This window comes from Cupressus sempervirens, chromosome 8, assembly GCF_028749045.1.
Source record: "Cupressus sempervirens isolate cs-2001-9-10 chromosome 8, ASM2874904v1, whole genome shotgun sequence".
Lineage (NCBI taxonomy): Eukaryota > Viridiplantae > Streptophyta > Pinopsida > Cupressales > Cupressaceae > Cupressus > Cupressus sempervirens.
This window is the reverse complement of record NC_143125.1, coordinates 576,726,162-576,789,979: the sequence shown is the minus strand read 5'-3', so window position 1 is coordinate 576,789,979 and position 63,818 is coordinate 576,726,162. Positions and strand designations below refer to the sequence as shown.

The 63,818-nt window shown below is 33.7% G+C and overlaps 1 protein-coding gene across 1 annotated transcript; it reads left to right on the top strand.

The window, feature by feature from the left end:
• Nucleotides 1–21,572: 21,572 nt before the first annotated feature.
• Nucleotides 21,573–22,795, top strand: LOC149543731 (C4-beta,C20-epoxidase-like). The gene is made up of 3 exons (XM_089796319.1): nucleotides 21,573–21,964; nucleotides 22,112–22,439; nucleotides 22,529–22,795. The coding sequence occupies exons 1-3, from the start codon at nucleotides 21,573–21,575 to the stop codon at nucleotides 22,742–22,744; spliced, it is 936 nt and encodes a 311-aa protein (XP_089652445.1). The 3' UTR covers nucleotides 22,745–22,795.
• The last annotated feature ends 41,023 nt before the right edge of the window (nucleotides 22,796–63,818 follow it).

Below are 63,818 nucleotides of genomic sequence, written 5' to 3'. Positions count from 1 at the left end.
CCCAACAGGAAGCCTCAACAACACTCAAACCATACCATATAACTAATTATGGATGTAAGCCTCTCACAAGAAGATCAAACTCAATAAACCATTCCTAAACCAAGGAATAACCATTCCTAATCCAAGGAAAATGCCCAATATAAAACCATCTCCCAAACTCAACTAGCATAACAACATATGCACATGGAGATAACCAATGCTAAAACCATCTCTCAAATGAACCCTCCAGAACTAACTCATGTACCATAGCTCAAGATCCATTTCCATGAAAGAAAAGCATAAATATAATGCAACTGAGAGAAATAATGGGCTATACCTCTCAAGTAGCAAACCGCCAAGTAGACTAAGAGTGAGGAATGAGAATGCTCATCAAGATACCCAAGTCTCCAACCAAGAATCATCTAAGAACAATCTCCTCTCAAGTCCATATCAGGTGACTGCCCCTCGGACTTCCTGCTAAAACCATCAACTATCCCAACAAATACTTCTCTAATCCAAGAGAAATCAGCATCACCACCGTCTCTAAGTATCCATGAGCACCTGTAACCAATCAATCCATGCCAACTCCAAATGCAACATAGCAATATCATGAAGTATCCAGCTTATGATCAGTGTACTCAATACCAATAAACTAAACCAAGATCAATGTCAAAGTTCCAGCCATGGCCTCAGGAACATAAACATGACAACATGATCTTACCATCTCAACTAAAGAGATAACATGCTCCACATGAACACACTATAACATGTCACAACTCTAAACATGTATCAAGATTATACCATGACATAATAATGAAACCATCCTCACACCAAGGATAACATGCCAAATAGAAGCATAAACCACACCTTTGCCAAGAACCCTGTGAGTCCTCAAGATGCAACCATCTCCATACACCATGAAGAAAACCATCTCCACATACCAGGAAGAACCATCTCCACACACCATGAAGATAACAAGTGCACCATAAAAATGTCAAAGATGCTTCTGCAGCAACAGGATCTAAGACAAACCTCCAACATCTGCAAACACTCAATAAATATATCAATGCCAACAACTCCCACTCAACCGTGGTACCAAGTCACCTATGGCATCATAAAATGCATCCTTTCCAAACCAAGAAGATATAAACCAAACCAGGAACTAATCCTGCACTGTCACCCCATCACTGTCACAAGCTCCCACTAAACCATGTATTCAAGCTATCCATGACATCATGATGAAAAACCATCTTCTAACCATGAGAATCAACCAAGTCATAAAACCATCAAAGAACTCAAAGTGCACATCATGAGCTCCTCAAAAGAAACCAAATAACCATGATCCTCTACCAAGAAGATATAACACCATAACTATATCAGAAATCCAAGCTAATAAACATCAAGGATGTACCTGTATAACCAATCATGTCATGCCAAAATCTATGGCACCATGATCACATCCATGAACCGGCATCTGGTTCTCAATATGTCCAACCTGCCAGCATAAAATAGTCAACCACAATCCTCTACCATGACTGTACCTGGTAACAACATCTCATCCCTTCTACATGAAAAAAATAGTAAATCATGTGACTTAGGGCATAGACAACCCAAATCCAAGCCACCAATCTGAATATGCATCAATAATGAAAGATCAATGGGCAAAGACAACCCATAACCAAGCCATAAATGCAACCTGTAAGTATAGACCGCTTACAACACTGCACAACTTGTAGACCCAACAAGTCATCATGCATATCCAAACCAAACACTGATAACTATATCATCATGAGACCAATCTGAAATATGAACTGAGTATACAATGACATCAAATCTTAAATCTCCACTGCCATAAACTCACAATGTTACCATAGTCAAAATATACCTATAAGCTGTTTAGATAAATATATCACCAAATAAATCATGCCAAACCTACACCAAATTTGAACCAATGTGTAGAGCTCTCCAAGATCTTTCCGTTGACTACTCGAAGTCCAAAATCTGACTCTGTATGCCCAAGTTATGCCCTAATCCGTGCTCAAAATAAACAACATCTGACTTTAGGGCTCTTAAAACCTGACAAAAATCTCAAAATCACAGAATCAAACCTACACCATGTTGTAGTGCTCTGAATTAGCTTTCCAACGCATGTAAGAACTCTGAAATCTGATATTTTGAGAGAAAGTTATGGTCATTTTACTAAGACAGTCTTTTTACCATTTTCAGTACGATTTTTCATTTTTAATTTTTTTCAGTAACAAAAATTCCGACGGGATTAAATTTGACGGCCATCATGGGCTGAAACTAAAAAACTCTTTCATTTCCTCTGAACATGGCCAAACTAGGGCATATTATATATCAAATTTTATGGAAATGTCGACCCGGATCCAATGGTGAGGTCTGTTTTTACCCAGGAGGTCATTTCTGCAAGCTACCCCCCAAAACCCTCATTTTAAATGAAACATCCGAAAAATCTTTTGTCCAACAATTTCACATGCCCAAATCTTTTAACATCCCATCATAACAGCAAATCCAAAACCCTCAGATCTGCAATAAATCATTCATATATCTTGCCCTTTCTTTTATCCTCTCATGCATTCCCATGGATTCAATCTAGGGTTACAATAATAAAACCATAGCTCTGATACCACTTGTAAGGAAACTTGGCAACAAAGAATATAACCGTTTCCACATAACCCATAATAAATCTGATATAAACACGGAATTAAAATCCACATGCAAGAGAATAGACAACATACCCACAAAATTGTGACACAAGATATACCCTGGAAACCCTCATTGAGGGAAAAACACCCAGCCTCCAAAAGCATCCATCATCATGTATTATTAAGCAAAAATACCATTGCCATACAACCATGGAAGCCTTCATGGCCATAGCCACAACTGAGCAAACTATGTGAACAAGCATGAATCCGCACATCCCATGCCATGCTTTCAACCTTCACAAATGCTCCCTTGGCTAACCTGTCAAGCCTTGTCCCGCTCGACTCTTGCCTTTTGTCTTCTCCTTGTCACTCTTTTTTTCTCTCTTCTATACAACAACTACCCTTGTGGCTGCTTATATAGTAGCAAGTCCCACAAAACCACCAAGTGGTATTACATAAACCATGTGCTAAAACCATGTGCTACCTAACCCACTGACCTCACATTTAATATTGGGTATTTAATTCTTTTCCCCAATATTAAATAATTACATGAAATATTTTCACAATGTTACAATGCAACTCATGAAGAATATTCCATGGGAATATTTACATGTTGCACGTCCATCTAGGTACAACATTACTTAATAAAATAAAATATAACAATATTATGCAATGTGTGCAACACCCATTATCTCAACAATCTCCCACTTGTTGTATACATTGCATAGGGTCAATCCGTAGCCACATAAATGAACAAGGGAACAATCCCTCCCAGCACATCCACCATCATGGATCAAAATAAACCAAGTGCTCCATCCTGGTACCCGCAACAAAATCAAAGTATCCAACATCTCAAACATGAATGATCTCACCTCCTATTATGCCACTCCAACTGGACATACATAGAAGCCATCCAAAGAGAAAGCCACCCAACTTGTTGCATTAGAAGATCATAAAATCCTATACCAACTAAAATTCCAAGCACAAATAACCTGATCCAAAGGTAATCACATGTATCTGTAGTTGTCAAAATATCCATAGTTGAAATAGCACCCACAGCAAGTGCCAAACCCATCCAACTATCCATACCTCAAAGGTATAACAAGTGAATCTCATATCACCGACATATCCAATCTGCAACCTGCAATCATAAGCCTCAAGAACAATACCTGCCACATATATACCAAGAAGCTCCCACTGCAAAAGATAATGTCAAATCTATAACCAATCCACTCACAACATCTCAAAGAAGTGAATCCATGTAGTATCAAGGACATCCACAATATATTAACTAATATCCTGCAGGAAAAAATTCTCATAACAAGTCTCCAATGCTCTCCCAAGTTCACCACAACCAACAGAGGAAAGAGATAAAGGAATAACCATGTCATCTCACATGACATGCATGAGCACAAACCAATGATCACAATCTCCAACCAATCTCAAATCCAATATAGGCAAAATTGAACATCTAGGAAGATAACGAAGACTAGAGAAACCATGCAAATCATAACTTGTATCATGTCCTTCTACACACACCTCTAGATGTAAACTGTGAAAGTATGATCTCCTCCATAAAACCCCAACAAGAAGCCTCAACAACACCCAAACCATACCATATAACTAATTATGGATGTAAGCCTCTCACAAGAAGATCAAACTCAATAAACCATTCCTAAACCAAGGAATAACCATTCCTAATCCAAGGAAAATGTCCAATATAAAACCATCTCCCAAACTCAACCAGCATAACAACATATGCACATGGAGATAACCAATGCTAAAACCATCTCTCAAATGAACCCTCCAGAACTAACTCATGTACCATAGCTCAAGATCCATTTCCATGAAAGAAAAACATAAATATAATGCAACTGAGAGAAACAATGGGCTATACCTCTCAAGTAGCAAACCGCCAAGTAGACCCAGCCTCCAAAAGCATCCATCATCATGTATTATTCAGCAAAAATACCATTTCCATACAACCATGGAAGCCTTCATGGCCATAGCCACAACCGAGCAAACTATGTGAACAAGCATGAATCCACACATCCCATGCCATGCTTTCAACCTTCACAAATGCTCCCTTGGCTAACCTGTCAAGCCTTGTCCCGCTCGACTCTTGCCTTTTGTCTTCTCCTTGTCACTCTTTTTTTCTCTCTTCTATACAACAACTACCCTTGTGGCTGCTTATATAGTAGCAAGTCCCACAAAACCACCAAGTGGTATTACATAAACCATGTGCTAAAACCATGTGCTACCTAACCCACTAACCTCACATTTAATATTGGGTATTTAATTCTTTTCCCCAATATTAAATAATTACATGAAATATTTTCACAATGTTACAATACAACTCATCAAGAATATTCCATGGGAATCTTTACATGTTGCACGTCCATCTAGGTACAACATTACTTAATAAAATAAAATATAACAATATTATGCAATGTGTGCAACACCCATTATCTCAACACAAGCAACACCAAGATTTAAAGTGGAAACCCAATTTTGGAAAAACCACCAATTACAGCTAGTTACTGATTTTCACTCTTTTGAAGTGAGCCTTGTTAGGAGCCAACCCTATTAAAGGTTACAAAATGCACTAATAGATGTGACTTGTTAGATGATTTGATCACCCTATTAGAAGTGGCCTTGTTAGACGTCTTAAAGACACTTCAAATATATTTCCACTTTGTTAGATGATTTACAAATAGTTGTTAAGCCAAGTCTATTAAGAGATTTAGATCAGTACTAAAATGATTAGAAAGTAACAATGAAATGACTTGATTTATGATGCAACTAAATTTCTAATTATAGTTCTCAATTCTGTCTTCTATACTTGATCTTTTTTTATTGATTGTATCTTTGTACCTCAACAAGGATATTCTGCTTATCCTTCTAATTCACTTCTTCTAAGAATCTTCAAATCTTCTGTTATGTTCAATCCTCAACTTGACCTTATATTTATACTTTAGACATTGTTAAGTCAGCATGAATACAACTTAGAATAATTAACATTCACCTCCTTAGTCAGCTAGAACCAACAAACAATCAATTGAACCCAATATGCCCAAATAAGAAAATCCTTTAGTTACTGAATCTGCTCGGTAGGTACTAACTCAAAAATATTTTTCTTGTATTAACCAAGTAAATTGGATTAATACTACATATTCACAGAGTTCCTTTGGTAACCAAGTGAGCTAGATTAACACTGGTTCCATCCAAAATTTACTTCATTAACTGAGTGAACTTAGTTAACACCCAACTTTTGCAAACTTTCTTTTGATGACCGAGTGAACTTGGTAGACACTATCTTTTGAACTTGGCAAACTCTAGAATTCTTGGAAGACATAGTCCAAACTATTTTTATCACCCAAGTGATCTCGACATACACTAACTAGCAATGATATGACAATTTGTGTAACATCAAAGATAATACATAGTTAATCAATTATGTTCAACACTTCCAATCATGTATGAACCCCATCTTTAGAAAACACATAAGAAAACTCCTACTCATATTTTTCAATGATGTACTCATTTATGGTAAAGCTTGGGAAGAACACCTCTTTCATATTGAGTAAGTTTTGAGAATTTTGGAAGGAGACTCACTATACACCAAAATTTCAAAATGTAAATTTGGATTAGAGAAAACTCTATATCTGGGGCACAAAATTAGTATTGAGAGTGTAAGTGTAGATAAAGAAAGATAAGTTTTATTAAATATTGGATGAGATCCAAGCCACTAACCCAGCTTAGAGGATTTTTAGGCTTATTTAGTTTCTACAAATAATTTATAAAAGGTTTCTCCAAACTTGCATTCCCCTTTTTAAAATATTTGACAAAGCCCAACATGATTTTGAGAAAGTTGAAAAAAGCATAAGTTTTTTTTGAGTCTTAGCATTCTATATTTTGCCAAGCCATTCAAATTATAATATGATGTATTAGGGGAAGAAGGAGGAGTAATTCTCATGCAAGAGAAATTACCAATAGCCTTAGAAATTCATTATCTAATGGACTCAAAGAAGTATTATTATATTTATAATAAGGAATTTTTAGTTATAATGCATTCCTTGGCCAAAAAATTTCAATATCTAGTCCATAGAATATTTATTATAAAGACATATTATAATAGCTTGTGATTCTTTTTAAATCAGAAATATCTTTATGACAAGACACATAAATGGGTGAGTAAGATTCAATCTTACAATTTCAATATTAAATATGTGAATGAAATAAACAATGGATTCACTGATGCACTCTAATAAGGAGCTCATATCAATAGTATTACTTGCATCTCACAAGATTGACAATGGGAAATCCTTTTAGAATATGATAAGGACTCTTGAACAAGAGACATATTAGAAGAAAACTTGCCCAACAAATACTTCAAAATGTGTAATAACATTTTTTTTAACAAGGAAAGATTATACTTGACTCCTCAATCAATAATGAAGGAAATAATTTTGAAGAAATATCATGATAGTCCATTGGTAGGAAATCAAGGTTACTCTAAGACATATTAAAATGTTAGGGAAAAATATTCATCAAAAGGTTTGAAAAGAGACATGAAAAAACATGTACAAGAATGCATGACTTGTCAGCCCAATAACCCCAAATTAACACATCCAATAGGATTACTACAACCATTACTAGTTCCAGTCCAAAAATGGGAAATCATATCCATAGATTACATTACAAAGTTTCCAAAGGTATAAGGGGAGGATAACATCTTTGTGGTAGCAAAAATGCTTACAAAATATGCTTGTTTATTTTCTATTTCCACATAATACAGAGCAACCAAATAGCTAAGTTATTTTTCAAAGAAATTTATAGATTTCATTAGATTTATCAAAATATATTAGTGATAAAGATAGAAAATTCCTTAGAAATTTTTGGCAATAACTCTTTCATCTAGCAAGAAAAACTTAGACTTCAAGCACCAGTAGCACCATCCACAAACTAATTGGAAAAATTAAGTGGTAAATAGATGGTCATAAGGATACTTGAGGAACTATGTTATAAAATTTAACAAAACACATGGTTTAAGTGGCTATGCCTAAGAGAATAATTATATGACACCATTGACCATATGTCTTTAGGAATGAGCCCTCTTAAGACACTATATGGCTATGATGCTTCATCATTTGGGGAAGTGATATCCCAACAAAGAAATGTCTTAGGTGCACAAGATTTCATTAAATAGAATGCTGATAATATCAAAACTATTAAAGAAAATCTACTTCAAGCTCAAAACCAACAAAAGATATATAAGGATAAGAAGTGTGTTGAAAGATCTTTCATAGTTTGAGAATTGATATTATTGTACTTATAACCTTACAAACAATCTTCAATCAAGACAAATGAAGTGGAAATACTCATTCCAAGGGCCTTATGAAATTATAAGACTAATAGGGGAAATATCCTATGAGCTTGAACTCCATACAGATAGTAAAATTCATAAAGTATTCCATGTCTTGCAACTTAAGAGAGCTTTTAAACAACATACAATTCCATGTACTAATTCACCTCCTCTAGATGATTAAGGAAAATTTACCTTAGTACTTGAACATATCCTTGAGATACTAGAATGTAATTTAAGGAATACTAATAGTATAATTGAGCTTTTAATTAAGTTGAAAAATCTACTAACTATAGATGTCGCATGGGAAAAGGAACAAATTTTAACATTGCTTGACGATAAGTGAATTTAGTATGGAGGGACTACAATGAACCTCGACTAAGATTAAAAAATACTTATTATTGTTATAAATCAATAATGTAATGAATATTATTGTGAATTAATTTGAAAGATGAATACAACACAATTGATGATAGAAATAATAAATAATGATGTTAGATACTATAATTGGTGTTTATTATTGTTAAAATGAATTGTTATTTATACATACAATAAATAAATTATATTTAATTAATAAAATGAATGAAATAATAATAACAATACCTTGACAAGAGCTCTAGTAGAGTTGGAGTCCTTGCCTTCTGGAAAAGAGAAGTCAATGACTTGTTTTCTCAAAAATGGAATGAAATATTCTAAGAAAATTTTGATCAGTTTAGTTTTTAAGTATGTGGATTGACGATTTGTTGGCTTAGATAGAGGTGTAAAATGCAAGTTTTGTAGAAAATGGTTATTAAACTAAATAATCACATTGAAGAAATTAATATCATAATTTTGTACATCTAAAGTTTTGTATCCTAGAATCACCTAAACTTTACTAACATAGTTTGTTTCTACCAATTTAATTATTTAATTGATTTAATACTTTTAAAAGTAAAAATTGTAGCATCTAGCTTTAAATATTGTAACAATTTTTTTTTATAGAAAATCTTAATTTTAATTTTTTTTAACTAATCCTTCATGTCTTGTGATAACTACATAAATATAATGGAGTTTTAATGGTGAAATTTTTAGATTCTGTCAACATTTTGAGATTGTCTTGCAGTGTTTATTAAATTTTTATATTATATTTATCACACCATACTCTTGCATAACCAGTAGCATCTCTTGCCTCCCGTGTTGAGCACAATACTCAATTCTATGCTTCAACACTTGACACTAAGGGTCTATTGTGTTCCTAGAATGGGAATTCTATATTCAATGTGGATCATCAATTAGAATAGGGAATATGAAGATATATTCCCATTTTACCTCTAAAATGAGCTTATAACCATTCCAAAAAATAGATGTTATTGGAATAGCCAATGATATTCCCTATATGCATTCCTATTCTCCATTTCTACACCTACAATAAAATGGGCCCTTATTTTCTATGCTTTAGTATTTCTATAGCTTTTTCCCACACTAATTTGACACCTATTTTCTATGCTTCAATGTTTCTATATCTTTTTTCTAGACTAATTATAAGTAGACCCAAGGCTTCAATATAAAACTCTATATGATGTTGCCCATTATTAGTTGCACATTTTTCAATAATGGATCAAGGTAAGTACAAAGCCATAGATTGGACTTGAGCTCTACCATTTCCATTCACTCTCTGCACTTTCTTACAAATACATTTACAAACTTCCTCCATTTTGTGCATTATCCCTTCAATTTTTTGTCAAAAAGTGGGACAATGGAGTTGCAAGCCAATTTTCTACGTGGGCCTTTCAATAGAACAACACCAAAACAAAGAGAACTCTCCTCCATTTTTAGTTGATATGTAAGGACTTTCCCCTTTTTTTCACTTGCCCCATTTGAGTTTTATGTGCTATTTGGTTTTAACCTCTCTGCACTAAAATTTGTTTCATTCTATATTTTTTTGTAGCTAATATGTAAGGGCTTTCCCTTATTTTTCACTTGCTCCATTTGAGTTTTATGTGCTATTTGGTTTTAATCTCTCTGCACTAAAATTTGTTTCATTCTATTTGTTTGAATCTATTTGGGTTTCTTGGGGTATTTTTTTTGAATTTCTTTTTTGATAAAAATCATGTTTTCTCTCATTTTAGGGAAGGAGAGTGATCTCTGTAGTGGAGAAAAGAGCAAGAGTAATGGAAAGCATTTAGAACAAGAAGATGAAATCTACAAATTTTTCCACTAAAATTAATTTTAGTGATCCCAATTTGAAAATGCCAGTGCTTAGAAGAGGATTGAGCTAAAATTGAAAAAATCAAGGAAATAATTTTTCACTTACTTGCCTTTCAAAGAGAATATGGAGCCAAGGATAGTGACATCAACAACAAGTGGATAACAAAAACCAAGTATTTTTTGTTGCTCATTAGATTCATAAAGAAAGAAGAGGGTGAAGTGTAGGAGAATTTCTTTAAGCCATTCATGGAGATGGCTACCATGATGGAGTGCAATTTGGATTAGAGGAAAGCAGTATTTAAGACTAATTATCCTATTACCAAGGTCATGGTGGAGCAACTACTACATGTAGATTACAACACTAAAGGTTAGTGGGTGCTTGGGTCACACATTCCTAGCTAGGAAGAGCAAATTCATTAAGCATCTAGTTAAGAAATTGGTTTATAGGGTGCCTTCCATGGCTGCGGAAGTCGCCAAGGCACTGTATAAGTTTTCTCACCCCACCAATTTCTTGCACACTGAACACTAGAAGAGGATAATTAAGTTAGGTGGTATGTCACAATGATAATAATATTGTTGAAATTGGTAGTCAAGGATGTACATTCTTTGCTCTCATTCTTCTATGTTATCTTGCTATGCACATAGAAAATAGTGATGCCTTGGGCAATGGAAAGGCATTGAGTGCTCTAGAATTGGCATTATGCACTAGCATTAGTCAAGATCAATATCTCCTAGGTCCTCTACCATGGTGGCTAGGGCTCTACAACAAGATGCGAGAATGGGCAGGTCACTACCTTTTGTTTCCACTATTTTTAGTTTCAAAAAAAAAGATTTTCCCTGGGAAATTAGTCTAGAGCCAATGACAATAAAGAAATTAGAATTTGAAAAACAAATTAAAATACATAATTCTCAAACATTATTTTAGGGAATCTACCATTCATTATTTCTACAAGCTTCTCGTGATCTAGCTTGAGGATAGAAGGTTCTTCAACAAGCACTATCATTTAATCCTACTTTGACCTTTGTCATTTCCTCAAAATTCATCACATATAAATAGGATACAGGATTGAAAGGCCAAAGTAATCATTCTACATGATCTCATATCAACAATTATCATCAACGTGCCCTACCAATCTCTAGTAGTACTACTTAGAAATACCCATACGCAAACCCATCATAGTAATCACCTCCACTGAGGCCTTTAATGGGCTCCCATTACAACATCTACGAAGTCACCCTTTTTCAATTCTCCTAGAAAATTATCTATTGATATAATTTATTGGCATAAGCATAGATGTGTTGTCCATGCCCAAATATATCAAGATTAAAAGAAAATCTATGTAGAAATGGTATGTTTGTACACCTTAAAACCACAAAAAATAATGTGCAAAAATGCTACTAATTACACCCTAAGAAAACTGTAATCTTTTTTACATTTGATCAGCATAATTTGTGGCACCAATCCTTTCAAGATGACTTCTTCTTGATACAAAGTTGCAACACAAGTTACACAATCCCTTGGTCCATCTATAGAAGACACCCATTCCATGGTATTTATGTATTTATTTAGTACATCCTCTAACCTTGACTTGCATTCCATATAAACATGTATATTCATACTCTGTGTGTGTGTGTGTGGCTGTCCATAGACACACACACACACACACACCAAAAAATATATATGCATACCCTCACCTATAATGCTCTACCCATTCTCTTCAATGTCTTCAGTTCCATCCACTATTTAAGATTCATTCTCTCAGCATGTTACACGATAATTTTCCAAATAAGTATAATATATATATCATTTTGATCCATAATTATAAAATTTGGTTGCACAAGAATACAACAGTACCCTCAAATTCATATTCATCTAGTATTTCTACCACCAAATGAGTCATTGAAATCCAATATTGGAATCTCTCTCATCTTATTTGAGGTTGCATCAAAATAAAAATCTATAATGTACTGTTACATGCATCAGCACATATTGTCCTTATGACTAGAACACACTTGTCATATGGTTCCATTATTTCTCCACTGAAAAAGAAGACATCTCCTTCCTCAAGTCTATTTATAAATTGAAAAATATTCTTCCCCAAATAGGTCACACCTCTTTAGCCCTACTCCACATAACACAACCCACATTGAGATATTGTTGAATTTTAACCAACAATCTACTCCTATATAATATTATGCTCGATGTTATGAGAAAACATATCCTACCACCATCCAAGGAAGAGGAACAAGTACAACAACTAGACCCATTTGTATGTCCCTCTACTACCCCCAACTTTGTACATCCACAATTACAAGATGACTCCTCCATCATATATGATAAAACATTTCTTCATTTGTTCCATCCTCTGGTGAAGGAACATGAGGTAACAATTGTCATGGAAGATACATCCAAACTATAATAGGGTATACACCTATAGAGAGAGAGTCATCAGAACAAGTTGTGAATAATAGGTCCATGATTTGCAATTATTCCTTGGACCTATTGAAAATACAAACACTTTTGCAACCATTGTTGCAACTCCACTTTCCATTGATGCGTGGATTCAGTAGTTCATGAAAAAGAAAAAAACCTCTTTAAGGTCCCAGTCATGGGCATAATACATGTTATCATACAATGCATCTATTGCATGCTTTTGACACTTGTTACCTTAGAGGGATGTGACTTTTTGAAAAATTAGCACCGTAAGGCTTGAGTTACCTTACAAAGTTTGTAGAATTGTATTTTACTTATTTAAATTTTTAAAATTCATTTTGAAATTTCTAAAGCATTATTCATATTATTTCAAATATTGTCCTTGAAATTTTTGAAAAATGTTCTTATATCAAAATAATTATTTAATATATATTTTCTTACATTTTTAAAAGATAATTCTAATATATTTTAAGTTAAATAAATATAGGCAATTTACATCCTTTTAATAGATAATTTTTAAAATAATTTTTAATTTGATTAAATAATATAAGCATTTTAATTTAAGTACATGAAAACATGAAAACATGCTTTAAACAATCTCAATAATTACATATGAAACTTGTTCATAACAACATAATTCTAACAATAATTATAACTAAACTACAAGCATCTACCTTGTTGTGCTAGCAAGTGATTTGTGAACATTAAAGGAATTCTCATACATCAAAGAATGATTAAAGGGAAATTCTATAGAACTTTTTAAAATGATTTTTCTACTAATAGGGCATTTTTCTCAGTACACATATGCTTATTATTTTTTACCAGTTCTAAAATTGTTGTCAAAAAAATTGTGAATTTTGTTTTTCAGTATCCAAAGGTAGCCATTGTCCCTTCTTTGAAGCTACAATTCAATTTTTATAGATATTGAGTCTGATAGGTTGTTTGTCGAGTCTTCATTCTCCCTTACCACATATTCCCTCTCTCAATCCGAGTCCCAAGCATTACTTCTCATGTTTGTAAAGCCACAATCTTCTAGTCAAGTAGTTAGATAGAAAATACTTTACCTAATTCCAAATGTATCCTAGATATTGGCTATTTGGGTATGAAGAATAATGCATTACATAATGAATTTGTTGATTTTTTATATATCCTCATTTTATATCTACAAATATTCCATTGGATTTAACATTTGTAGAGTTTCTTTTGTAAAAATAATACCATATCACAACTGTGAATATATTTTACTATCAATAGAAGTGTATTTCACTAACTTCTCTTATTTTTTTTGAAGAATTTGAGCAAATACACAAAACAAATCCATGAAGCCCTCAAATACCAGGATGTGAAAAACCTATCGCAAAGAAGAAAAAGATAAGAAGATGCAGGGGTTTTCTCAGAAAATGTGCAAATTGTATTCTTAGATAAAGAAAAGATGTAGATTATTTCAAAAGATCAATCCTTATAAAAGGAGATCGAAACCTGAAAGTGAAACCTAAAAATTTACAAAGAGTAAGCTAAAAAGGAAAAAGCTATTTAATAATTACTAATTAATTATTGAATAGAGAATGCAAAAGGTGCATAAAGTGAAATCTTAAGAAGGGAGAAAAGTTAATTTAATTAATGAAATTAAATTAACCTTTTTCTCTAACACACCCACTTAAGATTAGTAATAATGTGGTTTAAAATAACGTAGAAAGAGAAATGAAACCATAATGCAATGTTGAAAGAAAACTTGGGTCCTGGCAACAAGGCCTGGTGAGGCACCCAATCACAACTAAATCTCTGTGAAATAGAGAAGTAGAGAAAACTCTATGGGAAAATATCTACTCCAAAAAGAGATAGTTGAAAACCTAGTGAAGGACTGCAAAAGCTTCCAACTAGAGGATTGTTCTAAAAAATAGGAATAAAGAGAAATCATGAAGAAATCTACTGAAGCATGTAGAAGATAGAAAGCTCTATCAAAAGCAACTGCTGATATGAAGAACCTCCACTGAAATAGAAAATGACCATGTAGAGAAGACTATAATTTGCATCAAATCAGGAGGCACAAAAAAGAAAACAACTAAACTTGAAGATATAGATGACATGAAACACCAAAGCTTGAAGAGCTAATCAATCAAACATGGAAGGGTACAACCAAAGTAGGAATGAAAAGAAGAGTGTCTATATGGTAAATGATCCATCTCACTGAAATGCATAGTTACTCATCCACTGCATCTGCGTAGTACATAGGAACAAAAACTGAATACATAGCTCACTCCATCAAACCAAGGAAGCATGAGAAACAACAGAAGAACCCCCCCATTTTAGACAAGGGTGAGGTGATAGGAAACTAAGAAAGTGGGCCAAAAGAACTACAAGTCAACGAACCATGATCTAGATGCACAAAAAGAGTACACATGTGTGTACTAAGGTGATCAATCTCAGACACGTCATGTGGCTAATGTCTTACAAGGGAAGCTCATTGGATAAAAGAAGATGGGAAAAAAAGGCAACACATCAACTACCCATGGTGCTTTAATCATTAGTAGTGCATGTACAATAAGACACAAGATATGGTGAATCCAAAGAATACATTAATCTGCATGAGTGTCCTCATATGACATTGCTCAAACCAGAAGGAAAAATAAGACAAAACTACTAAAATGAAAATACAAATGCAATATGGCACTTTATTTCAATGCATTTGCAAGAATGCATACAAATGATATCAATAATGATCAAAAAGGGAAAAGAGCTATTACAACAAATAGCACAGCCCAAAAGAAGAAATCCCATGCCACAAAAAATGATCCCCAGGCCTAAAACACACAAGAGTGACCCACCTATTTTCTCAAGTAATATTTGAAAAAACTTTAGATCTAACTTATCAAACTCTTGTTGTTCTTTTTTTCCAAATATTGAACAAGCTATAGTAGATCTGGCTCTGATACCATGAAGGATTTGAACAAATGCACAAAACAAATCCATGAAGCCCTTGAATACCTACATGTAGAAAACTTTTCACAGAGAAGAAAAAGAAAAGAGGAGGAAAGAATTTGCTCTAAATATATGCAAATTGTATTCTCAAATAAAGAAAAAACATAGTTTATTACAAAAGATCAATCCTTATAAATGGAGATGAAAACCTGAAAGGGAAACCAAAAAAATTTCAAAGGGTAACCTAAAAGGTAAAAGCTATTAATAATTTCTAATTACTTATTAAATAGAGAATGCAAAAGGTGCATAAAGAAAAATCTTTAAAAGGGAGAAAAGGTAATTTAATTAATGAAATTAAATTAACCTTTTTCTGTAACTTTTTTGCCTTAAATCTTTAAATAATTCACTTAGTTTCTTTAATGTTGTTCATTTGCATTGCTTCCATTTCTATTTTTTTTGGTCAAATTCACTTAACAATAATATTAAACTTAAATTACAAAACCATAACTCTTATGGGTAAAAATGTTTCACTACTTTTTATTTTCACTGGTTACATTTGGCAAGCTTAGAGCAAAGGCTCAGATTACTAGAAATGTATACAAGGTCAGTACTAGCAATCTAATTTTATGTTACATCAGTTTGTCAATTATTTCTTTCCAAATACGATTAAACATGTTTAGCTAATTTCCATTTTCATAGGTTAAATTTGCAATGATCTAAGAAAATAGTTAGAGCATTGAAAACATGAGTACAGAAGGTCAATACGAGAAATCTTTGTGTTACATCACTTTGTTAATTATTTCTTTTAAAATTTTCTACTTTGTAGGGATAAAAACTATATGCAAATCCATCAATGCCATAATTTTAGACGGTTGCTTTTTCTATTTTCATACAACTTGCAATAGCATAACACTAACATATTGATCACAAATTTTGATTTTAATTATAATTGCACTCGTTATTGATTTTTGCTTTTGACAAAGGAACCTTTCAAGTACATGGGCTTTGTAAAGATTCAGAGCTTGTTTATATAACACAATATAGTATAATTTGACATTCTTACATAACTCAAAGACCAATTGAAATTATTATCTTGTTAGTTTACAATAGCAATTTTCTATACACTAAAACTGCTACTTGTAAATTGCTTGAAATAATTTATTTCTTTCAAGTTATGGCTGCATTAAAAATTAGAAATTTATCATAACAAAGATAGTTTCAGTGACACTTTCACTACTTCATACAATAGATTTCATACTTCTCCTTGACAAATTTGAACTTGAAGCTCTCTGAATTCTCCACAAAGAGACATTTTAATCTCATAGCCAAAAGGTAGGGACTTTAGTTCGCAAAGAGCTCTTGTTAGTAATTTTGAATATTTTATCGTGATTATTTGAATTGTGAATATTTGAATATGATCATTTGTGTATAATGTATTATTTAAATATAAGGGAATGTGAATATTTGAATATTATTTGAATGTTATAATGATATCAACATGATTCCTTATGTTAGAAATAATGGATCCTTTGTATCAATCCATGGGATTGACATCATGTAGATTAATGGGATCCCTATTATGGAGTATGTTAGATGCTAAGGTCTCCATCTAGCCAACATGACCAGAATTGATAGACAATATGTATGTGCCAAAATATTATGATGTTGTCAATGTAAATATATTTGATTGACCTTGGATAGAGAATGTCACGTCTAGGAAAACTCTTAAAGGGAGAGCTTCCACAAAGATGACAGAAAAAGCTTCGAGCTAGGAAGTCCAATCTAGAGATGTCATTAAGATTAGGGTAGGTAAGAAGGTAGAGTAATCTAAATAGAATTGTTATTAATATGATTCTAACAAGTTTTCTTGCATGTATTACTAGTACAATTATCTCTACCAGTGAAGACAATACAAACTCAATAAAATGGATCCTTTATAAAGAGCCAACAACAAAAGCCAACAAGAAGTAGAAACCACACAAGAAAATTAGTTAGCCAAGGACATATAGCTTAGTAGTAATGCACAAAGGAGGTCTTTCACTAAAGGAGACTACACAGTAATTTTGTTTGAACTAAATACACCAAATATACTTTTATTTTGATTAAAAATCGAGAATTTCATTTAAATCCATATATACAGCTGGTTAAATAATGCATTTTTCATGAAAGGGGAGATATCTTATAATCTAATGGTATAAATATAATATCTAATTGATTTCATGTTCACAGATGAAGAAAATAGATATCATTCTAAAAGAACATGTAACATATTGAATGAATTATCTAGTTAAATTCAACCCATTTCAGATTATTAGAAAAACTTAGTTTAACTTGAATTGATTATACTCTTAAAAGAAATGTCACAAATTCAATATAGATACCTTATTTATAAACATATAATAACTATAATGACGAAAAAGTGTGATTGTGCAAATAATGACAACTTTGACTGGAAAAGACATGGAATTGTTCAAACATATAAATTTGAAATTTATATGTATTTCTACAAGACACGGTATAGGCAGAGACCATGCCAGGACATATAATTATACCGAAGGCATTCCCCTATATGAGATTGAGAAGCTCATATAAACTATCAACGGTCTATAGTCTGGATGAGAGGTAGTGGACGACCATTGCACAATCGTCAGACATTTATTACTTTTAAGTTGAATATGTTTTGTCCTTTGTCATTTAAGCCTCTTTGATTTTTTCGACAAGTTGATCTATCCTCCAAGTCCACGTCATGTCATGAGTTATAAAAAAAATTATTCAAGGCCACTGCAAAACAATATGACAGTGGCAGAGAGAGTAGGGTTTCCTGATATCTTCATTGGATGGAGCTATTTGCGAAAACACCTAGCCACCGACCTTTTGCAGGTTGAGTTGGGAGTGTTCATTCATAGCCACATTGTTAATTATTGTTAGTTGGACAGCTGTTATTTCTGACCCAGAAATAGCAGCACTATTTATGGGTAGCTTGGACAGTTGTTCGTCCTTATCTATGAATAGCGGTTGTATTTATGGGTGGTTTGGACAGCTGTTTGTCCACTTGCCAAAAATTAGTAAATGGTTATTATTTACTAATTTTAGTGATTCCTTTTGGACACTTTACAACCAATTCTATTATTGGCTATCGATTTGTCTTAATCTCAGCCGTTGGTTAGATTTAATCTCGGTCGTTGGTTTACCAACAGGAGTAGTATAGAAAGGGGTCATTGGGTCATTTGGATGTGAGGAAGAAGCTTTTGTGAAGCAGTTTGCAGTGTTAGCAAACAGTCTTGCAGTGTTAGCAAGGGCACAGGAAGAAGCTTTTGTGAAGCAGTTTGCAGTGTTAGCAAACAGTCTTGCAGTGTTAGCAAGGGCACAGGTGAAGCTTTGGTGAAGCTGTTTGCAGTGTTAGCAAATAGTCTTGCAGTGTTAGCAAGGGCACAGTGAATGAAGCTTTGGTGAAGCTGTTTGCAATGTTAGCAAACAGTCTTGCAGTGTTAGCAAGGGCACAGGAAGAAGCTTTTGTGAAGCAGTTTGCAGTGTTAGCAAACAGTCTTGCAGTGTTAGCAAGGGCACAGTCAAGAAGCTTTTGTGAAGCAGTTTGCAGTGTTAGCAAACAGTCTTCCAGTGTTAGCAAGGGCGCAATGTTAGCGTGGAGATAGCAGTGGGGAATATCAGCGGGAGAAATTAGGAGGTTGTCGGAGTTCTGCCAGTGAGAGGCAAGGAATTTTGTATCTCTTGATTTGCTGAAGTTTAATATAATTCCTCATCTGCAAAACTGGTTTTCCCTTAGGAGTTTTTCCAGGGACAATTTGTCCGAAAATATTGTGTTCATTGTGTTGCGCATTTCTTTCCGTATTTTATAAGTGAAGTTGCATTTTTGTTATTCTTCGATATTAGCTGGGAATTTATTTTCAGCAGTTTAATAATCATTTGTGATAGGAGATTAATAATTAGTGACTGCAATAGTTTGATTTTTCACACACATTTTATCAGAAAATGTGACAAAAAAATACTAAAAATTATCTGAAAGCCCAAAAAAGAATGTTACTTTGAATGAATTGTATGCCGAATTTCAACAAATTTAAAAGCAGAATAGTTTATTATTAGTTCCTACGTACATGAAACTGGTTTTTAATATCATGTGTCTTACTGATTCATATATTATTATTCTCTATGGATCTCACGGAAGCTTTCAAAGCATCAGTGTCATTTTTTAATATGACTAATTCATACATTATTATTCTCTATGGATCTCAAGGAAGCTTTCAAAGCATCAGTGTCATGTTGCCCTACACAGAAAGAACACATATTGGGGAGTTGTGGTATTAAGTTGTAAATGTTTCATCTGATTTTTGAATTATCTTAACGTTTGTAACCTCATTAAAATCATTGTTCTATTATTTTAGATGTTGTCACAATGTAATCAGCAATGGAAGAACAAAAGAATTTTGTTTGTGGTTTTTTTTTTTTTTTTTTTTTTTTTTTTCGGTTAAATCACTATCTTTTGTGCTCTATTTTTCCTATTTTTCAAATCAACAATTTGGACCCGTCACTATAAAAATGAATTGAAGGTTTGACAAGTAATATAAAATATTTTTATTAGAAGAAATGACCACAGTTGATTAAATTTTGATAAATAGATATGTTTTATCTTTGTATGATGTTGGTTTTCCTCCTTTAATAGAGTGATCATTTAGAAATTATTGTAAAATTTAAAAAGTAGAGTAGTTATATTCAAGCAAGTTCTTCTTATTAACCTTTTTGTCTTGAATGAATGAGAAGATGTTACTATTGCTTTCAAATTTCATATATAAAATTTGAAAAAATTAAATTTTTCATTAAAAGATCTATTAAAAAATAAAAAATAAGTCATAATTGTCAATTAATATTTTTTGAATTACATTGAATAAGGAAAGTGATATAAACATAAAGCCAAATATATAAAGTGATATGTGAAGTGGGGGACGGAGGGGGTAAATATGTACAAATAGTTATGATGATTGAGAGAGAAATGGGAGAGAAAAATAGGGGGAGATAGACGGAGACTTATGAGAAAGAGAGAGACAAATATATATAGCCATTTAATGGGAGAGATATATAGGGATAGAAAGGGATTGAGAGATAACTAGATAGAGATAGAGAGATAGGGAAACATTGGGGAAGAAATATGAAAATTTAAAGATTTCAAAGTATAGGAAGAGGGTAATGGAGAGAGAGGCATGGATAAAAAGAGATATTTATCTAGATATGCAGGGGGGAGAGGACGATATATGTAGAGATGAGTATGTAGAGATTTAAGCAATGTTGTCTTGCTTTGTAGTTAAATCATTTCCTCTATTAATAATCATAATGTTGTCATTATAATGAGTGATCTAACTTCTCTGATTATGATGAGTAATAGTTGTATTTATAATTGGGTATTCTTTAATAGAATGGAAAATATAATATATATTAAATAAGAAACATCTGATGGAAAGGAATGATTTAATCTTCATTAAATATCCTAAACACTAAAAAATTGCATCTAATGAAGAATAGCTAATAATAGAAAGATATATAGTAAACTAAAGATTTGTACCTAGAGCTAGAGAGATAGAAAAGCTTGCGGAATATAGACAGCTATAAAGAGGTAAATCATTATAGAGAGGTAGATAAGAGTTATAGAAATAGATTGAAAGAGACAAAGAGTAATATCATTATCATTTTCAATATGTCTTCGACATATCTATTGCACCCCAAATTGCTATTGCTAATAATAATTTATTTGCCAATGTACCTGTTATGAATGGAGAAAATTTGCTAGGAGGGCCCACAATAAGCTAATTCTCTTAGTTCTTTAAAAAAAGATTGACTACATAGCGTATTTTCGCTTGTGTGGCTAACGTCTAGTTTGCTTGGCGGCCAAGTTTGGGATTGAAATATAAAATCATTATTGACTATGAGGATGTAAATTTACATTGGATAAAGCCTTAGAAATCCAGAACAAAATTGGTAGGACTAGTTTGGTCTTCCGCTCTTGAAAGTCATCATGACCTCGTTACAATCTCCTCTTGAAGCGGATCTCCCTGTGATTGACGTTTCACAATTTCCCCAACGAATGGAGGGAGAGAGTCTTCAATGTTATCCAGAGGTTGTCAAGCTTGGAAAGGCTTGTGAAGAATGGGGAATTTTCAGGATAGTGAATCATGGAGTTCCACAAGATCTACTGCAAAAGGTTTTGTCTGTTAGTCAGGATTTGCTGTCGATGCCTGTGGAGCTTAAAGATGCAGTGACAACCTCAAATCCCGGGAGAAGTTATAGTCGTGCCCCGGGCCTTCCAGTTACTATTGAATCGTTTTGCCTGGTCGATATTCCCAGTCTAGATTCAATCATTGAAGTCAGCCGAAAGATATGGCCCCAGGAAGGAAACTCAAACTTCTGGTAAGTTATCCGCCTCCTGATTTAGGTTAACAATTTGATAATAATTTTGTAAATAGTTGGTCGTTCTAAATGAGAAAGGAAAAAAACTTTGGGGTTTTATTTTCTTGTAATAATGCTTACTAATGGAGATCTTGCGCTATATTACAGCGAAGCTATATGTGCGTTCAGTTTACTTCTGTCAGATCTTGCAGAGACGATTACGAAACTCATTCTTGTGAGCCTTGGTTTGAACCCAGAAGCTTTCTACAATTCTGATTTCGAAAAATGTACGGCCTGGTTGCGAATAAACGGCTTCTCATCTCATGGAAAATGTTGTGGGGAGGAGATTCTTGTTCCTCATGCAGATCGGGGTTGCCTTACGATACTTCATAATGATGGTAACGAAGGCCTCCAAGTTCGATCGAAAGAAGGGAAATGGATCAATATCAGGCCTTCACCAGACTCCTTTATTGTCAATTTAGGGATCAGCCTCAAGGTATAAATTAGCTGCCCTCTCTGTCTTCTGTGTTTATTACTATTTAAACATTTGTTGTTTTTCAGTATTTAATATTTATTTTATGGCAGGCATGGACCAACGGTAGATACAGGTGTGCAGTTCATCGCGTGATTTGTAAAGGATGGTTGAATCGTCTGTCGGTGCCCCTTTTCTATAGCTTTGCCCGCGATGCCACGATCTCGGCTCCAGAAGTGTTTGTGGACGAGGACAATCCACGACGATATAAACCTTTTACTTTCTCTGATTTGCAGTCAGCACTGGGGAAAGAATTAGAAGAATCATAATAAAGAGGTGGCATATTAGACCATAGCAGGTGGATTTTATAGTTTAAATGTTGTTTATTGTTATTTCAATGGAAAATTTTCAAACCTATTTTAAAGAAAGTTCAAAGTAGCTGTTGAAATCAACAACCACAACAACCACCCCATCAACCTTAATCGTGATGAGGGTTGAATTGAAAAAATAGAAATTCAAAGGAATATTTTCCATTCATTGTATTCACATAAAACTGTACAGGTACATATATAGTTGTGTGCCAAATGCATAAAGCTACAGGCCATTAAAGAATCAATTTAGGAAAGAATAGTTTAGGAAAGAATTAGTTTAGGAAAGAATAGTTTTAGGAAAGAATCAGTTCAATATTAGAAACAATCTAATATTGCAACACTCCTCAAGTTGGTGCATAGATATCCCACATGCCCAACTTACCTAAAAACTTCGAGAACACTCTACTTGAAACCGCTTTGGTAAGAATACTAGCTAGCTGATCTTCTGATCGAATCTTAGGCAGCTCCACAATCTTCTCATCCAACTTCTCCTTAATAAAGAATTTGTCTACCGCCACATGCTTTATATGATCATGTTGAACCAGATTATGAGCAATATCACATGCTACTTTATTGTCACAATATAGTTGAATTGGCCGCCTAGGCGGACAACCCAAATATCTTAGGAGAAGTCTTAGCCACAACGCTTCACATACTCTAAGTGTCATACCTCGAAATTCTGCCTCTACACTTGATCGTGCAAAAATATTCTATTTTTTGCTTCTCCATGTAACAAGATTACCTCCTACAAAGGTGAAATATCCTGAAGTAGAATGCCTATCATCTATTGCTCCAGCCTAGTCAGCATCAGTATATGCATCCACACTTTGATAATCCTCAGTTTTAGTGAATAAAATTCCTTTTCTAGGAGCAAACTTCAAATACATCAAAATGCACATAACTACATTCATATGTTGCTCTCCATGATTATGCATAAACTGGCTAACAATACTTAATGCATAGGCAAGGTCTGCCCTTGTGTGTGCTAAGTACATAAATCTTCCTACGAGTCTCTGGTATCTTCCTTTGTCAACTGGTACTTGATTAGACTCAATACATAACTTCAATCCTTCTTCCATAGGTGTATCAGTGGGTTGACATGTTGACATACCAGTTTCCTATAACAAGTCTAAGGCATACTTTCTTTGAGATAGAAAGATACCTTTATCAGATCGAGACACTTCGATCCCAAAGAAATATTTCAAGGGACTGAGATTTTTCATTTTGAATTCTCTGAACAAGTAATCCTTGAGAGCCCTCCTTTCTTCAGGATCATTTCCTGTAACTATCATGTCATCCACATACACAATAACTGCAATGATCTTACCCTACTCATTCTTTATGAATAAAGTATGGTCTGAATTGCTTTGATGGTAATCAAAGGTTTTCATTGACTTTGTGAATCTTTCAAACCATGCCCTTAGAGATTGTTTCAACCCATATAGTGACTTCTTTAATCTACACACCCTTAGACTATTTATTTATGGTATCATGCAACTGGGTGGGACTTCCATGTAGACTTCTTTGGACAACTCTCCATGTAGAAAGGCATTCTTCACATCAAACTATTGTAATAGCCAACCCAAGTTCACAGCTAGAGACAACAAGACTTGTACTATATTAATTTTAGTTATTGGTGCAAATATCTTTGTATAATTGATCACATAGGTTTGGGTGTACCATTTTGCCAGCAGTCTCGCCTTAAAGCATTCAATTGTACCATCTACTTTGTACTTAATAGTATAAACCCATCGACATCCAGCTGGTTTCTTTCCTAATGGATGGTCAACCAGTTTCCAGGTATTATTTTCTAATAATGATTCCATCTCCTCATTCATAGTGGCTTTCCACCTTCAATCAACTAAAGCTTCCTGCAGATTGTTAGGAATAGATATAGTAGATCATTGATTTACAAATGACTAATTTGATTCTAACAAACAATGGTTAGACACATAATGACTCATAGGATATTTAACTTTACTAGAAAGTTTAGGTACATATGTGGATTTAGGGATACCTCTGGTGAGACATTGAGGTAGTAGTTTTCTAGATGGTTTAGGAACATCTTGGTAAGCGATTGGTGTGGTGTGAGGGACTCGGATGGAGGTGGACCCACAGCTTCAGTTTCTAGGTGTTCATCATTACTTTGATCCAAAGTTTCACCTACTTCTTGATTAACAATATCAATTTCTAGGTGTTCATCACTGCTTTGATCCAAAGTTTCACCTACTTTGTGATTAACAATATCAGAGAGTTCCCTTTCTTTAGAGATGGCCAAGCTACCCACATCTTCAAGAATGTGAACATCCACATTTTCATAGGTGTTATCCACACCTTTAGAGATGTTCAAGCTACCTACATCTTTAGAGATGTGAGCATCCACATCTTCGAAGATGTGATCATCATAGTCTAAAGTCTAAATTTCCTTCTAGTACTCCCCCTAAAGTTTAGGCTCAGAGGAAAAATGTACATTGAGTCTTCATGAAAAACTACATCCAATGTAATAAGCATTCATTGAATTTGAGGATTATAGCATCGGTACCCCTTTTGATAAGCAACATATCCTAGAAATACACATCATAGTGCTCGAGGAGATAACTTTTTGCACTAATACTTATGGAGGTGTACGAAAGCTACACAACCAAAGATGTGAGGAGGTAAATTTGGGACTGCAAGAGCAACAACTGCCTCAGTGAGAGCCTGGGATGGTGTCTGGAAATCAATAGTGCTAGAAGGTACCCTTTTGATCAAATAAGCTATAGAGGTAAGTGCTTCAACCCAATAGGATAATGGCATATGGGCTTCTATTAGAGAAGCATAGACAACCTCCAACAAGTGACAATTTTCCCTCTCGGTTGCTGCATTTTGCTAAGGTGTATTGGAATAAGTAGTTTGATGAATAGTTTCGTGTGCTTCCAAATACTGCTAAAGTTCAAAACTCAAATATTTGCCTCCATTGTCACTATGAAGAGCTTGAACTTGTGCATTGTACTGAGTACGAATCATGTTATAAAATTTTTGAAATAACAAGTTCACATCACTTTTAGACTTCATAAAGCATACCCAAGTCATCCTAGTACAATCATCAATAAAAGTAACAAACCAACATGATCCACCCAAGATAGTGACTTTGGATGGACCCCAAACATCAAAATGTATGATCATAAATGGAACTAGACTATTATTCAAAGTTAATGGAAAAGAAGCATGATGGCTTTTTGCAAGTTCACAAACTTCACACCAAAAGCTAGAAACATCAATTTTTTCTTCAGATAACCAAAGGAAGCATGTCCCAAATGTTGATTCCATAACCAAAATTCAGATTTCCACTTGTCCCCCTTAGAGCCATCCATCGCTAGATCTTGACATAGCTTGTTTGAACTCTTTGATTCCAAGTCCAAGTAATACAACTTCCCTCGCGTAACACCACAACCAATCATTTTCCTTGTTTGGATGTCCTTAAACACATAGAAATCATGCCAAAAAATTACAACACAAAGTAAAGTAGTGGTGATTCGGGAAACTAACAAAAAATTGTAATCCAAAGACAAAACCACTAAAACAAAATCTAGATTCAAATTATTAGTGAGAGGTAAGGATCCTTCTCCAATAACTGGGGCCAGAGAGCCATTGGCAGTGGGAAATTTTTTTTGTGAGGATGGTTTAAGGGATGAGACCTATCTAGAATCAAACGTCATATGATCTGTAGCACCAAAATCAATTATCCATGCACTATTAGAAACAAGTGTAAACATATTTAAAGAATTACCACCATTACCTACTGCAACTGTTAATGCCAAGATCTATCCAGCAATAATTTGATTGCAATGGGTGCATTTGTAGGTGGATTTTTCAGCACCATTAGTGATCCCTGCCTTGAACAATGAACCTTCGGATTGAATAATAATGGGAGAAAATTTTCTCTCAAATGATTTACTCTCAAATACTTCCAAATCTAAATTGGCCATAGTTCAATGAAGGGATACAAATAATTCAAGCTTCAAAGCTCTAATACCAAATTGAAAAAATAGAAATTCAAAGGAATATTTTCCATTCATTGTATTCACATAAAACTATATAGGTACATATATAGTTGTGTGCCAAATGCATAAAGTTACAGGAAAGGAAATAGCTATAGGAAAGTTAGAGGACAAGAAGGAATCAATTTAAGAAAGAATAATTTAGGAAAGAATTAGTTTAGGAAAGAAGAGTTTTAGGAAAGAATTAGTTCAATATTAGAAACCATCTAATATTGCAATAAGTTGGACCCTTAACCCAGCATGGCAGCCTATACTTGCCTCCTAGGATTAGCGTAAGGGTTAATCTTCCCTCTCTCTTTCCCTCTTGTCTCTGCCCCTCTTCTCCTTCATTTGGTTTTCGGGCTTTCTCTTCCCCCATCCCCCAGCCTCTTCTTTCATGGTTTATGCTCCTTCCTCTAGGGTGATGTTTCCTTAGTGGTTGGTGTATGCTTCTTGTTCCTTTCTAGTGGCTCGTTTGCTTTGTGGTTTTTGCTTCTCCTCTGGAATTGTGCCTCTGGTTTTAGGTCTAGGTCCTAGGCTAGGTTGTTGGTTTCCCATTGCTTTCTTCTCTTGCTTTCCTCCTTTCTTAGTAAATTTTATTTTATTTTATTTTTATTATTATTTTATTTATTTATTTTAATCTTTTAGAAATATATTTACACTTATATATATATATATATATATATAATTTATTTGTTATTATTTTCTTTACTATTAATTTTTTAATTTTTAATTTTATTTTCTTTTAATTTCAACTTTAGTTTTTAATTTTTAATTTTTAAATTCTTAATTTTTGCTTAGGTTTGGTTGGTTTTTTATTGGATATATATATAAAAACAAATATATGTACACACATAAATATATAGCCATAAATATAGCGAATTATATCTATGTATAGATATAATTCACTATATTTATGGCTATATATTTATGTGTATACATATATTTGTTTGTGTGTGTGTTTGTGTGTACTTTTTTATATAGTTAGGTATTTACGTATATGCATCTATATATACATGCATAGGTACATGTATATATAGAGTTAGATATAGACCTATGCACATACACACACACATTGCATATTGGGCTCCATGTTTGTGTCATTTGCTTGGTCTTCTTCATGGCTTTCTTTTGTCTTTATTTATTATTTTATTCTTATAATTTTCTTAGTCTTGTCAGTTTGTCCTTTTATTTATTTACTTTCATTTTAAAAGTTCTTTAGGGTTTCCTCCCTCAATTGGTGTGCTTTCTCTCTCTCCATGTACTCCCTTATATCTTTGGAGTCAGTCCCAATCTGCAAGTCACTATGTTTTTTGTAGCTCTTTCTCTCTCATCCTGATGATGAATCACATAGTGTGATTCAAAATGTTGATGGTAAAAATTACAACACAATCTAGTTGAAAAGCAATTACAAACATTTTTTAAATGTTTTTTATTGTTATTTCCTTGGAAAATTTCCAAACACATTTAACGAGATAAAATGTTTTTATTAGTTAAGTTTGAATTAACAAAGGTAGGAGGATAAAGAGTGCCTATTCTTTTTCATGTGATTTGATTATTGGATTCAAAATACAGTATTGGTGTAAACTTTGACCTATTAGCCCAAAACAAGTAAATGCTCTTAGTGGAGATGAAATGAAAAGTGGAGAGGAAAACAAACTAGTGATCTCTCACCCTCCCACATCGATTATACATTTATTGCCCTCCCACACTGATTATACATGTATTTCTTGTTGAAAAATGTCAGTTGCCTCTTGAGCCAACTGCCCACCTACCTATCAGAAACATTAAACATAGTAGGTGACTTTAAATCCACAAATGAGAGGGAAAGCTTTTGAGACAAGATAAAAGAGGAGGATGCTCATTCATTAGGTAAGAAGGAAGGAAAAATATCAGTTGAAGAGAGCAGAGAAAGTTATTTTTTAGTGGCTAATATTTATCAATTAGCTAATTTTAGAAATTTTTGGATGGTAATTTGGGTAATAATTTAAGATTTAACACAACCTAAATTGCCATATTTTTAAAATTTTCTTCTCTAAAATTTTTAAAATCACTCAAAATTTTATTATATTAAAAATATTATATTAAAAGATTAACCATAAAATTCAATATATGATGAGATTTGAATCACCTAAATATTATATATTTTTATAGAAATTAAAATAAATTCACCAATAATTATCAAAATTATTAGTTACTTTAGGGATATATCAACAATATTTAGTTTTCATTATTGGTTTAAAATATAATGTAACGATCCTCATAATATTCCATGAGTTAAAAAATATTCAATTTTCATTTGTAATATTCTATGGTGATTGATGAAATTTTATTATTATTGAGATACATTATTATTTTCTATACAAAAATTATGATTCCAAAATAATCACCAATATAAATAATATTTCAAACAAAAAAATTGTAAAATTTGTGAATAGATTTTTTTTTTTCAAAATAATGGAAGATTCACAAATATTTTACATCTCTTTTGGAGTGGGGTTTCTCAAAGATTAACTTGGAGCAGAGCTTTTAGAGAGTAGAAGGAAGGTTCAGGAAATTAGGAAGCAGATCGGAGGTTGTCACAATGTTATTTAATAGTTTTTCTTCTTTATCTTTTTTGGTTTATACCTTGACTCTTAACTCGCACAATCGCCTATGGAGGACAACGATGTTAACAACATAATGGGTCAATGTAGTATTCTATCAAGGATCCCTAAATTTAAAGGTACGAGTCCCTTATGAATGCAAGATATGCAATGAATTTTGTCTTTCAGGTTTTGGTAGTGTGCTCTTAACCAGAGAGAAGAAGAGGCAATAACCAAGTTGCTCAACACTTTAAACAACCTAGGGAAATGAAAGGGGAACTTACTCACAAAATGTAATCTATTCTGACCTAAAATGCAATGAATGAAAACATGCATAACTAGCTACAACAAAAGGAAGAGATGGTGAAATAGGCAATTCTCGAACTACACAATTAGCTGATGTTTTGATAATACATGGATTGTCTATCATTCAGCTTCTCCACACACTAATTTCTAGCTTCTATATGCAACTAACTATACTAAACACATAAACTATAGCGTACAATAGAGAGAATAAAGAGATGCTTATGTTGAAGAATGTAAGACATATAATCTATTAAACAAAGGAAATAGAACCAAGTTCATTCACATTCATTCAACTTTCAACATTAACACATCCATTCCATATACTATACTAAAACTAAATGAATACCAAAACTTGAAATGGATTCAGAGTCTCGCACAATGGTCCACACTACAGGGGTTTTCCCAAAGTAAATTTGCCAATTTCATTAACATCATAAAAGGTTACATTTATAGGTCTTCTCAAAATGACTGGTTACATTGGATGATTGCTTCATAGAGCATGTTTGAACAAGATCAACTAAAAATAGGACAAGCTTGAATCATTGTCCATTACAAAGACTGACAAAATGCCATGAATGGCTACAAAAAATAAAAAGAAGAGGAAGAATGACAGATGTCTAGAAAAGAATCAGAACATCATGTCTTCTTAGGAGTAATTGATTTAGCTCTATAAGATTTCATGGCTTTGATTACTTTGTTCAGCTTTTTGACATTTGGAATGATGATATTATCAGCTTGGACCTTCTAGTAGTCATGTATTTCTATCAGTTCATCAATTCTAGTAACCCTTGACTAGAATTCCTTTGTTCCCCTCCTTATGATTCCATCTATTGTTGAGAGTTCCTTCATCTTGGACACTTGGAAGTTGAGTGGGTCAATAGATTCATCGAAAAATATTAAGAACTTTGATTTCATTATCTCAATATCCATGAGCTTGCTATTAGTGGACACAAAGGAATCTATGTGCAAGATCTTCAAATACTGAAACAACTTGTCAATGAACTTTTGCACCAGAATTGTTTCTAGTAAAATAGTGACTCCTTGTCTATCTTCAGAATCTCGCAAGTAATGGCCACATTTGTCTCCATGTCAATTACTTCTTGTAGAAGGGCCAATTGCTCTGTCAGCTTGTCTATCATCTTATCTATGGTTGTTTGATGATTTGAGGTTGCTCCCCTAAGCTTGTGAGAATCCAACACTAGGCTTCCTAGCTTTTCAACTAGTGGGGGAACTTTAGCCTTGATCTAATCCACCCATGCTCATTCAACTTTCTTGAATTTCCTTTCTTGTAGAAGATTTAGGAGTGTATTTTTATTTTCCTCTACATTCAGGTCAAATTGACTCAACAAAGTGCTCCCAAGTGTAGACTTTATGTATTCCACTAATTCTTTGTTTCAAGCTTTCATTATTTCCTTCTCTTATCTAAGGTCTTCCAGCTTATCTTCAATTTTCTCATTGGTAGACTTCCACATGTTCACCATGGAGTCGTGAATTAAGATGCTAAGGTCTACCATTCTAATCTGTAAATCATCCTTTGTGAGCTCATGAAATCTGCCTTTTTTTGTGGCTCAATAATTTCAACTAGCATATGGCTAGTAGTTGAATTTGTAGCTAGTGCAACAATTGTTTTTTGCTTCTTCATCTTCTTCGATGGTTGAGAGGAAGTGATGTATGTGATCAAGTCCTTTGATGGGGTTGTTTCTTCTTATCAATGATCTCTTTGAGCCATGACTCTATAGAGAGCACATTAATAGCAAACTACAATGCAGTAGGATCAAATAGCTTCCTCAAGATTAATGGAGTTGGCTCGCTCTGAGAAGCAATAGGGAAGGCAATGACCTTAGTTACTAAAAGGGCTAAGATATACCCCTATTGAGATGCATCTTGTTCCTAGCCATCCATGGGGTTGATATCTCGATCCAAATTGATGACTTAGATAGGGGAAGATGGCTTGGTGACTAATTTTTCTTGTTCTTTCCCCTTGTCCTTGTCATCTTACTTCTCCCCATCCTTCCTTATGTTCAGAAGAGGGCTAGGTCCGTAGGTAGGAGGGAGTGACAAATTTTTTTTTGGAGGTTGGTCTCTACCTTGGCCAATGGACTATAATGGCCTTGCAGATGTTAATGTAGTAGTTGTGGTGGTTTTTGTTGCGATTGATTGAGGGGCTCCAACTGATACTCCACCTATAGAACCAGTGCTTTTAGTCCTATTCTTTTTTTCTTGGGTCCACTTCATACATTTGTCTTTTTTTTTTTATTATCCCCTGCATAAGAACCTCCATAGTGTCAATAACTAGATCTGTAGGCGAGGTAGAAAAATTGGGGTGCATGTAGTCTCTATTGTTTGCAAGGTCATAAACATCAATAGAGTCTTTATATGATTTAATCTCATTAATGGTTATCCATGATCAAAATCTCTCCCAAGTTTGGTACCCATTGAGACATCCAAAGTAAAAGTCTTTAATATCCAAAACATGCCATTAGGCATATCTCAACATCAAATTCTCCCAAATGGGTGTCAATCATAGAATAATCTTGACTAGTTCAACCTACATGGTTGTGCATATCCTCCAATCAATTATTTATTTGTTCTCATGGTCCCAATCAGTTGCAATTGTAGCTTTGTCGAGAAACCTACAAAACAACATTGAATGTACTTAGGGGCATTTTCTTAAGAAGCAATGTTGATCAAATCTAAAACTAAAAAGAAATGTAACTACTTATGAATGGACTCTTCCAAATGGCATGAGAAATAGGAAGATTCAGTTAAATAGTTAGAAATGATGTTTGTGTGAATTAATTAAAGGGTAGAAGCCTTCTCTTCTCATCCTTGAATACCATATAAGTAGCCTTCATGAGAATGAACAGAGACATACCACTTGTATATTGCTGCAACAAAAACTCAAGTGGACAATTGGAGTTAGTAGAGTGGGTAAATATTTTTTCCCTAGAGGAATAGAGAAAGAGCAATAGCCATGGCTTCAGCTAGGAGAGAAGAAAACAATCCCAACTCAATGTTTTCCTGAATGTACAAGATTATAGAAACTAACACAAATAAAATATTGCATAAACATAAATACAACTAATTGAAGAATTTGTTATTGTTCTTCCTCTCTGTTGGGTCTTTCTCAACTAATTGGTCTAACCCCAAATACTTGTAAGAAAGGTTTTGTGGCCTACTTGGGCTAGAGGAACCAAGTTCAGTAAAATGAAAAAGAAAACCACCTAAAATGCTATAGGTTTGGGGTTGGAATATGATCTATGCTCACATAGCTATAACCTAAGAAATGATACAAATGTTGAAAGAGTTAAATAGATCAACCCCTACACCAGAGAATATGAACTATGTATTCTTTCCTTTGAATTTTTTGTAATCTCAAACACAAAAAAACTATGGAATTATTTATATTGTCCAATATAACAAGTATTAGAAATTACACCATATATTGTGTGCATAGATTCAAAATGATTTTGAGGTTGTGAGTGAAAGAATTTTAACTCTATTACTCGCTTATCAAGGCCACTGTTAAGCTCAAAGCTCAGCTATCGAATTTTTTAAAGATATTTGTAACACTAAACAATTGACAATAGCCAAAATAGTCAATGTTGAGAAGCATGCTAACAACCTGAATGAGGCAATATTGAATTAATATAATAGAAAGGAAGAAACTACCATGAAAAAATGTTGTAGTTGATAAAAATACCTCAACTATGCTTTGTTGATATTCATAGCCAACCAAGTTGTTGACTTGCTAAAGTATATTATTGAATTCAAACTGTGGAGTGGATAGTTCACTCTTGTGTTTTATTACTTTAATGGTGTGTCATGTTCTGCTATTTGTTCTAATATAAGTTACTTCAGAATAGTAGATCTATAGGAGGAATGTTACCTTTGTGCAAGTTAGAGGTTGAACAAGTAGGAATCTCGAAGAATTGTACATTAGCTAATAGCAACATGGCTATGCATGGGATAGTCAACTTTAGGTGTCAAAAGCTTCTGTGACCAATGAAGTTATTTTGAAAGGATTATTTATTAACTATGAAATGATGTAAAAGAACTCAATAGGAGATAGTGTTGTCTAATTAGTGTGGTGAATTATTGAGTCAAAGAAACATACACATTTATAATTTGTAATGTAATTTTAGAAGAGAAGCTGGTTGATATGTGGTTGACAAGGAATTGAGATGCAGTTCAAAATCTTTTGTACCCTGTTAAATTAAATTTTTGAACATAGTTAAGACGATATTCAAAATTTAGATGCATAAATTTCTTTTAATCATATATGGGTTTGCATTGTTCATTTCCAATATACTTTGATATTGACAAAATTGTTGCACTATTGCAATTTTGTGAAATGTTTCTAAATTGCTCCTCATTGGCAATTATTTGCCCTATTGTGTTCTATAGAGGTTTTTTGTAATATTAATGACATAGATGACAATATTGCTATAAAATCCATATTCTACTTACCAAAAGGTACATGATGGTGATGAATGTGAGTTTAATTTCACATGAAGAAGAGGCCCTCGGTCCATAAAAATTGACACCCACAACTTCCATCGCAAATACTCCATCTTTAGGTACTAGTCTCATGGAATCCCTCATTTCTTCCATGACCCATGTTTTCCATTGAGGCATTGAGTGTGTGGATTATCTACCACACGTATTTTTATTTGTGTTGTAAAATAATGGCAATGAGGGATTTTGTTTGTGGGCATGTTGTCTAAATTTCCAAGAACAATTCTCTTCTTCAATGATTTGTAACACAATTTTCTTGGGGGAAATTTTTATCTTTACACTCATCATTGTGGTAAACAAACTTCATTTTTTTAATCATCACTCATATATTGTTGATTTTTCATATTATTCACATACTTTCATTGTGTTAGTATTGTTTTTAACTATGGTGCTTCAAAAATCATTGTTACGAATCCCATAATTTGTAGATCTATTGTTACTTCTTTCTTTCTTTTTGTGTTTTTAGGTGTACTATAGTGTAGTGAACCTTGAAATTACATGATGGTTGTGCTATATTTTTTCTAATTGGCTAATTTTGTTGCATAGTTTCAATATTATTACTATTTATTATTATAAAATGATTAATCATATTAGTTATGTATAGTAGTATACTTGCTCTATGTTATTATAACCCTTTGGCTACAACCTTCTAAGGTCAGTTTACTTTTCACCCTATATTCCTGTAGATATGAATGCTAAAGTCCAATTTTAGATATTTTGAAATTTTATTGTCAATTGATGCAATAGGCTAATATGTCAAAAATTAGGTTGAGAGTAAATTATCTTTATGTATTTGTCTATGGAATGAATATTGAAGTTCAATTTGGTTTGTCCAACAAATATTATAGGAAAGTTTTACAGATATTTCTAAAATTTTATATTTCATATATGTATAGCATAAGTAAAGCTAGATTCTTGTTAATACTTCCCATTACGAGTCTAATCAAGAGCTTTGCTAGAATTTCACATTGCATGAATCTAGGGAGCAACATTCGTATTATTTGCAAACCACTGGAGATGCCTCATGATTTTAAGAATGCACAATTATTATACATAACATTCTTGTAATAGTTGAGAATAGACAACCACTCATTGATATACAATTTAGGTGATGGATCTAGACCTACATCAATTCGTAGGCAAGAATGTATTGGTGCCTTTTTGAGGTACCAGATACATGAAATGAGCTTATTATATGCAAACTTGATTGCAAAAGGCTATGTAGTTTGAACCCTGGACTTGGAAATCCCTGGACTTGGAAATCAGCAACATGGAGATTTTTTTATCACATTCTTTGTAAAGTAAAAATGTCAATGCTATCAATGTGTTACAATCCATGGGAAGGGAAATTTTGTTCAAAATTAGAGAGGATAAGACAATGTTAGTTGCATGTTACACCTTTTAATAAGAGTTTGGGAGTCACCACCTGAATTCTATTACACAGAGCAACTTCTACAAACTAAAGGAATACCACAACACCTACAATAATAACCCATACAATTGCTTTTTGAAGCATATATTATTATTTGATGGTGGACTTGCTCTATATTTATTGTGGCATTATCTTAATGTATCTTCCAAGTAAAGGTAGAAAATATATTTTCCATATTTGATATGGAGTGTCATATTCAATTGAAAACATAATATATAGTATTTTATACAAAAATATTTATGTACTATGTAATTTCCCCATTTACGGTGAATGACCAAGAAGAAAGCTAGACCTAGTGCAAAATAAAGGGGGATTGAGACATATAAACAATTTAGCTCAGACTACATTAGCTTTGGAGGGGTTTATGGTGAATCCATTATCATAAGATTTTAATTATGTTAGCAAATTTAGCAAAATTGAGTAGTGCACTGAAAAGGTTCAATTTGGGTATGGGTCTAGGGTCAATGCGAAACTAGATTTGTCCATGATCTAAAGAATATGTAAAAGGAAGTAGCATAAGCATGTTTAGAGGTAGGTTCAATGGAAAGATTATAATCTTCTCATTGGTTAAGTGATTGTAGTCATAGGTAACATCAAAGGGAGAGTGGAAGGGTTGCACATCCAAAAAGAAGCAATGTCATAAATTCAAACAACTTTTGCAACATGTGACAAACCTGAATATGTCACCAGCAATGCCCACAACTAGTAATTGAGTGTCAATATCCATATACTGATTTCACCCACAATCCCTTTATTCCTCTTCCCTATATTGACATCATAGAGCATCTAAGGTAGTCTAAGACATCACATACTTGACTCTCCCAATGCCTTTCCTCTCAGCCATTCTGTTCTTTTTACAATAAGTTTTATAAGGTTTATACTAGACAAATGTTGTTCTATAGTTCTCAAGTACAACTGCAAAGATGTGACAATGTTGTTTTCCACATTTTTCTTGATTCAAGGCATACATCCTACTTCCATAATGTGTTTGTGTCTTACAATGAATAATGGCAGTTTAGACAACCAAGTAAAATTTCCAATGGCATACCATTTTTACTCTTAAAAAACTGGTACACTTTGGTGTACCTATTGTACCTAAAGGTGCAATCGTTAGTAACTATAATGTTATTATACATATAACAAAAAGTTTTACTCGAAAAGACATGAAACTGTTCTATGTGCAAGACATGGTACATTCACAACAACGACTACCCAGGGAGTTATTTCGACATCCCTAGATGGCCATCCTACTTGTGCCATGCCATAAAAATGTACACATGTACGCTGCGTCTAAGGCATGTAAGATTTGACCCCACTTCATTTTGCAAAAGTTCATAGTTAGTGTTATTATTATGTTAGATTTGACCCGCCACCACACACAATAGTACTCCTTTTAAAAATATGAAAAGTTAAAATTGTTTTAAAGTTTTATAATTATTGTTGTATAAATTTGTAACAATAAGTTTAACATAATGTTATATTTAATATTTATATTTATTTTAAGCTTTATGTAATGTTCAATTTAAAATAAATGTATTGGTAAAAAATAGTAAAAATAATAACATTTAAAAATTAGATTTTAATTAAAATCATTGTTAAAAATTTATTAATAAGATATAATAACTATACATATCTTAATCTTATTTATAAAGATATAATAACTATAATGTCGACAAACTTGACTGGAAAAGACATGGAAAAGTTCAAACATATAAATTTGAAATCTAAATGTTTGTGTGCAAGACACGGTACATCCACAAGCCCACGTGAGAACATATAATAAAAATTTCATTTCTAGCGTAGCTCTTATTTTCCACTGAACATAGAAAATTCACTAGGAGGGTCCACAATAAGCTAATTCTTTTAATTCTTTAACTGAGATTGACTACATAGCGTATTTTCGCTTTTGTTTTGCTTACGTCTAGTTTGCTTGGAGGCCAAGTTTGGGATTGAAATATAAAATCACTATTAAGGATATCAATTTACATTAAATAAAGCCCGATAATCCACAAAAAATTATCAAGGAGTAGTTTTGTCTTCCCCTTTTGAAAGTCATGATGACCTCTTTACGATCTCCTCTTGAAGTTGATCTCCCTGTGATTGACGTTTCACAATTTCCCCAATGAATAAAGGAAGACAGTCTTCAATATCATCCAGAGGTTGTCAAAATTGGAAGGGCCTGTGAAGAATGGGGAATTTTCAGGATAAAGAATCATGGAGTTCCACAAGATCTTCTGCAAAAGGTTTTATCTGTTGGTCAGGATCTGGTGTCGATGCCCATTGAGCTTAAAGACACAGTCATAACTTCAAATCCCGGGAGGAGTTATGATCGTGCACCGGGGCTTCCAATTACTTTTGAAACATTTTTGTTGCATGATATGCCTGTTGTGACCAAAAGCCTCACATCGCCCATGCCTGGGACCCCGCTGTTAAAACTTGCCTCCACCGTGGATTTCCTTGTTTGGCATAGCGCAACTCAACCTCACTCAGGAAATGGTCAAATGATTAATCCCTGACTGCCATGAAAATGCGCTTTTCGCATCCCGTGGAGTGTTTTTATGTGATGGTGTGGAAATATTTCACGAAGGACAAAATCCTTCATTCCAGGGAAACCCCGCTTCTTGCCTATTATGGAGCGCAAATTTGAGTTGATGGTGGAATGTTTCCCGCGGATGATTAATCCCTGCCTGCCATGAAAATGCACTTTTGGCATCCCGTGGAGTATTTTTATGGGATGGTGTGGAATGCTTTGAGAAGAAAAAATCCTCCATTCTGAAGAAAAGCCCGACCCGAAAAGCATGGAGCGCAGTTTTAAATTAGTGAGAGAATTTTTTTCAAAAAGATAAAATCTTTCATTCCATGAAAACCCCGACCTCCTAAAGCATAGAGCACAATTTTAAGATAGCGAAGGATGTTTTGCAAAGGAAAAATCCAATCTCGCAAATCATGGAGCACAGTTTTAGTTTGACAAAGAAATATTATGAAAAAGGATTAAATCCTTCAGTGTGTGAAAAAACCCGCTCCAACAAGTTTGAGGCACTCTTTCTGCATACAGTTCTGATTTCAGCTATTGAGTTTTATGGACAAACAAATCAACCGGTGTACTTAAAGGCCATCCTAAAGTATACCACAACACCCTTACAAATACTCCTCCATCCTTGTCTAGAAGTAGTTATGACCGTATAACAAAGGTTCCAGATGATTATTTTTTTGGAATCAAGTTTTGTTGAAAGAGAAGAAAGTCAAATAGAAGAAATCATCAGTGCTCGTGCAAGGCAATGAAAGGCAACATACTTCGATTCAAATCCAGGGAATAGAGCTTCAAACAGTTTTTGCCAGTTGATAAATCTCTGTAAGAAGTTAGATGGGTCTTGTCTGAATAGAGTGAATCAAAGGAGGACAAACAGAGTAAGGTTACCTATGACAGTTAGTATGGTTTCAATGGGAAAACTGAAGACAACGCATAATCTTGCAAAATCCTTCACTCATTGAAAAGCCTGCTCTTGCAAATGATTGGAGCACAAAATTTGTTAAAAAAATTGTGAAAAGCAGGAATATTGAAAATTTTGAGAAAAATCCAAAAAGAATGAAATTCCTTGTGAAGAAAAAATTGGGTTCAAAATTTTTTTTTTAAAAAAGATTTTCCTTCAAAAAGATTATTTTTTGGATTTACATAAAAAAAAAATTAAATATTAGTTTTACTAATATTTAATTTGATTTTTTTTTGAATAATAATCCAAAAAATAAAAGTGGAGAGAAAGTTGTAAATAAATTTGATTTTTTTCATCTAAATATGGAAATTAATTAAATATTGATTTTTAATTAATAAAAGTAAAAAAAAAAATCAAAATGGGATTAGAAATACTTAGCTTCATCTTGAAGCTAAGAGCATCAAAATAGCAACTTTTTGAATCAAACAACAAAAACGCAACAAGTAGCACAAAAGATGGAAACCTTGATGGTCAAGTAAAGCAACTACCTAATTTTAGTCTATAGCTTTAAAGGCATCTTTTTGAAGAATGATTTATATAAGACACCCTCTCATTCATTCAGGCTCACATAGAAATTTCAAGAGCAAATCGAGAATAAGAATAAGATTCAAGGAGTTCAAGGAAGCGGATTTTTTGAAAAATTTTCTGAAATTGTTGAGGAGTTTTCTAAGAATTTACGACAGAAGATTTTGAATCCTATCAGAAAGGAATTTTCTTTGCAGCGAGTTGTGAAATTTCATATTTCTCGCGGAAGTGTTAAAAAGTGAATCTTGAAAGAAGTATGGAAATTTTGGTGAAAATCCAAAAATCTTCAAGTTGTATCCGTTGTTTTTAATACTTTCCTTGCATAGTCTTATGTGTGTACATTTTTTTATTTTTTTTTTGTAGGAAAGGAGAATGGTAGAGCCCAGGAGAATAGGAGAAACGTGAGGACAACTAATAAAGAATGAAAGGAGAGGATTTTATCTTGAATCCAAAATTGTATCAAAATGGGCAGAAATCAGAGATACAAGCCTCGGTGCCCTTGATTTGAAAGATTTCAACTAGAGAATGCTCGGATACAATGACTATCACCCGACACACCTAGCCACAAGAATTGTGAGAAGTGGAATTTTTACTACAGTTGGTTTCCCTCCTTTTCAACATCTAGATTTAATTGTGGAATGTACCAAACACTACAGTCCTAGAGACAGAACCATCAAGGATCTTGAATGAAATATTCTGGCAGGTTTTTCTCCGACATCCATTTCTTAAGCATTTGGAATTCCTTCTCACCAAAGGATGGTCACAAAAATAGAAGAGCAAGCACTGAGAATCTACATGTCTGGAATCAATTTTTGTGAAGAAAAAGTCAACAAAAGATGGTTGAAAAAGAATAGATCACATCATTCCAAGATTGCTAAGGAAATAGTATGGCTTGACTTGCAAAGGGCATATAGTGACATGGTCATGATGTTGAGTCACATATTTGGCATGCCTTATTCTTATAGGTTTGAATCTTGGATGTGGTATTTTGTTGAGCAGGTAATGGAGGAAGGCGACATAATAGATTGGGCTAGGCTCATAAGTGATAATCTAAATGAACAGTTGATGAATCTAGAGCACACAAGAAAATTTTACATGAGCTCTTATGTCATCTACATGCTAGCATAGAGGACAAATTATGATGGACTATGATGCAAAAGATCAATTGGAAGCGGAACCCAACACCTCAAAGTCCATAAATGTTACCCACAGTTGCATTTGTATTCAAAGGATGATTACATGAGGGTTAATGATATATTTTCCATGTGCATAGTAAGAACACTAAAAAAGAGGCCACATATAAGAATGTCAATGGGTGTAGTGAAGTTGGTTGAGGAATATGGCACCTGGTTCATTCAGTTTCCTACATTTTCATACATTCGAGTTCAAGGATTCTCCATGAAACCATACAAACTTCCTAGGTATCCAATAGACAAGATGGTCGTGTTAGAGCTTACTCGACAACTTACAGCCTATGACAAGATTCAGAAAGGGAAGAAGAAGTTGGGATTGCAGTTTCCAATTTCTATAGGAGAAGGAAAAACTATGGTATGCCCATGTCTAAAAGCTACAGAGAAATCATCAGATGAGCTCCACTTCTTCCGCCTTCCGCTTTATCCAAAGAGGAAGCTTTATGATCCTTACAACAAGATCTCATCAGTAGGAGGATCAAGTACCAACAAAAGGTTCACCTTGAAGACTTTTGGGCAAATGCAGCAGACGAGAATGAGGTTAGAAAAAGATTGCATTCAAGACTACCATTGAACATTATTAGAACGTGCAACATATTCAAGGTTCTTGATCAAATGGAGGAGGACCCAAACATGATGCAAAAGGGATTCAATCCTAAAATGACAGCTCAACCATTTGATTGGAAGAAGAAAGAAATTACAAATCTTGAAGCTCTTTCAAAGCTAGTCTTAGATTTTACAAAGTGGTGGATCGAGCGTAAGCTTGAAAAATTAGTTGCACCAACTAATGGATTCACATATAGGTTGCTTGGCCATAGACCACTTAGGGATGAAAGATTAGGACAAATGCTAAAGGGACTGTTGAAGAAAGAGGAACTCCATCCGAAGATGTAGGAACCAAGAAAAGGAAGGAGGTACCTCAAGAAAAGCATCCTAGGATTGAGGAAGTCATCCAGGAACCTCAAAATAAGAAGCAGAAACATGGAGATGCTCCCTGTTCTCCAAGTTGAACTCCAAGTGTCCAAGAGATAGAAACTTTTGAAAGGCAGGATGTAGGGACATGTATAAGGAGATTTGAGCAAGAAGAGAATTTGGATAGGCCAATTCATGATAGGCTGAGTATAAATGCCTATGAAAAGTTCATGCAAGAAAGAAGGAGAGATCAAGATATTGCTACAAAAGAAAGTCTTGCTATGATCTTAAAGCGAGAAATGATTAATGATGGAGATGGTCCATTAGAGGAAGAAACTCCAGGAGTAGCAACACATCTTCCAAGTACTGAGGCCATAGTTCCTGAGGTTACGATGGATAGTCTAGGAGGTGAAGAGGAGATTGACATTCGAGTAGTCCAAAGGAAAGAACAATTGGTAATTCCAAGGGACCAAAGTATACCCATTCCAGAATGGTTGAGGCAACAAATTCAATTGCGTCAACAAAGGGAGGTTGATCCAGCAATTGAATTACATGAAATTTTGGACTAATCAAACCAATCAGAAGAACAAGGGAAAGCAAAAAGATATATTAAATTCATCAGAGGAGAATCGAGATCCAAAATCTTGCAGATTGCGACTCCCATAATTGAAAAAGAAAAAAATCAGATTGCTCTAGATAAATATCATGTTACGGAAATAAATCTTGGTCGGGCCTCTCGAGAGAAAATATTGGAAGAATTTGATGACTCCACATAGGCTTTGAAGGATAGGCTGAAGAAAGTAGAAGAAGGGTATAAAAAGTAGAAAAGAGAAATTCGGGCCTTATGTCAGTACATCAATAGCTTGCCTCATCCAGTAAGAGAGAAAGGTGCATCATTTGTCCCTCCAATAGGTGTTTCCAGTGAAGTGGTAGGTGATATTGATAGAATCAAGCAGATTGCTCAAGGTGCAAAGATTTGGATCGAAGGAATTTAGGAGGTAGCCTTCAAACATGTAGAAGAATTAGTGCAAGTGCACAATAGGGCATTGGCTGCGATCTCTAGGATCTAGTTCATGGAGGAATCATGGGTGGATGAGCATATTTACCAAGAAGAGGTGATTGTTGACATTCAAAATTTGATGGATACCCAAAAGTAAGAATTGATTGATGGTCAAGTTATCAGTGAGGGGGATGTCTATGATTTTATTCGATGGTATAGTGCAGTGATCATAGCTAAGGAAATGTTTTAGAGCTTTACCAGGGAATCTAGTCGACGTAAAAATATTGTTGATAACATCAAGCAAGGAATATCAAATGCAGTTGCATCCTTGTTATCATAAAGATTGGGGGAAGAAGAAATGACAACTGATAATGTGAAAGTCAAGTTAGCGGAATTCTTTCAGCTAAATGTATATGGAAGAGATGATTTTGAGAACTTCTCCATCTTCCCAAATACAATGCACATTACTAAGGACTTACTACCAGATTGGGATGAAAGTTTGGGAAAATCAGAAAGAGCAATTGCAGTTCTAGAATTCAAGTAGGAATCTACACCAAGCATCAATACAGAGGAGTTGGAAATAGTGTTAGATCAATTTTGATCTTTTAGGCAAAAAAATCAAGGATAGATGCATTAAATTTATAGTGGGTGTGCATAGGGATCATTTATTACACCTCACTCCTTAAACGAGCATGCATAGTGGACATTTATTACCCACTAAAGTAGTGGATTCCTTATGAAATTAATGTAGATTCCTTTCCATTATCCTAACCCTAATTAGGGCTGATGTGTCACAATCTTGGCCATTGGTTATTGTGATCATCCAGGCCACCTATTGTAATTGAGGACCTCTATAAAAGCCTCATTTCTCATTTGTAAAAGGGATATTTTTATGAGATTGTTGCTATGAGCTACTAAGATAATAAAATTTTCATTGGAGTTTGGTGAATGATGTGTCTTAGTGCTTGCTTTTTCTCCTAAATTTCTTCAGCTAGATTAAGTTTAGTATAGTCAATGTGTCGTGATTACAATGGAGAATATGATGGTGTATTGATGAATTCCTTAGGTTCATACTTTTGATGTTTTAGTGATTCTAATTCATTGTGTGAAGTTTTCCTGAACCCCTTTCATGCATATGCTCAACTTCTATCATTCGTATACATTGTTCTTTATGATGGTGTATGTGGTGATATGAAAATCTTTGGCATATCCCTTGAAGATTGCACCAATTCATGCATAGTTGTAGTATAACTTGGTGAAGTGGAATTCGGTAAATTGAGGAATTTATCCACTATAGTACTATTTATTGTTATCACTACCTTTAGGATTAGAATAGAATTCCTGAACCCTACCTTATTGAATTTTTGCATATTTTGTGAAAATTCCAAAAAGTACTTCATTGCAAAACCTTAAGATAGCTCCCACATCTAGTACGGCTTGAAATGAATCTAAATAAACATGTAAGGCCCCTTGTGATCATCAAAAAATCACATCAACCACTGATCTTATCCACAGTCAAGACTTGGCATTAAAGGAACCTTGAAGTCATTGTATGATCTTCTAGCAATCTTAGCATACACAAGACTTTATTCAAGAGAGGATAAGATATTTTGGTATTTTGTTCTACTGTTTGGTGAGTCATAAAACACACATCAACAAAATCTGGTGCTAGAAGGAGGGCCTTGACTAAAAGATTTTATAGCAGTTTCACATACTTGAGCACATTAATTCATCCTCGCCCAAGGTACATCGAAGATCCTTGAGATTCACCCCAAGAGTGCATGAATTACAAGAGTTGAGTTTTGATCCAAAGCCTAGGCGAGGAAATAAGGAAGCATCTACGAGCCAGAATTCACCAAGTGTAGCTGATCTCACAAGGATATTCCAAACTCCATCACCTCAACATCAAGCACAAAGATCAATCCAAGGAGGAGTTCCACCAGGAGCTACACAAATTCAACAGTTATTTGTGCAAATACCTATACAAGTTGTTTGACCTACAACTATCGAACAACAAGTTCCAGCAATGGCCTACCAATGGTGTCCGCAGAATGCATCACCCCTTGCAACGTTTGCCACATTCAACAATATGCCAAAGAATATTGAACATTTTTGTTCTAAATTCTTTGTGAATGATGTGAACTGCACTGCTGATGAACACTTTAAAATTTTTGAGGATGTCCTCCAGAATAGAAACGTGCAAGATGAGGATGTTGCATGTAGACTATTCCCTTATTCATTGGGTGAGGAAGCATTTTAATGGTATATCAACCTACCCTCAAATTCAATACAGACTTGGCAAAAATTGAAGGATGCATTCCTCGGGAAGTCCAGATTGCCTATCACCCCTGCAAAATTGTATAGGCAGTTTATTGACATAAGGAGACAAGAACGTGAATCAATTGGTGCTGTCAATAACCGATTTCAAAGGGCTTATTCAAGATTGCATGATCCATATCGCATAGGAGATGATGCATCATGACCTATCTACTATGCAGCCCTAAACTATTTCACATCTATGTTTGTTCAAAAAACTCATCCGGCTCCTACAAGTTTGATCCAAGCATATGCTAAGGCCACTAGTACAAATTTGGCAAATAAATGACTACGTGACTAAAAATTTTAGTCACGTGATTAAAATGTTGAGTCATGTGATTGAAGTTGATCAAATTCTACTAAGTTTTTGTTATTCACAATTATAAATGACTAAATAAATGACTAGTCTCCTCAATAGGTAAAATTATAACAAAATAATTAGGTAGACAAAGAAATATGACTAAATAAATGACCAAATAATTAGTCACCCTAACAAAAATGAGTAAACAAATGATTATTAATGTTTTATACTAACATTTGATAATATCATTTTAATCACCTAGTAACCGATGTGCCTCTAATCTGAATAATTAAATTAAATTAAATATTAGGCTCTATTATGTATTAGATCAATTTTATATGATTAAAATAATTATTAAATATGTAATCATTTCATCAAATAGTAATTAATTGATAATATCTTAAGGTTTGATCATTATATCATAAGTTTATTTTATTAGAAGAACCATCACCCCTTTTAATTAAATAATCAAAATCCCATTTCTTATATGCACTTTAAATTTAGTTTCTAAAATAAATTATAAGAAAATAACATCACTTAAGTGCACAATTTTGGGAAACTTCTAAAATAGTGAGCACACATATCACAAACAATTAAATCTCCACCATTGCTTATTATTGCATCTTGTCCGTTCAATAATTTCTAAAATCTATAAAATGAGGCCTCTACCTAATTTCAAAGGATATCATATTCATGTTATTGTTATGCTGCTAGTTTAACATTTGATTTTCTTTGAGAAATTTAGATTTTTTTAATCATTTAACTTATTTTATATTGTATGTTAGCTTAAACAATCTATCATAACTAGGATGGTTGTAATACATTCATGAGATTCATGGAGATCTTGCAAATCTATTGCATGCTTCCTCTATGAATATGTTCAATCTACAAGCACATCATAGGTCAATTTTTAAATATTAGCTTGTTTCAACCTTTAAAAGTAATGATTTATATAAGTGTTGGTGTTTAGATTAGCCAACACATATTTACTAATACAATCATAGACTTGTATAGTTAGAATTTGCATTTCACTTATAATAGTTATTCACTAATAGGATTACTACGTTAACAATCTATCTGCTTTTCATTCATATTTGTAAATGGTAACTATTATTTTTAGAGGATTACAAAATACATCTAATTTTTTTGCAATTATATGCTTTGTGAACTTATATTTATGTGTGCAATTGACAATGTAGTAAATACAAATAAAACTATTTCTTAAAATATTTTTATACAAATGTATTTATTTTCTTTAAAAAAATAGAGATGTTCTATATATTACTAAAATTATTCCACTTGAAAGTATATTAGATGATGCATACAAAAATTAATCAATTATATATTTTTTATTGGTAAAGTTTAGTAACTTCTTATTTTAAACAAATCAAATCTAACATAGAAACCTTAACAACTAAATCAAATTTAATTTAGAAACTTTCTAATGTGTACAGTGTTTAATAAGTTTTCTTTATTTTAGAAATTATTTGATAATATAGTTTTGCTTTTGCTATTAAAATTTATGTCAAATTTTACTTAATCAATATAAATTAGTTTTAATATTTTATTATTATTAATAAAATTTAGTTTTATTTAGTAAACATAGCATTAAAATCCAATTGAGATTTCCTCCTATATTATTATAATTCATTTTCCATCATAATTTTTTTATACTTAATTATGTATTTCTTCAATACAATATTATAATCAATAATGTAGAAAATATTTTCCAATATTTATAAACTAACATTTCTTGATGTAAAATATTATTATTATATATAATCATAAAATAAATTATACCTAATTTTACTTTCACACTTCATTTTCATTTCTTGGTCTCTATTATTATATATGATCATAAAATATGGGAAAAGATAGGAAAAGATAAAAAAATTGTGAATGAATCAAATAAAAAAGAAAGTGTATATAATTATCATATCATTTCTATAGGCATGAGAGATTTTCCCTAAAGTGTGATTGTTAGAGAACTAATGATTTTGTTAAATTTTAAGAATATATCGCAAAATTCTAAGAATTGAATAGGAAATATAAATTCTTATTTGTTATTGGTTGAGAATAATTTTTCTTTAATATAAAAAACACCCAAATGTAGTAATTGCACTGTGAGGAATTACATTAGACTTAAGAAGTTTCTTTTTTCCCTTCTCATTATGGGCATGGAGAAGACAAAGATAAGGATTTTGACACTTGATTTTGAGAAGTGTGAAATTTGGTGGGTTATGTTGTGAGGTACATCTTCGACCTGTGTTACTATTACATGCCCAAATTAACTGATGCACTACATTGTTTGGACTTAGGGTTTTTAGCCATAACAATTAGAAGCTTTTCAGCCTTAAATTGTAGTAGGTAAGACCCTAGACCAGTATCTTTAGATTTTTTATCATCATGAACATCTAGATCATCTATGGTGTTGTTTCTACTTTTTTGATCATGTATTTAGTAATTCAAGATTTATTTTTGTGTATGTAAATATGTTAATTTGTGCTTATGGGAAGAAACCCAATAAAGAAATTCAACCATTAGTTAAAAAACTGAATTAGAAACTAATCTAGGTAATTAAATCATGCTTCCTTACTTCCTCTTCCTTTGAAAATTCATTCTCAAGCTCATTTGCAACCGCTTAAGGCACAATTTGAACCACAAGCAAAATTAAATTAGAGCCTCTTTTCCCATCCCTCTATTCTTCCTCAACTTTGAAGGGATGAGTGATATAGGTAGCCTTGTAAGCGGCCAAACCCTCCATTGATTACCTTTGAGTGGCAACTATATTGCCTTTGTTTGCAAAGTGTATATAAATTTTCCAATTTTCATTATTGGTTGAACCCTTCGAATCCCTTTCTGTGGCAACTATATTGCATTTCCATCTAGAGAAAGGGCATGCCATTTGAGATATATTAAAAGGAAATATCAACCCCCAAAAACATTTACTCATGAAGAAGAACTTCCCGTGCACAAAAAGACCATGTGGTGGCCATATTTTCCTAAATGCATTTTACAACATTCCTGATTTTGATCAGATTCACCTCATACTTCTCTTGCAAATTTTTAATTTCCTAAGCATCATTCACAAATTTGAGCCTTTCCTATGTAAGGAGGATACTGGATGAGGTTGGGGGAAACATATTTTACACCTACCCATCTGCATTTACTTGAGTTTCTACATTCATTTTAGCCATTTTATTTCCACCAACAGATTTTTGCAAATAATATTTAAATGAAATGTGTTGAAGTATGTCCATACTTGTTCATGTTTCCCATGCTTTACAAATAGAAAATACTGTTGTTAACCCTGTCACATAATCCTCCTTTCATTTTCTTATGTGTATGTCCAACTCTGATGTTCTATAACTCTAAGTGGATGTAGATATGTTGAGTTGCTTTGTAGGAAATGAAAGAGACTGTGGTGACTATACCTAATTTGTACAATGAAGATTCTTCATTTTCATCTTCAAAACTCATTTTTTAAGATTTTACAATTTCCATGGAGATGCACAGGTCACCAATGTTTGTAGAGAGCGACTTCATGAGGCACTAGCTGACAAAATCTAAGCTTCCCCACCTTCTAGATTGGAATATATTTGTGAAAATTCCAAAAAAGTACTCTTATTTCAAATATCATTTGAAAACTCTCATATCCAATATTGTTTGAAATCAATTTGAGCAATTGCCAATATAATGTAAGAACCCTCATGACACAAACATATCACATCTACCATTGAGTTTATCCAACCTAGAAGGAACCTCATAAGTTACTTGCATGATCTTAGCATACACAACATTTTGATCAATAGTAGAGGATAAGATACTTGAAAATTAATTTTACTATTGGTGGATCATAAAACACACATCAATGACACCTCCTAATGGGGACAAAACCCAAGAACAGAATGGACACAACATAAAAAGGGAAAATTGTATTAACTGAAAAATAAGCTAGTACATTTAGTACAGAGAAAATAAACTTCAAAACATGCCCTAAGGGCTTACAATAGCATAAATGTGGAGATAATTTCTCCTTTCAGTACCTCCTCTCAAACTCCACTCCAAACTGCCTTTTACAATGCCAAGAATCTCCTTAAATAGACTTGGAGGTTTAAGGACTAGGAATACATTCTAGAAGGTGCTAGTAGGCATCCACTAATCAAATAGAAGGCTCCAAAAGCTGTGTTAGAAGTCGGCGCAAATCTAGAAGAATCCAGAAATGGTAACCGAACTTCTGGGAGGCATAACTTTTGAACCGTAGCTCCGATTGACGAACCGTTTACATTTTTGAAAAGCTCTCGAAGCGCTCTATAGCCCTATGGACCAAGTTCACTCATCCCACATTTTTTGGCCCTTTTTGAGGTCATTTAATGCCCCTAACTTGACTTTGAAGCATTCTTAGGAGGTCTCCAAAACTCAAAAAAATGCAATAACTTTCAAACTGTGGGGCCTTTTGACCTGATTCTTTTTCTGGAATGTTCTAAATCACAATTACATTCATCTGACCAATTCACACCTTTTAGTTTACCAAAATGATGACCCAATTACATGCTCCTATTTTTTTGAGATTTTCTAGCACAATGATAGTGGAACTATGAGAGTTGGAACCTTTATTTGACCCAAATTGGTGTCCAAAAATGAAAACACATGAAACAGAAACTAAGTCTAAGTACATTTTTTTTGGGTGACACAGGATTTCCCTTATACCTCTGGATGCTCTTGCATCAAACACCCAAGGTAGATTGAAAAGTGACCCTATCACTTTATGAATGGTAGAGGAAATCCCAAATGGGAAACCTCAGCTACTAAAATCCAAGTCGAGTCCTCGATCGGTCATCCTTTCCATTTGACCAAATACTCTTCATACTACCTATTTTTGGTACTCCTACCCACACGATGATCTAGAATGTCTTCTATCTCCTCCTTCTTAGAAGTAGGAATTGGACATGGCTCTAACACCAGCTCCTCATCTGCACCATCATCATGATACTCTATTAAATCTGCAATGTTGAAAATGGGAGAAATGTGAATACCATCTAGCAACTCCACCTCATATGCATTTCCTAACTCATGTTTCTTCAAAATTTTTCAGGGGCCAAATTTTTCATTTTTAGCTTGTTGTAAGTACTGGCTGGAAATCTTTCTTTTTGTAAGTGCACCATGACTAGATCCCCTACTTGGAATTCCTTATGTCTTATCCTTTGATCAGCCCTAGCTTTATACTCTTGATTCATCTTGGTAATGTGTGCTTGAACCTCCTCATGTAGACGTTTGATATGTTCAGCAAATTCTTCCACTTCAGCACTTGTCCTCTCCCCTTGCTCTATCTTCCTCAATTCTGGTGCTATCCTTAGGCTATTCCCATATACAATTTGGAATGGTGATTTTTGAGTACTCCTATTTATAGAGTTATTGTAAGAAAACTCTGCTTGTGGTAGAATCAAATCCCATCCCTTGGGCTTATCCCCAACTAAACATTTCAGCAAATTGCCCAGACTTTTGTTTACCACTTTTGTTTGGCCATCAGTTTGTGGGTGATGCGTGGAACTGAATTTCAAGTCGGTTCTTAACTTTCTCCATAATGTCCTCCAGAAATACCCCACAAATTTAGTATCTCTATCAGAAACTATGCTCCTTGGAAGACCATGTAGTCTTACCACCTCTTTGAAAAACAAGTCTGCAATATGGACAACATCATGAGTTTTGTGGCATGGAATGAAATGTGCCATTTTTGAGAACCTATCGACCACCACGAATACTAAGTCATTACCCCTTTGTGTCCTTGGCAATCCAAGAACAGAATCCATACTTATGTCCTCCCATGGCCTTGATGGAATAGGCAATGGATGATATAGGCCAGTATTGTGACTAAACCCCTTGGGAACTTGACAAACTTGGCAACTATGTACAAACTTCTTCACATCTTGTGAAATTTGAGGCCAAAAATAATGTTCTCTAAGAATGGCAATGGTCTTATCTCGACCAAAATGTCTTGCCATCCCTCCACTGTGTTTCTCCTTAATCAGATTTTCCCTCATGGAACACCTTGGAATGCACAATTGACTACCTTTAAACAACATGCCATCCTGAACCAAATAGTCTAACCACTTGGTTCTATCTACAGCAACATGTTCTTTACAAGCTTTCCATTCTTTAGCAAAGTCAGGATCCTCGGGGTACAAATTCTTGATTTCATCAAACCCAACTACTTCAACCTGCATTACTGTAAGCAACAACTGTCCCCTACTTAGTGCATCTGCAACCCTGTTAGATTTTCCACTTCTATGCTTCAACACAAATGTATAACTCTGCAAGAACTCTACCCACTTCATATGCCTCTGATTAAATTTACCTTGGTTATTTAGGTACTGTAATGCCTGATGATCAGTATACAAAACAAATTCCTTTGGCAATAAATAATGCCTCCATTTCTTTAAGGCCTGAACTATTGCATAGAACTCTTGATCATAAAAAAAATACTTCTTCTTTGCATCGTTCAATTTTTCACTAAAATATGTAATAGGCTTACCTTCTTGGCTTAATATAGCCCCAATAGCGCTACCACTGGCATCACAATCCACCTGGAAAACCTTTCTAAAATATAGAAGCACCAACATAGGTTGTTCTGTTACCTTCTTCTTTAGCAATTCAAAACTTCTTACAGCTGCTGCAGTCCATTTTAACTCTTTTCTATCCGCTCTTATTGTATCAGTTAGGGGTGCACATATGCCATTGAAATTCTTAATAAACTTCCTGTAAAAACTAACCAGACCATGAAACGATCTTACCTCAGTAGCAGACCTTGGAGTAGGCCATTCCAAGATGGCTTTTACCTTCTCCGAATCCATTTTGAGATCGGGTGATATAACAAACCCCAAATAGACTAACTCCCTTTTTGCAAAGATACACTTCTTCAGATTAATTAATAGTTTCTCTTTCCTTAGCCTTTCAAGGACACTACAAATATGCAGTAAATGTTCTTCCAAAGTCTTGCTTAAAATTAAAATATCATCCTAATAGACAATAACAAATTTTCCCAAGAACTTCTTAAGTACCTCATTCATGAGCTACATGAAGGTGCTTGGGGCATTCGTCAATCCAAAGGGCATGACTGACCACTCATAAAGACCCTCCTTGGTCTTGAAGGCTATTTTCCACTCATCTCCTTCTTGAATCCATATCTGATGATAGCCACTCTTGAGATCTATCTTTGTGTGATACTGAGCTCCACTCAAGCAGTCCATAAGATCATCCATCCTTGGCAAAGGAAATCGGTACTTGATGGTTATCCTATTTATAGCTCGAGAATTTGTTCACATCCTCCACTCTCCATCCTTCTTTGGTGCGAGTACTATAGGTACTGCACATGGACTCAGGCTCTCTCGAATCAATCCCTTCCTCAATAGCTCCTGAACCTGTCTATTTAGCTCCTCTATTTCAGTAGGAGTCATCCTATGAGCAGCCTTGTTAGGAAAACTAGCTCCTGGAATTAGATCTATCTGATGACTAATTTGCCTTACTGGTGGTAATCCATTTGGAACATTATCAAAGATAATATCTCCAAACTCCCCTAGTAAATCTGAAACTTCAAGTGGTATTTCACTACTACCTTCTTTATCTTTCCTAGGAATCAAAGCATAGCACATATGATGATGTTTCATGCCATCTAAAAAATTCCTTTCGTCAACAAGACAAATCCTAGCACTGCTACATACCTTTTCACCTTCCTTTTTCATGGGGTTCAATTTGTGGTGAACTCCATCCTTTGTCAGAGAGTATGTGTTTGCATTTTCGTCATGTACTGCATGTCTATCAAACTGCCATGGTCTACCCAACAATAGATGGCAAACATCCATTGGAATAACATCACAGAGAACTTCATCATGGTAACTCCCAATTTTGAATTTCACTAAACATTGTTCACTTACCAGGACCTTATGATCATCTTTTACCCAAGCAATCTGATAGGGTTGGGGATGTTTCTCCCTCTTGAGCTTCATCTTAGAGACCATCTCTTCTAATACCAAGTTATCAGAGCTAACACCATCAATGATCATGTCACAACATTTATCCTCACACTTGCATTTGGTACAGAACAAACTCCTCTGTTGTCCTAGTTCAATCTCACCTCTTAGTAGGACTCTTTCATTTACCAAGGTCTCTCCTCTTTCTGCATCCTCTAAATGTGATGATTGTGCATCTTCATCTACATGAGAAACCCTAGCTTGGCCCTCAGCTCTCCTAACTGTCCTTCCTTGTCATTGAGGGAATTCAAAGGCATGATGACCTTCTTCATTGCAATGGAAATAGGTACCATGAAAGCCTCCTCTTCCTTTTCCATGTCCTCTACCTCTTCCTCTCTGATTTCCAAAGTCTTGATCATGGGAGCGGTTGAAACACTCATTCCTCTGGTTCCTACTAGTACCCACATCTTCATTTTTCTTTTGGGTTTCATTGCGGCCTCCAAATGATATACCGCTTCCCCTTCATCCTTGATCGCGCCCTCTTTGTCTTCCTTCAAACCTTTTATTCAGGTTCTCTTCAACTCGTAGGGAAAATTGGTATGCCTTTTCAATGCTTTTCATTCTTACCAGACTTAATTCCTCCTGGATGCTAGGTCGCAACCCACTGATATAATGAGCAACCTTCTCCTTATTTGCTTCTGCATGCCCCACTCTAATAAAGAGTCAATAAAATTCCTCTTTATATTCTTGGACTGATCTTCTTGATTGCTTTAACCCATGCATCTTCTTAAACAAATCAAGCTCCTAGTCCATAGAAATGAACTGCTTCTTCAATTTGTCCACCATGCGATCCCATCTTGTGATCTTCTCCTTTCCTCTTCTATTTCTTTCCAATTGAACCTCTTGCCACTAGATTTTGGCATGGCCTTTTAGTTTGGCCTTTGCAAACTTAACCCTATCTGGGTCTCTGATATCCTCATACTCAAAGTATTCTTCCAGTTCATTGATCCAATCGATCAACTCATCTAGTTTCAAATTTCCTGAAAATACACCCACTTCAATTGTGGGTCTTTTCCCAAACTTAGTAATGGCCCTAAAAAGCCTTTCCTCTACATGATTCAGAACTTCCCCATTAAATTCCCCTTCTGGTCCCATTTCTTCTTCTTCATTGTCATCCTCACTGTCGTCACCTGCGGCAACATTTTCTCCTCTACGGAGCTCCTCTTGCAATGCCTGTACTTTCCTTTGGAGGGCTCTAACCTCCTCAAGATTAATAGCTCTGGCCCTTCCACCACACTCTCTTCATGGAGGCATCTTCTAACTCAAATCCACAACCACACAGTCTTGGTGCAAACTGCCTCATAGTCGGCGCTATGTCTACACACTCAGGAAAACTAGGCTCTGATATCACTTGATGGGGATACAACCCAAGAACAAAATGGACACAACAAAAAAAGGGAAAATTGTATTAACTAAAAAATAAGCTAGTACATTTAGTACAGAGAAAATAAACTTCAAAACATGCCCTAAGGGCTTACAATAGCATAAATCTGGAGATAATTTCTTCTTTCAGTACCTCGTCTTAAACTTCACTCCGAACTACCTTTTACAATGCCAGGAATCTCCTTAAATAGACCCCAGAGGGTTAAGGACTAGGAATACATTCTAGAAGGTGCTAGTAGGCATCCACCAACCAAATAGAAGGCTCTAGAAGTTGCGTTAGAAGTTGGCGCAAATCTAGAAGAATCCAAAAACGGTAACCAAACTTCCAGGAGGCATAACTTTTCAACTGTAGCTCTGATTAATGAACCGTTTACATTTCTAGAAATCTCTTGAAGCTCTCTATAGCCCTATGGACAAGCTTTGCTCGTCTCCCATTTTTTGAGGTCATTTAATCCCCCTAACTTGACTTTGGAGAATTCTTAGGAGGTCTCCAAAACTTGAAAAATTGCAATAACTTTCAAACCGTGTGGCCTTTTGACCTGATTCTTTTTATGGAATGTTATAAATCACAATTAAATTCATCTGGCCAATTCACACCTTCTAGTTTACCAAAATGATGACCCAATTACATGCTCCTATTTTTTTGAGATTTTCTAGCACACTGATAGTGGAACTGTGAGAGTTGGAACCTTTATTTGACCCAAATAGGTGTCCAAAAATGAAAACTTATGAAACAGAAACTAAGTCTAATTACATTTTTTTTTGGGTGACACAGGATTGCCCTTATACCTTTGGATGCTCCTGCATGACCTCCCTAGTGATAGTGAAATAAAATAGACTATAATCTTTATAAAACTATTTTAAACAAACTATCAATACCATTCAATAGTGTGATAAGTATTCATTTTCATATCATAAGAGATTTTCACCAAATATAAATAGGTAGCCTCTATCACTAGTTTTGGTCCATATTTACATGACCTTAAGTGTAGGTATGACTTACTCATGATCTATCATCAGTTATGAAATATAGATCCTTGAAGTCAAATGGAACACATGAAAAGGAAGTGATAGGTGCCATGATTGGCAAGAGGGTCACAATATTGTCAACCATTTACAACTCAAAGAATTGATAATCTGATCTATATTACATTATCAGTTTAAATACACCACATAGTGAACTTATTTGGATGATCTGTTCCCTCAGTTTGTAGTGGCCTTTGCAATGGGCATGCATCTTTTATTCTTTTTTGGTTGAGAAGTATTGTCTCCTTCTAAATATGACATCACCAAAATTGGATATGTGACAAGAATGAGAATTAGACTCCAATAGAATTTTTTCATATTCTTTTTTGATTTCCCTCTTTTGTTTCGTATGTACAAGAATTTCTGTTGTTGCCATTCCATTTTCTGAAGCCTGCTGCAACCTCTGATTTACTAGTTGTTTGGGCTTTCTCCCAACTTTAAAAAATATTGTATCAGTGGTGGAATTTGTTATGATGTCCAACATAATCACTTTATATAATCTCCTCTATCATTGTTACATGTCTTCAAAGCAATGAAAATGGTTGGTTTTGAAATTTTGATTTAACCCTTGGACCTAAAATTGTAGCTTTTGGCAGCTGCCATTTTACCAAATCCCTCTAGTTAAAAAAACATTTATTTTAAAACATGAATGAATCCTATTCTAGACAATGTTTTAAATCTTTACTATTACTACAATTTTGGATATGTAGTTTCCTGGTACAGGTTCATAGATGTGGTTTCAATATGCAGTTTAAACCTAATTTTTTTTGGTTGTATTCATCCATATAAAAGCATACAAAGATCACAAACACACACATTTTAACTATATATAATGGTTTAGTCTCTATGGACTGTGTGTCTTTTCTCCAAAGATAACAATTAAACTAAAGATAAATTAAATAAGTTTAATACAATAATCTATCTATATGTCTATCATTTAAGATTATAAGGTAATATTATAAAATTAAAATATATAGATCAGTATGATACAAATATATAGCTATTCAGTTTACTATGAAAAGTTAAAACATCTATATTTTAAATCTATGTATAAATCTAATTTTCAAAAATCTAGATACATAAGCTAATAAAGGTGGACCTATAGAATAGATTATAAGAGTCTTCAAAGTAGATTCACTACAAAATTCAATAGATGACTAGAATCTTATATTCCTAGGAACCTCCTTATCTAATTCCTATCCTATCTTGTCAACTAAAGAAATATTCAAACACACCATCTACTCCATTCTCCCTCTTTGCCTTATCTACTAAAGGCATGATACATTACAACAATTATTTGACATCAAAAATCTCTATACCCCTTTGGAATCAAGTAATTGAGGAAGAGTCTTGTGTTCAAATCATTGTCTTCTACACTAGTGATTGGATATTATTGTAATGGTTCATTTAGAAACGTTGGTCAGTAGAGAAATGGCTAATGATACCTTGCAAATTATGTTCTCTAGAGATTATCGTGTTTGATTGAGATGTAGATGGGGAGCTATCATCAAAATATTGAACCTTATCTTTTAATAATGCTTCAAACATTCAAAGAATGTCAATTGGTAGAGCTAATTCTATCTATTATTTATGTGGTTTCCATAAAGATTAATATCCTAATGTGAAGCATAGGTCATGTGCACTAATTAATCTGCTGATCAATAAAATTAGAATATAAATGTTAATCAGCTTCCTATAGAAGTAAAAAGTTAATCAATATAGAGAAGCACTACAAAGGTGATAACAACATCAAATTCTCTGCAAGACAGAGACAACATCTAATGAGCTCTTGGCTTCCTCACTTGTAAGGAGTCTATGTTAGTAGGTTCAACAATAGCAGACAATATTATTTTAGATTATCTTTCAGCTTTTGAGAGACTTAGTACACATGTACCATCATGTGTTATCTATAAATAAGTCTCCACCATAATAATTTTAAGTGTTTTGTTGAAAGAACTTTGCTCTGCTTGACCATTACACATGTAGATTTTACATGTGTGCAGTTAAATAATTCTCTCTACCTAACATAGAATGTTTGTTGAGTAAAATTATTATACATATGTTACTAGGAGAATGTACACAAGGGAGACTCACTGAAACTTTTCTAAAAGAAAGGGGTTATAAAGAAGAAATCTTAAATGTGCATCCTTATCTGGTGAATCTGAAAGGGCTAGAAACACACTTAGTTTTTTTAGATATTCAATCATAGTTTCAAAAGATAAATCAGCAATGTAGGAATCACAAGTGCTCATGAGTCAAAGAAATAGAAGAAGCTCACTTTTTTTTATGCTTATGCCAAGTTTTGATCAGTTTTTGGCAAGGACCAATGAATTAATTAATCTATTTGAAGTGTACAAATTTTTGTTGGGTCATGGAGTCCAAGTAAAAATTGGGTCTGTTGGCTTTTGCCAAGAAATTTGGTCAAAGATGATTAGTTTTGTATCCTCTAAACAAAATCCTTACAAGTTGATAACTAAAAGATAAGATACACAACATTTCAACTTCCCCTAATATTGATAGGATTGGTCAGTGGGAAGAAATGTAAATTAGGATCAATTTAATGAAGTAGTGAGAGCATTCCAAACCTTCATCGCCTCATCCACTAACCTTCTTGCATAATTTATTTGACTGTTTAGTGTTTAATTGAAGTTGTTGTTTAGTAAGAAGAACTTTAAAATAGGACCACATAAGTGATAGAGGGTGTGCTATTTCTTTTCCACCTATTATGTGACTCTTGAAGGTTTTGTTTAATGAAGGATTTTCATGTACCCTATCTTTCCACAATATTGCAAATTGGCTTCACATTTGGTCCCACCAAATAACAAAAATGGTCAACATGGAACTTAGATAACTCATTTAGTTGAAACAAATATGACTAACTTTAGGAAGTGGAGAAATTATTGGGATTTTCATAATTATCTTTCTCTATCTTGATCTAAATGTATGTCATTGTCTTATCTCTTATTGGCAGAGCCTTGTATTGAACTTGGTTGTATAGTAACTATTGGTAATATAATATCCTCACTGTTTTAATTATTCATTACATTTTCCTAGTCCATTTCCTTTTTTATTTGGTTGTCTTCTAACCCTAGACTTATGCAGCAAAATTTGGGAAGATTTTGCAAACATAACACATTTAGGAATGAATGTGCTTATATTGTTGACCAATTTTCTTTTGACTAGTAACTTCATAGGATTAAGATGTTTTGTTTCACCTCCCAAGATTCTATACTTTAGATAATAACTTCTATTCCTAAATTGGATTTGTTGTAAGTCTTCTTTTGGCCTACTGTTTTAGAAAGAAAAGTATTATTTATGATTTAACTATTAGTTATTTCTATTAAAATAGGTACCAAACACCGATTTAGTTATTTCTCCTTTTCAAAATAAATTTTTTTTTTTGTGTTAGAGATTCTTAGCTAGTCTAAGTTACAGGATATTTAAATATTATATTTTATTTTGTGATTATTAATTATGTCTATTTAGATATATATTATATTATTTTTAGTGACTATAAATGGAAATATTAAGATTGGGTTTATTTATAAATTTCAAATGATTTGTACTTGGATAATTTTTCATGGTGTTTTAGAATGGATATTTAGTCATATGTATTTTTAAAATTTGTTCAATATAAGATAGTTGAAACAATCAAGTGTATTTATTATTTCTTTTTCTATTATTGATTAGGTTGTCAAAGGTAACTTGTTTTTAGAAATTTCTCTTGCTCATATAGTCCACACTTTGTTCTCATGACAAATTAAAGTTAAAAAGAGCAATGGTAGCATATTTCCCCCTAGTAGAACCATTCAGAAGAATAACAATCATAGGTATTACTCGACCTAATTTTGCAATCTATTTTTTATTTTGTTCCATGACTGAGATAGTGTATAAAGTTGTAGGAGTATTCTCTCTAGCCTAAGGGCTCCCAGTCTCAAGCACATATAGAAGTAAATTAATAACCCATGTAGCAGGAATCATCTTTTTATTATTCACAATCAAGGAGAGGTTCAGAAATGTTGTAACAACATTTTCTTGGATTATTAAATCACAAGAATTACACAGTTACATCTAATTAAATCAAATAAAACACAATACAAAATAAATGAAAGCTCAGATACCTTGGAAAAAATCATAGTAATGAAAAAGACACATCATACATATTTATTAGGAAAAATGAATGACTGTGTAAAAATGGGTGAAAAATAATATATGGTCATAGAAGTTTCAATGGTCATCCATAGCTCTCAAAAATTTTGGACCACTAATTTCTAACATCTATCAAATAGGTAAAAAGAGGAGAAATTGATAGATATAAATGTATATATATATATATATATATATATATATATATATATATATATATATATATATATATATATATAGAGAGAGAGAGAGAGAGAGAGAGAGAGAGAGAGAGAGAGAGAGAGAGAGAGATTTCAAACATGAGGGATATGAGGAGGGGATGGAGAGGTAGGGGTAGATACATGTACATGATAGTAGAGATGGAGTGAAGATATAGATATAAATGAAGTGAGAGAGAGAGAGAGATACAAAAGATAATTATAGATTGAGAGATATATAGAGGTAGATGAAGAGAATATATATGTATATATATAGAGAGGGAGACTTCAACATTGTATTTAACACTCTACCATTTGGCCTTATTTCATATTTTTTTCTTAATTGAGCTTACACATCTCTTCAATGTAGCCATTGCACACATAGGTGCGATTGCTAATTTACTAAGATGACAACATAGTAAAATAATGCAAGTACACTAACATACAATGGATATTGATTTAGTATGTTGTGGTGAATATAGCTTGGATCTTCAACAAGATTCTCATGCATTCTTGGCAATGCTTTTATTTTAATTTACATAAAAGATCCAATCTCATATTTATGTATGGTGTACAAAGTTGAAGTTATAACGATCACCCAATTTTATGTACATTTTTAATTGTTCCTTGTCAAAATTCTTTTTGTTTAGATTCTGAGACATGTTTGCAGTTTATGAATGTGTAACTTAATTGACTGTCACATTTCTTATATTTTGGATATCAGGATGGATTTAGAGATGACTCAATGAGAATTATTAAGGACATTCATAAATTATTAGAGATTTTTTTTATATAATGCAAAGGTCTATTTTCTTGACATCAATAGCATAATCATTTATATCTTTTTTCTGAGAAGTTAGCACAAGAAACAATACTTGTGTGTGGCCAAAGTGCTCCAAATTATATTTTATAAGATTCTATCACTACAATAATTTAGGAGTTTAAAATTGTTGAATTGTTATTGATAAATATTTAGATTATTATTTTTCATAATAACTAAAATTTGTGTTCTTTAAGAAGAGTATATCATGTTACAGTGACCATGATCATGATAGATCTAATGTTGGGAAGACAACTTTGTCAATTTTTCACATTAATCTTTAAAGGGTACTAGCTCAATGGAAGAGCACCTACTTTATAAGTATGAGGATGGTGGTTCAATTCCATCGAATACCAAATATATTACCAAATATACTATCATATATACTACCAAATATACTACCAAATATACTACCCAAAAACTACCAAATATACTACCATATATACTACCCAAAAACTACCAAATATACAATAAAATAAACTACCAAATAAACTACCAACTAAACTACCAAAATTACCAAATAAACTACCATATAAACTATCAAGTAACAATAATAAATGACTAAATCAATGACCTAATCAATGATTAAAATAGATTAGTCATAAATTTGGTTGGGAGATAAATGTCTGGCAGTAAACTACCATTGGTCACTTGATCAAAATTAGTCACATATCTACAATTTTGAGTAGTTTATTTAGTAATATATTGTTGCTTTTGTACTAGTGGGTAGAGAAAGTTAGTTTACAATCATTGGCAACTACGAATGGAGCATCTAGCTATTTTAGAAATGCAAATGCATTGAATCAAGGAGCTTTGAATTATGCTCTGACTATCAATCCGGTTCCTGCCCCTTCGAACCAGTTGGTGTTGCACCCTGGCGCACCTATGTCACAGGCAATGCCCACATAGCCAATTTACCTCCAGAACACGAAAAATTCTACAAGGACCCAAGAGGAAAAGGATGAGATGAGAGATTTGATTGAACAAGTGAAAAAGTTGTCCATTGAGGCCACTTACCTTAGAAACCAAAATAATCAGTTGCAAAATGCACAAAGGAATTATTAGTCATATCAAGGTAGCAACTAGGGTTATCAAGGGAATCCCCCTCCACATCATGACAGTAATCAAGGACACAATCAAGGATTCAATGAAAGTAATCAAGGATATCGTAATAATAACCAAGGTCATCAAAGAAGATCATGGAACACTAATCCAAATAATGGGGGCGTACTGTCACCATTGGATAATCCTCCATCTGAGAATCGCCCAGCTGATAAAGTTTTCTTAGCAAAAGCTACGCTATCTGGATGGTGTAGATTACATGAGGCTAGTCAACATTCTGAATTACAGTGTCACGAATTTCAAAGAGTAGCAGATATTTTCAAGGGAGAAGTGAGGAACACTACCACATTTGAGAATCCTCCTCCTATGGGATATGAGATGGTACCCTCACCAAGATATGACCAAGCATTGGTTTTTGATGATTTTAAGTTTCCTCCTCCTGATTCTTAGGATTACATGCCAATACAAGCTAATCAAAAATTCCCACCAGCTTCAACAAATGGTCCTGTAGAGATGCCACGTTATCAAGTCCCACTAGAAAATCAACCTCCACCAGTATCCCCAAATGAATCACTACATAACGATGGATTTTTATTCCCTCCTCTATATAATAGTGTCTTGGTGGAAGGGACAAGTGAAGTGCAAGCCTTTCAACAAACATCAGGTAATACTCCAATAAAGATGTATCAAATGAATTATAGGAACCATGAGCCATTAACATCATCAGTTCCTCCAAATAAATTTTCATTTCCCCCGCATCCAAATGAGAACAATAATCTTGAGCCTCTTAGAGACTCCCCTGAATATCGACAACTCATGAGCTCTCAAGGAGATAGAGGCCAATCTCCCATGAAAAATTCTTCACAAAGTGATAAAGGAAAGAATAATCTTCAATCCTCTGCTCAACAAGGAGAACAAAGGCAATGTGAAAATCTAGGACAAAAATAGAAAGGAAGGCCTTCTAGAGAGGAATTGAAGAGATTGAGTTCTTATGTACTAGAGAAATTCAAGAAAATTAAAGTGAGTCTTCCACTATATGAATTGATAAAGATTTTAGAAATTAGAGACACATTATTGGAAAGTTTCAATAATGCCCCTACAAAGATTGTTTCTCAAAGTGTATCGCATCCTCCAAGAGGGGTATCTAATGTCCAACAATACAATTTTGTGTAAAACACAATTGTTGCATATGATGTGTCACCATATTCATCTAAGCTTGCTCAGAATCCTTAAAGTTTCATTGGAATGGTGCAAAACTCTCAGGATGATCAGAAGGTTACATCAAATGGACAAGTATCTTCAAAAGATCAATCACTAGAAATGATCAAAGATAATTCTCCTATAGTGGAAAGTTCCATGACAACTCAAAATGGGAGAAATTCTATACATAACAATGAGACATTTGATTCAAAAGGGCAGAAGCCAGTGGTTTTTTATCAAGGCAAGGAGGAACCTGCACCTTTCCTAGTATCCGTTAGAATTTTTGGAAAAACATTACATAATTGTTTAATTGACTCTGGCACATCAAGTAATGTAATGCCTTTGTACATATGTAGAAAGTTGGGATTGATTCCACTTTAGACTGACAAGAAGGTTACACAATTGGATAAAACTTAAGTCCTAGTCATGGGAGAGTTGAATAATATTCACATGCAATTAGCCTCTGATCCACGTGTTCAAAGTTGTATTGACATATCTATTGTGGATATTCCTGAAGGGTATGGCATGCTTCTTAGTAGAGATTGGGCAAGGAAATTGAATGGCTATATTGTAATG

Bases quoted from the DNA above. Each gene is read 5' to 3' on its own strand.
- LOC149543731 (XM_089796319.1), top strand. From the start codon at position 21,573: ATGACCTCGTTACAATCTCCTCTTGAAGCGGATCTCCCTGTGATTGAC. The intron at 21,965-22,111 runs GTAAGTTATCCG...GCTATATTACAG, and splicing joins GAAGGAAACTCAAACTTCTG to CGAAGCTATATGTGCGTTCA. The intron at 22,440-22,528 runs GTATAAATTAGC...ATTTTATGGCAG, and splicing joins ATTTAGGGATCAGCCTCAAG to GCATGGACCAACGGTAGATA.